Source organism: Stegostoma tigrinum, chromosome 9 (genome assembly GCF_030684315.1).
Source record: "Stegostoma tigrinum isolate sSteTig4 chromosome 9, sSteTig4.hap1, whole genome shotgun sequence".
Lineage (NCBI taxonomy): Eukaryota > Metazoa > Chordata > Chondrichthyes > Orectolobiformes > Stegostomatidae > Stegostoma > Stegostoma tigrinum.
The window spans coordinates 84,502,491-84,563,438 of NC_081362.1; the positions used below are offsets into that span (position 1 = coordinate 84,502,491).

Sequence of the window (60,948 nt, forward strand, 5' to 3'; positions counted from 1 at the left end):
CTCGTAGGCACACTTTAAGAACACAGAAAAAACAAATTCATTCTTCAGAGGTTCACTTTAGAAAATGCACAAACTTTCTAGCCAGAAAGGTTATTCTTGAAGGAAAAAGGATAATGTGGAGAATGCTCTGAAGTCTGTTTTGATTTTTCTGGAACATTTAATCAAGCCACTAATCGTATGGTTGTATCTATCAAGATTCCTGAGAGAGTTTGCTCAGGAAATGCAACAAAGAACAAATAACAAAGAAAATTACAGCACAGGAACAGGCCCTTCGGCCCTCAAAGCCTGCACTGACATGCTGCCCATCACAACTAAAGCCCCCTACCCTTCGGGGGGCCATAACTCTCTCTTCCCATCCTATTCATGTATTTGTCAAGACAACTTTAGAAATCAGTATAGTATCTGCTCCCACTACCTCCCCTGGCAGCAAGTTCCAGGCACCCACAACCCTCTGTGTAAAAAAAAAATTTGCCTCGTACATCACCTTTAAACTTTGCCCCTCACACCTTAAACCTATGGCCCCTGTTAACTGACTGTTCCGCCCTGGAATAAAGCTTCTGACTGTCCACTCTGTCCATGCCCTTCATTGTCTTGTAGACCTCTATAAGGTTGACACTCAACCTCCATTGTTCCGGTGAGAACAACCCAAGTTTCTCCAACCTCTCCTCATAGCTAATGCCCTCCATACCAGGCAACATTCTGGTAAATCTTTTCTGTACCCTCTGTAAAGCCACCATGACTTTCTGGTAACGTGGCAACCAGAATTGAACATAATATTCCAAATGCAGCCGAACTAAGGTTCTGTAAAGCTGCAACATTACCTGCCAATTTTTAAACTCAATGCCCTGGTCAAAGAAGGCAAGCATGCCATAAGCCTTGTTGACTACATCCTCCACTTGTGTTGCCACTTTCAGTGACCTGTGTACCTGTACACCTAGATCCCTCTGCCTATCAGTACTCTTAAGGGTTCTGCCATTTACTGTATATTTCCCATCTGGATTAGACCTTCTGAAATGCATTACCTCACATTTTTCCAGATTAAACTCAATCTGCCATCTCATTGCCCAAGTCATCAGTTGATCTAAATCCAGCTGTATCTTTTGACGGTCCTCACTGCTATCCGCAACTCCACCAACCTTTGTGTCATTGGAAAATTTACTAATCAGACCAGTTACATTTTCTTCCAAATCATTTATATATATTACAAACAGAAAAGGTCCCAACACTGATCCCTGAGGAATGCCACTAGTCATAGTCCTCCATTCAGCAATGCACCCTTCCACCGCTACCCTCTGTCTTCTATGACTGAGCCAGTTTTTAATCCATCTTGCAATCTCACTTCTGACACCATGCAATTTTACCTTCTGTATCAGCCTGCCATGACGGACCTTGTTAAAGGCCTTACTGAAGTCCATGTAGACAACATCCACTACCCTACCCTCATCAAGCATCCTCATCACTTCTTCAAAAAACTCAATCAAGTTAGTGAGATACAACCTCCCCTTTACAAAACCATGGTCCCTCTTGCTAATACACCCATTGATTTCCAAGTGGGAGTAAATCCTGTCTCAAAGAATCTCTCCAATAATTTCCCTACCACTGACGAAAGGCTCACCGTCCTGTAATGAGCTGAATTATCCTTGCTACCCTTCTTAAACAAAGGAACATTGGCTATTCTCCAATCCTCTGGGACTTCCCCTGTCACTAGTGAGGATACAAAGAATTGCCTCAAGGCCCCAACAATTTCCTCCCTTGCCTCTCTCAGTACTTTGGGGTACATCCCATCAGGCCTGGGGACTTGTCCACCTTAACATTTTTCAAGACCCCCAAGACCACCTCCTTTTTGATCTCAACATGACCTAAATTATCTACACACCATTCCCCAGCTTCATCATCCACCAAGTCCTTCTCTGTGGTGAAAACTGATGGAAAGTACTCATTTAATACCTAAGCTATTTCGTCTGGCTCCACATACAAATTCCCTTTCCTGTACTTGAGTGGGCCTATCCTCTGCCTGGTTACCCCTCTTGTTCTTTATACATGCATAAAAAGCCCTGGGATTTTCCTTAATCCTGGTGGCCAATGACTTTTCATAACCCCTTTTTAGCCCTCCTGACATCTTGCTTAGGTTTCTTTTGACTTTCCTTCTATTCCACTGTTGCTTCGTGTGTTCTCAGCCTCCTAGCCTTAATAAATGCTTCTGTTTTCTTATTGATTAGGGTCACAATATCTCTCATTATCCAAGGTTCCCTAAACTTGCCATACTTATCCTTCATCCTTATAGGAACGTGCTGGTTACACTTGAAAGCCTCCCACATCCAATATGTTGATTTGTTCTCAAACATCTGACACCAATCTACATTCTTCAGTTCCTGCCTAATATTGTTGTAATTGGCCTTCCTCCAATTTAGCACATTTAGCTGACAACTACACCTATCTTTATCCATCAGTAGCTTAAAGCTTACTGAATTGTGATCACTGTTCCCAAGTTGCTCCCCTACTGAGACGTCGACCACCTGGTCAGGCTCATTCCCCAATACTGGGTCCAACATGGCTCCGTTCCTAGTTGGACTATCTACATACTGTTTCAAGAAGCCCTCCTGGATGGTCCTTACAAAGTCTGCCCCATCTGCACCCCGTAAACTAAGGGAGTCCCAGTCAATATGTGGCAAGTTAAAATGGTATATTAGAGATGTGGACAACCAACTGTCACTTAACAATAGCCTTTCCGCAAAACACATTCTGGAAGCAGTGATGGCACTGACGTAGATCTTCCTCACGTTAGCCAATGAGCACTAGCACTCTGCTGCCCTCTTCTGGGTACTCACCTTCACGTCAACATGGAGAGGACCTTGATGAAGTCCACCTTCTGGAAGCAGTGGCTGCACTGATGCATCAGCGTCACCACTCTGCTGCCCTCTTCCGGGGTGAGACCATGAGAAGTTCCTTCAATCACTCTTTGAGAAGGACAAATACATTTCATCCAGAACTCAACAACAGACTTCTCTCAGAAATATGAGATCAGCTGGGCAGTTCTTCTGCCCCAACTAATTCCAGTTATCAAAGCACCCTCCCTCCATTCATTAAACAAATAGTCATTAAGGATCCCATTAAGGAGCTACAGCAGTTATCACCAGTCAAGTGATTCCGAGGAAATGCTTTGAAAAAAACTTACGGGTCCATGGTGTCCTTTCAATTACTTTTTGAAAGAAACCATACTCTATATCTTAAAGCCTGAATCAAGTTTTCCTCAATCCACTGAAACATAAACCCACTATGAAATAATAAATATGAAGTATGTTTATAACAATCTCAAAACAGAATTTATTTTATAACACAGGAGATTATATTTTACCCATAAACTGGTCTTTATTTGTTTTTCTTCTTTTCTTGAATTTATGAAAGCATAATATGCTCTTTGAAGATCTTTGAGCATGCTGGATTTACACTGTTACCCTCTTGCTCATCTCTACCTCCTCCCCCTCAACCTTAGCCTCAGTGTCTTGTTCAATATTACCTGGTCACAATCGCATTGTTTTAGGAGTTTGCTAAGTGCCGACTGGCTGCCATGTTTCTTACATTGTGTAAAAACCACATATTTTACGACTTAATTTAGACAGTGGGCTAAAAAAGGAAGATACTGCTTTAAACTACTGACTATGCAAAATATGACTTCAGGTTTTTTAAAAATCATGTTTACTGGGTCACTTTGTGAATTGTACGCAATGTTGCCTTTTCCCAGAACAGTGACAGAAGGAGCAGACAGAATGGAACTTATGAGAAGGTTTGTAGCTCAGATTGAGTTTCTGGATGTGAGTTTGCTCGCTGAGCTGAAAGGTCCATTTTCAGACGTTTCGTCACCATTCTAGGTAACATCATCAGTGAGCCTCTAATGAAGCGCTGGTGTTATGTCCTGCTTTCTATTTATCCGTTTAGGTTTCCTTGGGTTGGTGATGTCATTTTCTGCATTGGTGATGTCATTTCCTGTTCTTTTTCTCAGAGGATGGTAGATTGGCTCCAAATCAATGTGTTTGTTGATGGAATTCCGGTTGGAATGCCATGCTTCTAGGAATTCTCGTGCATGTCTCTGTTTGGCTTGTCCTAGGATGGACGTGTTGTCCCAATCAAAGTGGTGTCCTTCCTCATCTGTATGTAAGGATACTAGTGACAGTGGGTCATGTCGTTTTGTGGCTAGTTGATGTTCATGTATCCTGGTGGCTTGCTTTCTGTTGTCCAATGTAGTGATTGCTAAGCCAGAAAGCTAGCCACCAGGATACATGAACGTCAACTAGCCACAAAACGACATGACCCACTATCACTAGTATCCTTACATACAGACGAGGAAGGATACCACTTTCATTGGGACAACACATCTATCCTAGGACGAGCCAAACAGAGACACGCACGAGAATTCCTAGAAACATGGCATTCCAACCGGAACTCCATCAACAAACACATTGATTTGGAGCCAATCTATCATCCTCTGAGAAAAAGAACAGGAAATGACATCACCAACCCAAGGAAACCTAAACAGATAAACAGAAAGCGGGACATAACACCACCGACTAACCTTCCAGCTCAGCGAGCAAACTCACATCCAGAAACTCAACCTGAGCTACAAATCTTCTCAGAAGTTCAATTCTGCCTGCTCCTGCTGTCACTGTTCTGGGAAAAGGCAACATTGCGTACAATTCACAAAGTGACCCAGTAAACATGATTTTTAAAAAACCTGAAGTCATATATTTACATAGTCAAAGTAGTGTGATGATGTTACCTAGAATGGTGACGAAACATCTGAAAACTAACCTTCCAGCTCACTGACCAAACTCACATCCATGGAACTTATGCGTTATGAACATGCAGACAATTGCTTGACAACAATATTTTGATTGGCTCCTCACCAAGTGACCATCGCTTGTGTGGAGCCGACTCAACTGAAATGTCAATCCTGCACAGAGAAAGCATCAAACATCTCTCTATGTCTCTGTCCTGTGAGGGGGAACTACAATATTTCCAATAGCTGGCTAGTTTCCACTCATCTTTATCTGCAAACTTTCACATTGGTGACAACCCTGGAAATAGTGAGGCTTGATTTCCAGTACAGTCCTTTCTGCTATAATGTGATTGTTGCACTATCGTGCAACGTCGCGTTACAGAAAATCACGTAATAAAAATAACAGGGCTTACGGGAAAAAACAGGGTTGGGGCAGACCACCAAAAATATTACTCAAAATTGAAACAAATACAGTAGTTAGCCTAACACAAAGGATAGCACAGTTTAAATCAATGTTAAATTCATATCTAATAATGAAATAATACAGTAAATTTAACACTACCTTGAAAAATATCTGAAGATAACTTGATAGGCGAGGAGGGTGGTTTTGAGGTTGCTGTGTTGCTAAGACAGAGGCTGAGGGTTGTCATCATCATCACCTTCAGGTGCAGTTGTGGTTGCAGGGTTAGGATGAAAAATAGTTAATCCAGAAGTGGATGGCTGTGGTCCACTGTCTTCTGACTGTTTCTTGGGGGTTGGCTTAAAAAAGACATCCAATTTTTGCTGCTTTGCCATTTGTCTTCTTTCATGAAGAAGCTGCTCACAGAACGCCAAATAAGACCTTATTCCACCTTTAGGTACATTTAAGTCGTCATTGGATAAGCATATGGACGTACATGGAATAGTGTAGGTTAGATGGGCTTCAGATCGGTATGAAAGGTCGGCACAACATCGAGGGCCGAAAGGCCTGTACTGTGCTGTAATGTTCTATGTTCTATGTTAAACCACGATCCTGCTGCATTCTGCATTGTACTCAATGTCTTCTTAGAACTTAAAACTGTTTCTCAACTTCCCTCAAGATAGAACACAAAAGAAAACAGTGGAAAGCTCTCACGATGCTGCATCCTGGACTTCATCTCCAGCTTCCATTTGCCCTTAGCAACAAGTTATTGCTGATCAGCTGTAGAGAGGTCTTCACAGTTGGACTCAAGCAGCTCTTCAATTTTCTTACTCTCCACTTCAAATCCAACTTACTTTGCAAGAGCCACATAATGGTCTTTGATTCTTGGGAACTCCTCTGATGGTTCAAAGCTGTTCAAATCATGAATAGAATCTGGAAGAAGCTCCCACCAAACAACATGCAAGCAGTCCTTACTGATATCATCCCAGGCTTACACAATAATGTCAACAGCATTCTTGATGTTAAAGCTCTTCCAAAATTGAAGAACACTGTCCTTATCCCCCTCAGTACTTAAGGTTTTAGCAAAGATTTGTAGTTCTGGTTGTGAGTGAGGTTGTTGACTTGCTCATTGAGCTGGCTTATTTTCGTTCAGTTGTTTCGTCGCCAAGGTAGGTTTGTTCCTAGAGTCATGGTTCTAAAACCATAATGTAATCAACAAACATATAGAATTGAACCCCATATACAAACCCATACAGAGCTAAACTAGAAATGATACTACTCACCATAACTGACCAGACAGTATAAATTCCAAGCAGAGTAGAACAACATCGCTTCATCGGAGGTCACACTGATGATGTTACCTATCGTGGTGATGAAACATCAAAACAAAAACAAGCCAGATCAACAAGCAAGTCAACAACCACATCCCCCACAGTAGTTACAATCAGCCTCTTAAATGTGCGCCTTAAATAATAAGCTTTAAAAGCTGCCATTACACCCTGGTTTATTGGTTTAAGCAAAGAGGTTATTTACAGAGGTAGATAAAGCACTTTGATGTTTTCAGAAAGCTCAGAAATGGTGGGAGGATGCCTTGGCATATTATCCAGAATGAGGAGAATCTTGAAATCCAAATTCTTTTCTTGCAATAATTTCTGAAAATATCTTTGAAAACATCAACAATAAGGTCAGAAAAAATTTGCCCCATCATCCAATTGTTTTGCTTGTCCTAAAGTAGACACCTAGAATAGGCTTAAGGTAACCTTTCAAGGCTCACAGGTTGGCAGAGTGGTACACTACCCCAGGTTTAAGCTTTAAGTCTCCACTAGCATTGGCATCCAACAGCACAGTTATACAATCCTTTGCAACCTTAAAGTCTGGAGAGTGCAGTACATTCTTAGAAATATAGGTTCTTAATGGCATTCACTTCCAATATAAACTTGTTTCATCCAAATTGAAAATTTGATCAAAGTTGTAGCTTTCTTCCGCAATCAATTTTTTTCACTATGGGAGGAGATGTCACCACATCTTCCTTATCTGCACTGGCAGCTTCGCCATGAAATTTTCCATTATGAAAAGCACAGTGGTCCTTTAAACCAGCAAACCGGCCACTACTAGCACTAAAGGCAGGATTTTCAGCTTCTTTTTCATACGTCTTCATAAATTACTAAGACTTTCTCTTTTATGGTGACAAAGCTGTTCCGAGATCACTTTTTTGTTTGATCTTCTATCCACATACTTACAAGCTGCTCCATCTCAAGTTCCTTTGGCCATGATCTCATACATTTACCAGTACTCGGGCTTGTTTCAGCAATAAAGCTTGTTTTAATTTTTTCAGCATTGTGTCTCATGGTGTGTAACGTAAATTCCTTTGTTCTTGTTGGACGACCATTGTCACATGTTCTTTGATTACGTTCAAAATGCTTTATGACATCTACCTTCTCTTCAAGTATGAGAGCCTTTCTTTTACTTTCACCACCTGCAATTTTATCACCAGGATGCTTCTTGTAAACATTCTTGTTACTTTATCCTCCTATGTTTATGGGTAACACAGCAAAATTTGCAAAATAAATAATGAAAATTACGGAGTACCTCTCAAAAAGCACTTCACAACAAAGCATGCGAGTCAACTAAACGTGATGTTGATGCAGAGACTCTGTTGGCGAAACATTGTATTCTGCAGTGACACTTATAAAGTGTTGGGGATGGAAATGCATAACAGCCAACACATGTATGCAAAAGTTCACATTTTACAAACAGCGTTCACCTATTCGTCCATCGCATTGCAGCCAATTCGCATTGACAAACCAAGCATAATAGCAGAAAAGACTGTACACTACCACAGTTGGGTGTAGTAGTAACATGAGTGACTACATTCAGAGTTCTTCATTGCCTGAAAACCACTTTTAAGATGTCAGACAGTCACTAAAAGTGCTGTATTTCATTTACAACTTCTCCTCATGCCCACAGAGAATAAGGTGGTGCAGCAGCTAACATAAGCGGAACAAAAATCAAGCGAGGAACAATATGCCCACTTAGAATTCTACAAATAAAGAACAATGCTTAAAAGTTCTGCTGTCTTCTTGAAAGACTGTTTAATCTTTTCCTTGAACTTCTGATTCAATATACTCTATACCTGTTACGAAAATCCTTAGAGGATCAATCTGAACTCATCTCAATATGCAGCCTCGAATGCCCAGCAATACTATTAATTCTTGTCATGTACAGGTGGTGGGATAGTTTCTCTACCAACTTGTAATTTATTTACTTTTTAAAGAAGAATAGTTTAGATCACAAATAACATTAAAATTCACCCGCACTAGATTTTTATCAAGTACAGTTTATTTAAACTGGAGTACATGAAAAAGAAAGCGAGAGAATGCGCTTCCACTGGTGATTTTTTAAAGTTGTGTTAATAGCTTCCTATATTCCCTTATAACAATTGAAAATTTGGCGTTCTATATAAAATCCAATCACATTTTGACTTGGGCATAGCAAAAGTGTATCATTATGCAGTGCTTTAGTCATTGATCTTGAATTTCAACAAGCATTTCAACAGTGCCAATGCTAAAAGGTAATTTTTTTAAAACTATATTTCAGTACATCGTTGATTTAAACGGCATTGCACTTTACTGCTGAAAATGTGTTTTTTAATGCCAATCAGTGGTCTATTGAATATGGTGAAATCTATTGGATGCATTGCTTTGCTTGCTAAAACAGTCTCCAAACAACTTTCTGACTGCCTACCTTTTGGCAATTTTCTCACCTGATTCTCTCGGTGACGCTGGATGCCTGTCGGAGGGTCCTCACCTCACCTACACATGTCAGCGATACTCAAGGTAACACCTTAGCCTGCTCTGTGTACAACAGATCCAGTATGTTTCATGTTAATATGAACAAGTAGATTCTTAGTCTTCTCCAGTGTCAATGCTGTCTTATTTTTAAAGATGAATGTTTCTTTGCAAATGCAGTCACACAGATAACATCATTGATATTAGTGCTGTAATGCAACCAGATATCTCTGCATTGGACACGATTCTGGAACATACAAGCTCAACATCTGTTGCAAAGAAAATATATGGACTCAGTAAAATGGGTTGCTTAGTAGCTTAGATAACAAAGTGTGGAGCTGGATGAACACAGCAGGCCAAGCAGCATCTCAGGAGCACAAAAGCTGACATTTCAGGCCTAGACCCTTCATCAGAGAGTAGCTTAGTAGCTTGACCAGTTGAGTTTTACTATTAATGAGAAAATTACCAGTTCAAGTCACTTGAATCAACTGGTCACTTGATCATATTTGCTTCATCAGGATGTGACCAGCGGTGTCCCACAAGGATCTGTGTTAGGGCCTCGATTACTCACATTATTTATTAATGACTTAATATTGACATAGAAAGGCAAATATCCAAATTATCGGATGATACAAATTAGCTGGCATTGTAGGCCATGTAGATGACAGCATAAAATTACAAAGGGATATTGATAAGCTAAGTGAATGGGCAAAACTGTAGCAGATGAAGTTCATGGAAGAAAGTGTGAGGTTAATCATTTCGGACCAATAAAGGATAGATCAGCGTACTTTCTATACGATATGACATTAAATACAGTAAATTTCCAAAAAGATTTGGGAGTTCAGGTGCATAGACCTTTAAAATGCCATGGATAGGTGTAGAATGTGATCAAGAAAGCTAATGGACTGCTGGCATTTATATCTAGAGGACTGAGTACAAGGATGCACAAGTTATGCTGCAGTTATACAAAAAACACCTGGTAAGACTCTACTTGGAGTACGATGAGCAAATCTAGGTATCTGGAAAGTTGTATTGGCCTTGGAGGGAGCACAAGTTAGTTTTACAAGAGTGATAAAGAACAAAGAAAATTACAGCACAGGAACAGGCCCTTCGGCCCTCCAAGCCTGCACCGATCCAGATCCTCCAGCAAAATCTGTCGCCTATTTTCCAAGGATCTGTATCCCTTTGCTCCCTGCCCATTTACGTATCTATGACGCTACTGTGCCCGCCGCTACCACCTCCGCTGGCAACGCGTTCCAGGCACTCTCCACCCGCTGCGTAAAGAACTTTCCACACATATCTCCCTTAAACTTTTCCCCTCTCACCTTGAAATTGTGACCCCTAGTAATTGAGTCCCCCACCCTGGGAAAAAGTTTCTTGCTATCCACCCTGTCTATACCTCTCGCTTTTATAGACCTCAATCAGGTCCCCCCTCAACCTCCATCTTTCTAATGTAAATAATCCTAATCTACACAACCTCTCTTCATAGCTACTGCCCTCCATACCAGGCATCATCCTCGTGAACCTCCTCTGCACTCTCTCCAAAGCATCCACATCCTTTTGGAATGTGGCGACCCGAACTGTACGCATGAATGAAAGTGTGCCATATGCCCCCTTGACCACTCTATCGACCTGCGTTCACCTTCAGGGTACAATGGACCTGAACACCCAGATCTCTCTGTGCATCAATTTTACCCATTTACTGTATAGTTCACAAATACCTGGAGTTCAAGGGCTATGAGGATAGATTACACAAATTAGGCTTGTTTTCTCTAGAATTTAGAAGGGGTGATTGGATCAAAGTCTTCAAGATTTTAACAGGAAAAGACAGGGTGGATAAACTCTTTCCACTGGTGGGGATTCCAGAACTAGGGGGAGACCATTCAAGAGAGATGTTAGGAAGCACTTGTACACACAAAAGGTAGTAAATGGTTGGAACTTTCTTCCACAAATGACAATGATCGCAGAGTCAATTGATAATTTTAAGTCTGAGATAGATAAATGTTTAAGTAAAGGTATTAAGGGATATGAACCAAAGTCAGGTACACAGGGTTAGGCCACAGATCAGCCATAATCTTATTGAATGGTGGAACAAGCTTGAGGAGCTGAATGACCGAATCGTGTTCGCATGTTTCTATCATACTTGCTCAGTTGGTTTCATTAGTTTTCATCTTAGTTTGCAGAATAGACTACCATAGTGTTTTATCTCAAGGTGAATTGATATATACTGCTTTCTATATTGAAAGTTATTGAATAAATGGTAACATGAGAATAGTTCATGTGTGCTGGCTGCAGGAGGTAATTGATGAAATGAGTAAGGTTCCATGAATGGAACATTGCCATACATAGTACAAATTAGTCTGAAGAAAACTCTACTGCTAATAGCTACCTGAATCTTTACTATGGTTCATTGACACATCATAACAATTCTGTAAATCTAACAAACTGTCCATTCATCATAAGATTTCACTATCTAAAATGTTGAAACATTGATATATATATTTCATTCGAGCAATGATGGAATACAATCCTTACAGCATTCCAAGATTTTGACTTATTTGGCCACTGTAAATGAACCACAAAATGATTTAGCAAAGCTCACAAGTTCTTGGACTTTTCAGTTTCCAGCAACCACAGGAACAACGAGACCTGTGAAAACTCTTACCAGAAGTGTTCTAATGGAATCTGAGGGACTATAGTGAAATGAGCTCTCCCAAGGACAGAAGGAAGAGAAAAATGTCTCTAATTTCAAGCAGGTGTGCATAGAAATGGCCAAGCAGGTCTATAGCAGGACTGTGCTCCCTCCCATCCTGGGAAATGTGCACCAAAAGGATTTAAGACCTCAGGAGAGCATAACAGGTAAGTGTCAAGCCTCATGCTTACTTCTCCAGCATTCTCCTGCATAGCATGCCTACAGCATACCTTGCAACTGCACTCATTCCTCTCAGTATGGACACCATGCATCCCCATTTAAGCAGTCAACACACCCTCTTAGCCTATTTCTCTTACACCTGCACGCCTCATATTCATTGTCCACAAATGGTAAACTTCCCTCATCTGCACACAAATCATTGTAACCACTCATACCTCTTTTCTCCTCCAGAAAAGGAAAGAAGATACATAATTAGGTGAGAGGGAGAGGTGACAAGTTCAGTGACAGGTACCTTGTCAGCCATTGGCAGTCTATTACCACCTGGTTCACAGGTGTTCATATTCCAGGAGGCTGCAAATGTCTGCTGAGATCTGTGGCAAAAAATTGAGACCTTAGAGGCACTGATGCTCAGATATTTCAAGAAAGAAATCCTCTGGCTGAAGACCCTCTATTGTTGCCTTGGAGGTGGCTCTCAATGTGCATTCCTTCACTTTAAGGATATGCTGCTGAGAAGAAAGCTGGGATTGTTGCTGGTATACTCCTGCATCTACTGGTGCAATTATTGGCAGTGTGAACTTTGATCTTGAACCTCAACATATGTAAAAGATGTTGCTGGATGAGCCATTTATAGGGCTGATTTAGTTCATTTTCTGGTCAATGTTAATACCTGGGATGTTGATGGTGGATCATTCGGCAATGATAATTTTTTTTTGATGTTAAAGTGGGATGGCTAGATTGTCTCTTCTTGTAGGTTGTCATTGCTTGGCATGAATGTTATTTGCCACTTCTCAACCAAAGGCTTAATTTTGTTCAGGTCTTGAACCCTGATAGCTTCAGTTTCTAGGAGAAATTGAATGGTCCTGAACAATGTGCAATTATCAGCGGACATCCACACTTTGGACTTTGTCACGGAGGAATGGTTACGGTGAATATGGTTGAGCCTAGGACACTGCCCTGAGGAATTTCTGCAATTATACTCTCGGGATGGAATGATTGGCCTCTAACAATCACAACCATCTTGCTATACCAAGAGGGTTCCCGCATTTCCTCAGCCCAATCTTGGAGAAACTCTGCAGAGTGTGAGATTATATTGGGATTCTGACGCAAAATCAAATTCTGGGCTTTCCCAACCCACTCACCCTGAACCCATTTCTGACAGTCTGTTAAAATCCCTTCATGGAAGTAAAGCGTTATCGTATATTAGCTTGGCTTAGTTGGCAGTACTGTCATCCAAGTCAGAAGATTAAAAATCATTCCAAGACCTGGGCACTTAATATAGGCTGACATTCCAGGCCAATGCTGTGGAAGAGCTGACCTGAGGGGTCACTGGATTTGAACCAGAAATTCTGCTTCTTTCTTAGCAGATACTGCAGACTTACTGAGTTTCTCCAGCAATTTCCCAATCCTTCTCTGTCGTTTGCTGTGTAGACAATCGAAGCGCTGATTTTTACTTGGACAGCAACAATGGCATGTGCATATCATTGTTATCATCGGTTGTCCATCAATTCAGGGGTGATGTCTGTTTAGGGACGCAGGTTTCTGCTATGATTGAATGCATGGAGAAAGATGTCCCACAAAATACTGGAATCCAGAGAGCATGATTTGTTTCCTTTTCGTTTTCGGCTGCCACTCTGCCTCATCATTAAGACTTGGTGACTCATTCCTAATGCAGCTTGCTGGAAAAGTTGTTACCATTCTCAAGGACTGGAAAGATGTTCCTCACTGTCATTAATGTTAATATTGTTGCGCTTGAAGGAAGAGCTTTCAGGGTGTCCTTGAAACATTTTGTCATCCCATGGAATGTAGGTTTTCTGATGTTTGAGAAAACTGGTACAGTTGCGTACAGTTCTGATCACCACACGACCTGAAGGATGTGGATGCTTCGGAGAGGATACAGAAAAGGTTTACAATGATATTGCCTGGAAAGGGGGATTTTAGCTATGAAGAAAGGTTGGATAGATTGGGATAACAAGGTGGAGAGCTGGATGAACACAGCAGGCTAAGCAGCATCAGAGGAGCAGGAAAATTGATGTTTTGGGTCTAGAACCTTAGATTAGGTTTGTTTTCACTGGAATGCAGGAAGTTAGGCAACCTAATAGAAATTTATAAGATTGTGAATGGCATGGATAGAGTGGAAAGTATGAGGTGTTCTTTTTTTCCCCAGGGTGGAGGGGTCAATTCCTAGAGGGGGACAAGTTCAAGGTGCAAGGGAGAAGTTTAAAAGAGGTGTGCAAGCCACATTTTTCACACAAAGGGTGGTGAGTGCCTGCAATGCATTTCCAGAGGAGGAGGTGGAAGCAAACACAAGTTCAGCATTCAAGAAGCACTTGGATGAATATGTGAATAGGATGGGAATATGGATCCTGTAAGTGAAGACATTTTAATATGGAAGGGCAAATGTGTCAGCATAGACTTGGGGAGCCAAAGGTCCTGTTCCTGTGCTATATCATTCTTAGTTCTTTGTTCTTTTGTTTGGTCCTGGTGGGCCAGACAACCGAAAACAATAGGGTTAATTTTCACAACGCCTGAATGACATGGGCAGTGGTGAGTCAATAGGAAAAATATGGCGGGTTCGGAAAAATTACATTCTCTATGTCTCAGAAAAGAAGTACAATTCTGCAACCAAATTTTGAACAGCCAGACAAGAATTACATTAGTGAGGCGTGACAAGTCTGTGTGCATATATTAACATCTGATTAGTACTTAATTTGTCTCACTGATCTACAATTTCCTATGCTCCCAAGCACCAGACAGAAACAATTCCTGACATGAAAGTCAGAGTGGATACCTGGTAGCTCAAGCTCCCCAACTGCTCCTTTGAGCCTCCATTTTGAGCAAACTTTTCTGTTTGCTTTTGCTTCACTCCTGCTGTTGTTGAATAAAAGTTAATGTTTTCAAGCATGTTAGGTCTTTCCAGCATGTGGTGATTCCACTTTGAACAAAGAGATGTCATGCTATGTTAGACGTTAAGGAAAAAGTAGCCCTCCCTTAGGCAAGGTTCTAAGATGGTATGGTGCTGAGGGCGAATAACCCAGGTAGCTTAATTCTTGTAGCTACAGTTACAATGATGATGTAAAATAGCAATACACTTAAAAATGTGAGCTTGCATTTGCAATTAAATGCAACTGTAGGGGATCTAATCTAATCTAAATGTTAGCCATGCCACCTACGTGCCCTCAGGTGCATTTCATTTTCTCTTCATTTCTCATAACATGTACTGCAACGGGCAACTCCTGGCTGGCAGCTCTTGACCCAATGCATGGCTGGACTTCAAAAATTAATCTGAAGCACTACCTGGGAGGTCCCAGCAGTAATGAGTACTTTTGCCATTCCTAAGCCAATGATATTGCAAGTGGAGCATGGTGCATACATAATGAGGTAAGTGCAGAAAATTGAGATAACTCAACATGGAACAAAATTTTCTATACAACTCCCTGAAATTGATACTTATTTGATTTTTTTTGTAAAATTCAGGCCATTGTCCAGGCAATCAATATTAATTTTGTGAGGGTTTTGACTGTTTTTTGATCTGACTTCAGGACGACAGTAACAATTCTTCAATAGTTCTCCTATTGAATATGGATAGAGTAGGAAAGTCACTGCTGAGAAAAATTCTTCAGCATTCTGTGGGGTGCAGATTCACAGTCCAGGACTTACTGTCACAATGGCAGGAAGACTAGAAAAACAGGATATTATTTAAATGGAGAGATACTGCAGAATGCTGACGTGCAGATGGCTTCATTATCCTGAACGGTATCAAGCTTCATGGATGCTATTAGAGCTTCACCCTACCAGACAAGTGGAGAGTATTCTGTTATATTCCTTACTTGTGCCATGTAGACAGCAGCTAGACTTTGAGGAGTCAGGAGGTAAGTATTTTCTGCGGAATTCCCAGCCTCTCATTTGCTCTCATTGTCACAGTACTGTATTTATATAGCTGGTCCAGACCAATTTCTGGTCAATGTTAATTCTCAAGAGTTTTGATAGCAGGGCATTCAGGAATGGTAATGCCATTAAATATCAAGAGATGATAGTTGTATTTTCTCTTGTTGGAAGGCCTCTGCCTGGCATTTGTGTGGTACAGATATTGCTATCACTTATGAGACAAAGCCTGACTGTTGATCTGATGAAGGGTCTAGGCCCGAAACGTCAGTTTTGTGCTCCTAAGATGCTGTTTGGCCTGCTGTGTTCATCCAGCTCCACACTTCGTTATCTCTGTTGTTCAGATTTTGCTGTTTTTCAACATGGACTGCTTCAGTATTTGAGTAGTCTAAGTAGCTGAGCCATGATTTGCGCTGAACACTAAGTGAACATCCTCCCTCTAACCTTAAGATGCGGGGAAGTGAATAATGAAGCTGCTGAAGATGGCTGGGCCTAAGATACTACCCTGTGGAACAGTATGAGGCATTGATGAGATGATACATAGAGTATTGGTTACAGTTTTGGTCGTTTTACTGAAAGAAAAACCTATTTGCATTGGAATCAGTTCAGAAAAAGTTAATTAGGCTAATTTCTGGGTTGACGGATTTGTCTTAAGAGGTATGTTTGAAAAGGTTGGGTCTAAATTCCCTGGAATTTAGAAGAATGACAGGATCTTACTGAAACATGTAAGATTTTGATGGCTTGACAGAGTGGATGCTGAGAGGATACTTCCCCAAATACATGATTCTAGAAAAAGAAACATAGTTTCAAAATAAGGGGTCTCCCATTTAAAACAGAGATGAAGAGGTTTTTTACTATCTCAGAGGGTCCTGTCATTAGTGTTTGGAATTCTCCTACTCAACTAGCGGTGGAAGGTTGATTATTTAATATATTCACGGCTAATTTGGATGGATTTTTTGATCTACAAAGGGGTCATGGGTTGTGGGGTTAGGCAAGACGGTGGTGTCAATGCTAGATGCATTACCAGAATGTAATAACTAGCACAGCAGGCTCAAAAAGACAAATGGCCTGACTTTTCTCCAATTGCTTATGTCTTATAAGTATTCAGGCTTTATTGTTTTGTATTCATTTGATCATAATTTGCAGCTCTGATCGATTGTGGTTCATCCATGAATTCTGCCACAGTGCACTGAGGGGATAGCTTGGAGAGTATCAGCTCCCTCTGTGGACTCAGGCTTGAAGCGGCCACTTGGATTCATGGTGGATCCACCACTATACTAACAAGGAATGTAGAAGTGCAAATCAGTGTGTGTGCAAAGCATGGTCCATTTTATCTCCCAGGCCATATTAAAAGATTGCACGATAAGCTTCCTCACCCCACCCAGCAAGAATCAATAGGTAACTGATGGATGGGTGAGAATAGAAATTCTAGTTCTTAAGGACTCACAAGAACAGTCCCTGATTATAAAATAATAACACAAAATAGTGTGAAATACACACTGGGTAGATGTAGTTAAAATCAACTTCAACTTTCTTTGATCAATAATTAATGTTAATTGAAGTAAGATAGAGAAGGAATAAAGTACTGGAAATGTAATGACCCTGATCTCTTTAGTGCTTCTATTGCAGAATTACTTAAGAAGTTTGAATATTGACTGATCAATTTGTACTAATCACAGCCAGTTTTTTTTTGCCAATTCCACTGTACAATATTATTTCATTGTTATCACAGCTCATCCAAATATAGCATTTAAATAATTAATCCCATAGCAGGATATCTGGCTGATTTTTGTGACTTGAAATTTCTATTATATTTAATCATGTTTTAACATCGTTGTTGGTTTGTTCAAAGTATCACTGATATTGATTTCTTGCAACGGTAAATCACATTTCCCACTATCTTATTCCAGTCAAATTATGTAGTTGTGCTGGGGAACTTCAACTGCACCTTATACATTTCAAAGTCATTATAGTCATGTAATTGCAAAATTTTGGTAATACTAAGTAGTCTTAGTGTGAGGGTTTTTCCATCGCATCTTGGACTCAACTTGTTCAAGAGACACATCTTTTGCTACCTCAGACTTAAACTGATGACCATCCAAAGTCATACAGTCAAGCAGTACGGAAACAGATCCTTCAGTCAAACCAGTCCATGCAACGTAATTCCAAACCAAACTAGTCCCAGCTGCCCACTTCTGGATTATATCCCTCCAAACCTATCCTATTCATGTATCTATCAAAATGTCTTTAAAATATTGTAATTTTACTCACTTCCAATACTTCACCAGGAAGTTCATTCCACACTTGACCCACCCTCTATGTAAAAAATTTGCCTCATATCTTTTTTAAATCTCTCTCCTCTCACATTAAAAATGTGCCCCTAGTCTTGAAAATTCCCATCCTAGGGAAAAGACAACTACCATTAACTCTATCCATACCTCTTGTTATTTTATAAACTTCTATCAGGTCGCTTCTCAACCTCCTACGCTCCAGCGAAAAAAGTCTCAGCCAATCCAGTCTTTCCTCATAACTCAAACCTTCCATACATGGCAACATCTTGGTATAACTCATTTAAACTCTCTCCAGCTGAATAATATCCTTGCTAATAACTGGGCAACCAGAACTGGACACAGTATTCCAGAACAAGCCTCACCAATGTCCTGTACAACCTCAACATGTCTTCATAACTCTATACTCAAAGGATTGAGCAATGAATGCAAGCATACTAAACACCTTTTTAACCACCTTTTCTTTATGTGACACAAACTTCAAAGATTTAGGTACCTGCACCTCTAGGTCCCTTTGTTCTACAACACTCCTCAAGGCTCTACCATTAATTGCATAAGCCTTACTCTTGTTTGTTGACCAAAATGCAATATCTCACATTTCTCTAGATTGAACTCCATCTGCCATTTTTCAACCCATTGATCCATTTGATCAAGATTCCTTTGTAATCTTAGAAAATCTTCTTCACTGTCTACAATGCCACCAATTTTGGTGTCATCTGCAAACTTACTAACCATGCCTTCTATAGACTCATCCAAATCATTTATAAAAGTGACAAACAAAACAGGACACAGAACTGACTCCTATGGAAAACCACTGGTCACAGGCCTCCAGTCCGAAAAGTAACCCTCCACCTTCACTCTCAGTCTCTTGCTGTTGAGCCAATTATGTATCCAATTGGCAAGCTCACCCTGAACCCATGTGGCCTAACTTTACTGAATAGTCTACTTTGAGGAACCTTCACAAAGGCTTTACTACAAACCAAATAAACAACGTCTACTGATCTCCCATCCCCATCTTTTTGGTAACTTCCTTAAAAAACTCAAATTGACTTTGTGAGACACAATTCTCCTCACACAAAACCATGCTGACTATCAATTCTTGCCTCTCTAAATGTCCATAAATTCTATCTTTTATAATCACCTCCAACAATTTACCCACAACCTAAGTCAGACTCACAGGTATTTAATTCCCCAGTGTCTACTCACAACCTTCCTTAAATAAAGGTACAGTATTAGCCACCCTCCAACCATCAGGCACCTCACCCGCACATATTTCTACAATGTGTCTCATAATTTCCTCCCTTTCTTCCCACAATGTTCTGGCCTCCTTTAGATCAGGTCCCAGAGACTTATCCACCTATACATTCTCTAAGACCTCCCAAACTACTACCTCTGATTGTGAGATAGCAAGAACTTCAGATATTGGAGTCAAAGACAATAAAGTGTGGAGCTGGAAGAACACAGCATCAGAGGTGATGCAAGAAAGCTGATGTTTCGATTCAGGACCCTTCTTCAGAAATGGGGAGGGGTGTGGACACTGAGAAATAAATAGAGAGGAGGGGTGGGGCTGGGAAAGGTAGGTGGGATGGTGATAGGTGAATGCAAGTAGGGAGTGGTGGGACTGGTTGGTGAGTTCAGTGGGGCAGATAGGTGGGAGAGAAGATGGAGACAGGTTGTCAGGTCAAGGAGGCAGGGATGAGAGGGAGGATTGGACATGCAGTGAGGCCGGGGACGGGGAGATTTTAAAACTGGTGAATTCCATGTTTAGGCCATTGGACTGTAAGCTCACAAGGTGGAATATGAGGTGTTACTCCTCCAGTTTGCATGTAGTGTCATTGTGACACCAGAGTAGGCTCAGGATAGACATGTCACCCAGGAATGGGAAGGGGAGTTAAAATGGTTGGCAACGAGAAGGTATTGTCATTTGTCATGTACAGAGCGCAGATGCTCTATGAAATGGTCCTTGAGTCTATGCTTGATCTCACTGTTTTTAAAACATCATAGTTTATTTCTCTGCATTCTCTAGACTCCAGTTCTTTCCACAGTAAAATCTGACATGAAATATTCATTTAGTGTCTTTCTGTCTCCTGGGGTTCAATTGAAGACAATCTCCATGATCTTTAAGAGGCTCTACCCTCTCTCTAGTTACCCTCTTGCTTTTAATGTATTTGTAGAATCTCTTTAGATTATATTTGACCTTATCTGCCAATGCTCTCATATTCCCTCTTTGCTTTCCCAATTTCTCTTAAGAATACCCTTACACTCTTTATATTAATTAAGAGATTCAATTGAACCAAGTTGTCTACATCTAAAATAAAATTCTCTTTTATTCTGGACTAGAACCTCAACATCCTTATTCATCCATTGTTCCCTAATCTTACCAGACCTACCCTTCACTCTAACAGGAATAAAATGCCTCTGAACTTCCTTTTATATCTTTCCCTTCACCTTAAACCCAAGCCCTCTAGTTCTTCCCCACCCTCGGAAAAAGACCTGGGCTACTCACCCTGTCCATGCCCCTCGTGATTTTATAAACCTCTATGAAGTCATCCCCTGTCTCCAATGCTCCAGGGAAAATAGCTCCAGCCAACTCAATCTGGTCAAATCCTCTAACCCTGGTAACATGCTTGTAATGTTTTCTGAACCCTTTCAATTTTAACATCTTTCTAATGGCAGGGAGACCTGAACTGAATGCAATATTCAAAAAAGTGGCCCAGCCAATGTCCTGTACTGCCTCAAAATGACATTCCAACACTTACACTCAATGCACTGACTGATAAAGGCAAGTGTACAAAACACCTTCTTCACCACCCTGTCTACGAGTGACTCCATCTTCAAGGAACTATGAACCTGCACGCCATGATCTCTTTATTTGGCAACACTCTCCAGGACTCTATCATTAACAGTACAAGTCCTGCCCTGGTTTGCCTTACCAAAATGCAACACCTCACATTTATCTAAATTAAACTCCATCAGCCACTCCTCGGCCCATCATCCTATCTGATTCTTGCTCAAGTTGTCATCTCCCAAATTTATTGCCATTTTTCTTGCAACTTCAGCTTTGAATCTCGTCAGTCAGGTCTCTGACCCAGGAAAGCATTAAAACAATTCTAATTAAAGAATAAATTATATTCCGTGTTACTAAAATAATGCTTTTATGCAGGGCTTCGGCATGTTTCATTTCTTTAAAAGCATTATACGAGTTATTGATACTCATGGAGTACTTTTTAGTTCTGAAAAGGCTCTTGTGTTTACTTGCATTTTGCTTCTGGAATTGTTTTGCGGTTGTACTGACTACCACTTTTGTACCTTACATCTTATTTTACACATTTCCCCCCTACTGTGAGATGTTAATGGGTTAACATCTCATGAATTTTTATGCTCCTTATCTCCTCATATATGGGTATGTGTACACTGCCCGAATAGGATTGGGTGTGAAACATCTGTAGGGGTGTGAAACATCTGTAAACACAAAAAGCATTAAGTTCTGTAATCCTTATGGTTCTACCCACACTGCCGCCTACCTCTGTTTCTGCTGAAATGGCCAGGTCAGTGACCTTTGATCAAACCAGGCAGTTGTCACCACTTGAAATCACATCCTGTCGTTATCATACACTTCGTGACAATCAAAGCTGTATCCTGTTCTCATTATAGCAGCGTGACCACACACTGTACTGTTGCTTGTTGCTGCAAATTTAAGGTAACATTAAACAAAGTACTGAAAAAGGAAATCTCTTGAGGAATTTCCAAAACACCTGCACAATTTAGCGAATGAAGATAAATTCACACAGGATTACAAATGCAGGTACAACAAAAACTGAAGCATTATGTTTGCACCTAGCTTTTTTTTTCCTGGAATCAATGCATACGTTGACATTCCCATGTTGTACATAAGATGTTAAATGCTTTTAGACAAAGTCCAAGCAGACAGTTTCTAATTAGAGTTATATTTTAACTACCCACACACCATAAAACTCAGCCACCTTCTCGTTAAGATAACAAAGTGTGAAGCTGGATGAACACAGCAGGCCAAGCAGCATCTCAGGAGCACAAAAGCTGACGTTTCGGGCCTAGACCCTTCATCAGACTTCTTTATATATATTTGAATGCTCTTTTGGGATAACAAAAGCTGAACTACAGAAAAAGATCAAAAGAATCTACATATTTAAATTCAATTAACTAATTAGTTCACAGCACCTATTTGCTTTGTTACCTTTAACTCTTAGACCTTTAGCATATTGTTTAACAGAAGTTAAATACGAGCATATTTTCTCTTTTATTTAACAAAACTATAAAACAATAATGCATTGTATATTCCTATATTATACAATCTTTAACAAACTTTTGAAAAATAAATAGGATTACGTTACATTTTTCTGTTCTCACAATTCAGTCCAACACAACAATTATTACAACACAAAGCATCCCTGTTAGAAGACATCCAAGAAATTTTTGAAAAAGGATTTTTCTTTAAAAAGCATTCCAAGAGCTGAGCACTTTCATCAACCCATTTTATTTCTGAATTTCCTTTTTTTCTGTCATCCCTTTTATGCCGATGAGACACATTCTCAAACTCTTTTACACAACACTTCTGGGACATTATCCCAGAGCAAAAAATATCAATATAGCATTCTACAGGCACATTTTGATTTTTTTTTATAGAGGAATTCCCTTAAAATGGCTGATAAATACAGTTCTACCGGCTTGCCTCTGCAGCTTAGGCGCTTTTCTAACTGCTCTTAGGTTTTTCAATTCCTAAACTAATGGACAATACTTGTCACTCCTTCCCACTATAAATACAATGAGTCCTGTTGTATCAAGTACCTTAGAGGTGAACTTGCATATCTAGTGTTCCCATGCACCTGCTACCTTGTCCTTCTCAGTTTACTGGTTGTGTGTTTGCAAGGTGCTATCTAAGGAGCCTTGGTAAATTTCTGCACTGTATCTTAGAGATGGTACACACTGCTGTTATTGTGCATCAGTGCTGGAAAAAATGAATTTGTCGATGTGGTGCCAATGGACTGCTTTGTCCTGGACTGTGTCAACCTCCTTGGGTGCTGTTGGAGCTGCACTCATCTAGGAAAGTGGAAAGCATTTCATCACAATCTCAATTTGTGCCTTGTAGTTGGTGGATAGACTGGCGAGTTGCAAAATTCCGAGCTCTTGACCTGTTCTTGTAGCCACAATACTCACATTTAGTCCAGTTCAGTTTCTAATCAACGTTCATGTCCAAGATGGATGTGAGTTTGCTCGCTGAGCTGGAAGGTTAGTTTTCAGACGTTTCATCACCGTTTTTTTATTTGAAAAAATATACTTTATTCACAGAATGTACGAAAAATATAAAACATTTATACACCTACCCAGACATGCAAGCCGCTCCAGGTTACCCAGGGAGTGCGTACACCAACTAAAGGCAAAAACAAAACAAAGAAGAAAAAAAATCAAAGCAAAGAAAATACCCAGGCAGTCGTCTCCCCGCACAGTCCCCGTTGGGCCCCTGACCAGTTGGGGAAGGCGCCAGCTGTGCCCAGTTACCAGATAGGGCCCGTTTTTCTATTCTGGATGAGGGGTTTCATACGGTGCTCTTTCCCCACCGTGCCTTGGCGGCGGCTGCCCCAAGCTATAGCGCGTCCCTCAGCACGTAGTCCTGGACCTTGGAGTGCGCCAGTCTGCAACACTCGGTTGGGGTCAGTTCTTTCAGCTGGCAGACCAGCACGTTGCGGGCAAACCAAAGAGCGTCTTTCACCGCATTGATGGTCCTCCAGGCGCAGTTGATGTTGGTCTCGGTGAGCGTCCCGGGAAACAGCCCATACAGCACGGAGTCCCGTGTCATGGAGCTGCTCAGGACGAACCTGGACAAATACCACTGCATCCCCCTCCAGACCTCCTGCGCATAGGCACACTCCAGAGGGAGGTGATCGACAGTCTCGTTCCCCCCGCAGCCGCCTCGAGGGCAGCGTGCGGTGGTGCAGAGATTCCGGGCATGCATAAAGGATCTCACTGACAGAGCCCCTCTCACCACCAGCCAAGCAATGTCCTTGTGCTTGTTTGAAAGTTCTGGCGATGAGGCATTCTGCCAAACGGCTTTGGCAGTCTGCGTGGGGAACCACACGACAGGATCCACCCTCTCCTTTTCCCAAAGGGTCTCGAGGATACTACGTGCTGACCACTGCCTGACGGCCTTGTGGTCAAAGGTGTTTCCGTTCAAAAATTTCTCCACGAAGGACAGGTGGTACAGGACGGTCCAAATGCTCGGAGCGTTCCGCGGCAACGAGGCCAGGCCCATCCTTTGCAACACTGGGGACAGGTAGAACCTCAGTAAGTAGTGACACTTGGTGTTTGCATACTGAGGATCTACGCACAGCTTGATGCAGCCGCACACAAAGGTAGCCATCAGGGCGAGGGTGGCGTTCAGTACGCCCTTTCCCATTTTCCAGGTCTTTGTACATGGTGTCCCTGTGGACCCGGTCCATCCTCGACCCCCAAATGAAGTGGAAGATGGCCCGGGTGACCACAGTGGCGCAGGTCCAGGGAATAGGCCAGGCCAGCACCACATACAACAGTACCGAAAGCCCATCGCACCTGACAACCAGGTTCTTACCCATGATGGAGGGGGACCGAAGCGTCCACCTGCCCGGCTTCTGCTTCAGTGTGGTGATACGCTCCTCCCAAGTCTTAGTGCACGCCCCAGCTCCAGCAAACCAAACACCCAGCACCTTCAGGTAGTCTGTCCTGACGGTGAAGGGGATGAAGGAGCAGTCGTCCCAGTACCCGAAGAACATGGCCTCGCTCTTACCCCTATTGACTTTGGCACCTGAGGCCAGTTCAAACTGGCCGCAGATGTCCAACAGTCTACTCACCAAGCAACGATCAGTGTAGAAGACGGCGACATCGTCCATGTACAGGGAGGTCTTGACCTGAGGGCCTCTGCCGCCTGGGATAGTCACGCCCTTCAGGCTCACGTCCTTCCTGATGGATGCGGCGAAGGGCTCCACACAGCACACGAACAAGGCGGGAGAGAGCAGGCAGCCCTGCCTGACTCCAGATCTGACGTGAAAACTGTCCGATTCCCACCCGTTGATCGAGACTGCGCTAACGATGTTGGTGTAGAGCAGCCGGATCCAATTGCGGATGCCCTCCCCGAACCCCAATTTGGAGAGGACGTCCCTCATGTAAGCATGAGAGACCCTGTCGAAGGTCTTCTCCTGGTCCAGGCTGATGAGGCAGGTGTCCACCCGCCTGTCCTGCACGTAGGTGATACTATCCGATGAGCGCGAGGCTCTCAGCGATCTTCCTGCCCGGCACAGCACAGGTTTGGTCAGGGTGAATCGCCGACTCCAGGACAGACCTGACCCGGTTGGCTATGACCTTGGCCAGGATTTTGTAGTCCACTTCAATAGTGAAATGGGACGCCAATTCTTAATTTCTTCCCTCTCCCCCTTCCTCTTGTAAATGAGGGTGATGATGCCCTTCCTCATGGACTTGTACATTTCCCCTGCCCGAAGCGCACTATCCTACACCTTCAGCAGTTCCTGGCTGACCAGGTCCCACAGAGCGGAATACAGCTCGACTGGTAAGCCGTCGCTCCCGGGAGTCTTATTCCTCTCCAAGGACTCGAGGGCTCTGGTCAGCTCGTCCAGGGATAATCGGCCGGTCCAGCCACTCCCCCCTGCTGTCGTCTAAGGCCTCCGTGATAGACGACAGGAACGACTCAGAGGCCGTACTGTTCGGCATAGAAGGATCTGCTGATCCTCAAAATGTCGGGCCGAGACGACGTCACCGAGCCCTTGTCCTCCTTCAGCCAGCTAAGCACGGAGCTCTCTTTGTGCACCTTCTGAAAGAAGAAACGTGAGCACATCTCGTCCTGCTCCACGGAGCGGAGCCTGGACCGGAAGATTATCCTGGAGGCCTCCGTGGCGAACAGCAAGGCTTGCTGGCCTCTCACGTCACAGAGGACCTCCGTGACGTCGACCCCCATCAACTGCAGAAGGAGCAGGTTCTGCACCCTTTTCTGGAGTCGCGACAGCTTTCCCCGCCTCTCTCTCGCCTTCCGAACACCCTTGAGGACAAAGAACCTCTTGATGTTCCCCTTCACCGTCTCCCACAGGTCACCCGGAGACTCAAAGAGGGGTTTCACGGTTCTCCAACCGGCGTACTCCCTCTTAAGCTCCTCGACGTTCTCTGGGGTCAACAGAGTCGTGTTGAGCTTCCACGTCCCCTTGCCGGCCTGCTGGTCGTCCTGTAAGTGACAGTCGGCCAGCAGAAGGCAGTGTTCAGAGAAGAACACCGGCTCAACGCCGGTGGACCTGACCGAGAACACCCGTGACACAAACAGGAAGTCTATCCTTGAGCGGATAGACCCATCTGGCCGCGACCAGGTGTATCTCCGCTGCATTCCGTCTGCAGGGGTACTGAAGACGTCGAGCAGCTTAGCGTCCTTCACCGTGCCCATCAGGAATCTGGACGTGACGTCCAGTTGACTCCCCCCACTCGCTGTCCCCACGCCGGATCTTCCATCTGCATCGATGATGCAGTTGAAGTCTCCGCCTGGGATGACCGGCCTGGACGTAGCCAGCAGGGGTGGAAGCCGCTGCAGGACGGCCAACCGCTCACTCCGTACCGCTGGGGCATACACGTTGATCAGCCTCAGGGGACCGTTCCTGTAGGAGACATCAGCCACTAGGAGGTGCCCCCCCACCACCTCCTGAACTTGAGAGATAGTGAAGTTGCGCCCCCGCAGCAGAATAGCCAGGCCCGAGGAGCAACAGTCGTTACCCCCTGACCAGATCGAAGGCCCACAGGTCCAGGTGCCGGACCATTTCCCGTACCTGCTGAGGTGCGGTATCCCGCACTCCTGCGGATACAGGAGGTCCGCCTTGATGGTGGTCAGGTAGGCCAACGTGGACACACATCTTGCGGTGGACTTGACGCTGCACACAATAATGCTCGCAACTCGTACCCCCATTGTGGGCAGTGACCGCAGTACTCTCCCCGAGTCCAAGGTCCAGCCCCTCCATCTGTCCCTTCATGCCCATTGCCCGGGCTAACTGCTGGACGATCTCCGGACTCAGGAAACCATCCGTGCTGCCTTCCGGGTGGCATCCCCCCATCGGGGGTACGGAGGCAGGAGAGTCCGGCTGTGGGTCAGGCTGGGGACACGCTGTTTCCTCCTTCCTGCCTGAAAGTTCCGGGGTCCGAGGGCCCCAGCGGCGTGTCCCTGGGTGTCGGAGGGAGCCTCAGGAATCCTCCCAGTCACCTGGAAGCGGGGTGCTGCTTTCCTTCTCCCTTGAGATCTTTAGCTTTTGCTTTGGGCAGACCTCCTCCGAATCTCCCTCGTCAGAGGAGCTCTTATCGCCTCCCTGTAGCTGCCTCTTCCTGCCTGATGGTTGGGGTGCCTGGGCCAGCCAGCGTGCCTTCCTCCTCACTTTCCAGACCGTTGTCCACTCTCCTGGGTCACCTGTTGCCTCCTCCATCGACTTTGGGTTGTCAGGCGGGGAGCGGAGCCTGCAGGGGCGCTTTGCTGGCCTCGGGTCCATCCTACGGGGCTGGGCCCTCCTGCACGGCCTGGCCCTCCTGCATATTAGGGGGGTCCTTGCAGGGGCCTGGTGCCTTCCTCTCCTCCGGGGGGGGGGGTTGCCCCGCATTGCGCCTGCCAGCAACCTGGGCATAGGTGGTCCCCTGCCGCAGGCATGCCTTATGGAGGTGGCCCACTTCCTCACAAAGGTTGCAGCTTTTTTCTTGTGGGCAATCCTTTGCAAGGTGTCCCTCCTCCCTGCAGTTCCTGCAGATGGTGGCTTTGCAGTCGGCCGCCAGTGACCTGACCTACCACAGGCATGGCAGACTTTAGGTTGCCCTGCGCAGGTCAGGTCGCCCTTGCTCCCACCGATCGCGAAGCTGGACGATGGGTGTGCGATGTTCCCGTCTGCGCCCATCCTCAGCATCACCCTGACCTGCCTCTTACTGGTCCAGATTCTGAGGGGGTCCATGATGTTGGTTCGGTCCCCTTCCACCTTCACGTACCTTCCAAGGAAGGTCAGGACATCAACTGCTGGCACATGTGGGTTGTACATGTGTACAGTCACCATACGGCTCCTCTGCGCTGGCATCACGAACAGCGGGACAGCGGTCAATACAGAGAGGGGGCCCTCACCTCCTTTCTCCTTGAAAACCTCCAGGAAGCGCTTGCAAAGCTTGGCACTCCTGAAGGTCACATCGTAAAAACCTCTTCCAGGGAAATCCTGCAGGCAGTAAATGTCCGCAGCAGCAAACCCACAACAGTCCAACAGGAGCCTCTTCACAAAGAAGGTGCAGTCCACAGGTGCACCTTCATCCACCTTCTTCACGGAAACACGGATGGTGTTCCGGACCCCCTGACCCAGGGCACGATCACGTGCCGCAGCCAGCGTTGCAGGTTGGCTGCTCCCCGGAACCAGCGTTAGGCCGAAGCCAGCATTAAAATCCACCAGTTGCAAGGGTGCACAGCCAACCCGACGTCTTCCTTCCACCTCCAACACAGTCATGCTCTCCTCTTCTCGGTCCACAAAAGAGTGGGTCTTTATTTTGTTCCGGATGTAAGCTGGTTCACTGAGCGGGAAGGTTAGTTTTCAGACGTTTCATCACCATTCTAGGTAACATCATCAGTGAGCATCCAATGAAGTGCTGGTGTTATGTCCCGCTTTCTATTTATCTGTTTAGATTTCCTTGGGTTGGTGATGTCATTTCCTGTTCTTTTTCTCAGAGGATGGTAGATTGGCTCCAAATCAATGTGTTTGTTGATGGAATTCCGGTTGGAATGCCATGCTTCTGAATATTCTTGTGCGTGTCTCTGTTTGGCTTGTCCTAGGATGGATGTGTTGTCCCAATCAAAGTGGTGTCCTTCCTCAACTGTATGTAAGGATACTAGTGACAGTGGGTCATGTCGTTTTGTGGCTAGTTGATGTTCATGTATCCTGGTGGCTAGCTTTCTGCCTGTTTGTCCAATGTAGTGTTTAGTGTTGTCTAGCCACAAAATGACATGACCCACTGTCACTAGTATCCTTACATACAGATGAGGAAGGACACCACTTTGATTGGGACTACACATCTATCCTAGGACGAGCCAAACAGAGACACGCATGAGAATTCCTAGAAGCATGGCATTCCAACCGGAATTCCATCAACAAACAGATTGACTTAGAGCCAATCTACCATCCTCTGAGAAAAAGAACAGGAAATGACATCACCAACCCAAAGAAACCTAAACAGATAAACAGAAAGCGGGACATAACACCAGCGCTTCGTCGGAGGCTCACTGATAATGTTACCTAGAATGGTGATGAAACATCTGAAAACTAACCTTCCCGCTCAGCAAGCAAACTCACATCCAGAACTCAACCTGAGCTACAAACCTTCTCATGTCCAAGATGTTGATAGTAGGGAATGCAGTAATGACAATCCATTGAATGCTAATGACTGATGGTTAGATTCTCTCTGTTGAATCTGGTTATGCGTGGGACATTAGTGATACGAATGCTAATTGCCACTTATCAGCCCATGCCTGGACATCATCCAGGTCATGCTGCATTTGGACATGGACTACTTCAGTACCTGAGGAGTTGCAAATATTGCTGAGCACTGTGCAATCATCAGCAAAATTTCCCACTTCTGACCATGTGATAAGGAAATGTAATCAATGAGCACAGTTGGGCCTAGGACATTCCCCTGAAGAACTCCTGCAGAAATGTTCTATAGCTAAGATGACTGACTGCCAACAATCACAACCATTTTTCTTTGTGTTAGATATCACTCCGACCAATGGGCAGCTTTTCCCAATTCCCATTGACTCCAGCTTTGCTAGGGCTCCTTGACACAATACTCAATCAAATACGGCCTTGATGACAAGGGCAGTCACTCTCACCTTCCTTCTTAAGTTCAAGTCTTTTGTCCATGCTGGAACCAAGGTTGTATTAGTGTTATGAGCTGAGTGGCCCTGGCAGAATCCAAACTGAGCACTGTATTGCTGAGCAAGAGCTGCTTGATAGCACCATTGATGATGTCTTCCATCACTTTACTGATGAACAAGAGTAGGTTGATGGCACGTTAATTGGCCGGGTTGAATTTGTCCTGGTTTTATGACAAACCCCAGGATGTTGACAGTGGGGGATTCAGTGATGTTAACACCAGTGAATGCCAAGAGGCAGTGGTTAGATTGTCTCTTATCAGTGATGGTCATAGCCGGGCATTTGTGTGGTGTGAATGTTACTTGCCACATATCAGCACAAATCTCGATATTGTCCAAATATTCGAGATAGCAAGAACTGCAGATGCGGGAGTCAGAGACAATAAAGTGTGGAGCTGGAGGAACACAACAAGCCAGGCAGCATCAGAGGAGTAGGTAAGTTGATGTTTCGGGTTGGGACCTTTCTTCAGAAATTCTTCAGATATTGTCGCATTTGAACAGGGATTATTTCAGTATCTGAGGAGTTGTGAATGGTGCTGAATATTGTGTAATCATCACTGCACATCCCCACTTCTGACCTTATGATGGAAGGAAGGCCATTGATGAAGCAGCTGAAGATGTTTGGAACAAGGACACTACCCTGAGGAACTCCTGCAGAGATGTCCTGGAGCTGAGATGATTGACCTCCAAAAACCATGACCATTTTCCTGTGCGTCAAGTAGGACTCCAACCATCAGAGATTTTACCCCCTGACATCCATTGAATCCAGTTTTGTTGGGGTTCCTTGATGCCACACTCGGTCGAAAGCAGCCTTGATGTCAAGGACTGTCATTCTTATCTCACCTCTGGAATTCACCTCTTTCATCCATGTTTGAACCAAGGCTGTAATGAGGTCAGGAGCTGAACGGCCCTGGTGGAACCCAAACTGGGCGTCACTGAGCAGGTTATTTCTGAGTAGGTGCTGCTTGATAGCACTGTCCATGACACGTTCTATCACTTAATTGATGATCAAGTGTAAACTGATGGGGTGATAACTCGCTGGGTCCTGCTTTTTATGTACTTGAATCCAGACCTCTTGGTCCAAGGGTAGGAACCCAACCACTGTGCTACAAGAGATCCCCCCACTGATATATATTTGAATATTTTCTAATTAGTTTACAACACCTGTTTGTCTTATTACCTACTTAGCATCTCATAAGCAGAATTAGATGCTAACATCCTACATCTTCACGTCAGAGGAAATATGTTTGTGTTGCCTCTACATCACAAGATTGTAACACAGCAATATAAATGATCAGTAGGAAAAATCTACAATGGGGACAACTATTCCATTACAGTGAGGGTAGCCATAAAGCTTTTATAGCTCTACAGCTCCCTAGAGACCCATTAGAGACATGTTTAATCAGAAAACCCTGCTTATCCAATTTGCTTTAAGCAAGTCACTCCTATTGCATTCAAACACAAGTTCTTATTTTCCTTAATGAAAATTAGGTGTCAATTGGATAGGGTTCAGAACTTTTGCCAATTGGCAGGAATCCTCAAAGGACAGGCACCAATGTGATCAGCGTTACCTCCTTTAAGCAAGTACCTATAGGTTCTAGGGGCATTGATCCTCAACTACCTTAAACTTTTAAATGCCACAGCGTAAGTTATTTACATGCCACATCGGAAAAATAGTACCCTGAATCTTTTTGGTAATAAAAGGAAAGATTGTCCCGATTTTTCATATACTGAGAATCTATTAAAAAGTGAGTTTTACTATCACATTTGCAAGGCCAGCCCTTTCTGTTGCCGTCACAATAGGCATATTTCACTGTTTTCTGTTACAACTGAGATTGAAGAAGTGCACTCTCTGTTTCTAGTCCTACTATTCCATGGGACATAACATAAATGTAATGTTTTACCCAAATCCCAATATGGCTAATCGCATATTTTCTTTGTATTAAAGGTAGAATAAAAGATCTGTTAACCAGGTTTCCTCAATAAATATAAAATTATTGATTTACTATATAACAAAAATATTCAACAAAAATTCAAAATTTGCAATCTTTAAGTATAAATGTTAACTAAATTAACTTTTAAATTATCCAAAATACAGGCACACACCAGGAAAAGAGAAAACTGGACTACTGTCTGTAGAGATCAGGAAAATTAACCTCTTGATTAATAATGACTAGTTCTTAAAGGAAGAAAGGTATGAAATGTTTACATGGTTGTCAATCTGACATTCTGGCACATGTAGACGGGCCACTAGACATAATTAGTTGTCTCTAGATTCTTGGCAGATACAGCTTACTCAGGAAACACAGTATGGAGCAGTCTTCTGGAGGCTTTTCTCAGGTTTCACACCAGATGCAAACCAAGGTTGTCTCAAAGAGGCAGAAAAATGATCCTGAAGGCCTCTCCCACCACAAGCTTTTCCCACAACTATTATTCAAAACAATTTATAAAGAAGACATGAAGCTCGAGCAGCTGGTTCCTAAGCAATGAGTGCAAGCAATTTACTAAAGTCATGTGATTCCCATGAAGATTTGTTTTAAAATAAAAATTCCAACAGGTAGAATGCTTTTATTGATCAACAATTTATATGACAAATCATGGGTACTAGTAATCATGGCAAGTAATCATGATCATGGCAAATTAATCCAGTGAAGCAGCAGAATTTTAGATCGTTACCTGCAATATTCAATTCTCAAGTAAATTCAAAAAGGTCTTATACCCGGACAAGGACACAAAGCTGTGCTTGTCTAAAAGAAAATGGGCCATTATATTCAATATTTTGTCTCATGGATGATTATGGGGCATGCATAAGGATGTATCATTCCTACCAAGGTTACAATGTTATATCCCAATGTATTCGTCCAACACGGTTTTGATGTACATATTTGGTGTTATCTCAAAGGTCCATGCAGAGACATTTCATGGCCCTCCCTTTGGAAGGCCTCCATGGTGTACTGTATCACAGCCTAAGGTAAGGCCTCATTTGTGTCTGGTACAACTGCTCTAGAATCACATCACTGATAAGGTGCTATGTTTCTGATGTTCCCAACAGAGGGTTGTTGCGATCATTCCAAATGAACCTAGCTACAATGGGTACTATCCTCACTTTCAGCATTAACACATAGGAACAGGGGTTGGCCATTTAGCCCCTCGAGCCTGTTCCAGCATTCATATACCTGTCTTTGGCCTATATCCCTTAATACCATTGTTTAACAGACATTTATTTAATTCAGATTTAAAATTACCAGCTCTTTCAGCATCCATTGCCATTTCTGGAAGAAAATTCCAAACATCTATCATTCTTTGTGTGTAGGAGTGCTTCCTAACATCTCTCTTGAATGGCCTGGCCCTAACTCTCAGACTAGTTCTAGAATCCCAACTAGTGGAAGTAGTTTATCTTTATCTGCCCAGTCTTTTTCTATTAATATCTCAAGGACTATAAGCAATTTTCTTAACCTTCTAAATTGTAGAGAAAATAGTTTTACTTCGTATAATCTCTCCTCATAACTCAACCTTTGAAGTCCAGGTATGATACTTGTGATCTATGCTGCATTCCATCCAGGGACAATATATCCTCCCTTAGGCATGATGCCCAGATTTGCTCACAGTACTTTAAGTGGTGTCTAACCAGGGTTTTGTATAACTGCAGCTTAACATCCACCTCCTCATCCATTCAATCCTATCTCCCTCTTCTTTCATTCACTTGTGAGAGATGGGCAGCTGGAACTAACTGCACTCAGTGCTCTCAGGTCCAATTTTGCAATCAAGCCTGCTGATAAGGGTGGTGCTGTTGTTGTCTGGTATACTGACCTCTATATTGTGGAGGCTCTCAACACCTTTTTCAATCTCCCCCGGACCGTGACCTGGCTATTGTGTGCACAGCAGTCATTAATCTCACCCCTACAGCCTCCTACCCAGCTCATTATCCCCTAACCCCATACAGTCTGCTTCTGCCTCCTTCCCAAAATCCAAAAACAGGACTGCCTGAGCACGCCCATTGTTTTTGCCTGTTCCTGCCCGGTGGAACTCATCTCATCCTACCTCAACTTGATTTTTTTTCTCTCCTTGTCCAGTTCCTTCCCACTTGTATCCACCATTCTTCTGTCACTTTACATCAGTTTTGGAACTTACGGTTTGCGTGCACCAGCCACCACCTCTTCACCATGGACATGCAATCCCTTTTCATGTCTGTTCCCCATCATGATGGTCTTAGGTCTCTCCACTACTTCCTGGAAAACAGGCCGTCCCCATCCATCACCACCCTCTTCTCCTTGGCTGAGCTCATCCTTACTTTGATTCAATTCTCCTTAAACTCCTCTCACTTTCTTCAGATCAAAGGTCTGGCCGAGGGTACCCACATGGGCTCCAGTTATGCCTGTCTCCCAGTGGCGATCACGGAACATTCCTTGTTCCAATCCTACGTGGGACCCTCTCCACAACTCTTTCTCCAGTACATCAATGACATCATCACTGCTGCTTCCCTCTTTTGTCTGGAATTGGAAAAATTTATCAATTTCACTTCTAATTTCCACCTTGCTCACATCTTCACTTGGACCATCTCTGACTCCTCCCTTTCCTTCCCTGATATCTGTGTTTCCATTTTAGGTTGGTTTGGCTACCAATATCCTATACAAACCCACCAACTTCCACGGTTACGTGGGCTATACATCCGTACATCCCAACCTCTATATCTCCAATGCAACTGTTCTGACGATGCCGCCTTCCACAGGGAGGCCTCAGAACCATCCACCTTTTTCCTCAACCAAGGATTCCCAACCACGGTGGTTGACGGCGCCCTCAGCCATATGCGAACTACCTTCCACATTTCTACCCTCACCCCTTCCCTTTCCTCCCACAATACCGATGGGGGCCTCACTTTTCGCCCCACCAGCAGTCACATTCAAAGGATCATAAGCTGCCATTTCTGTCACCTCCAGTGGAAGGCCACCGCCAGACATTCTCCTCCCCTCCCTTGTCAGCGTTCCACAAGGACTGTTCCCTCTGAGACACCCCAATCCACTCCTCCTCAACTTCCGACACTTCCCCACACCTCTCACAGCACTTTACCATGCAGCTGCAGAAAATGCAACTTTCTTCCCTCTCGATATCCAAGGCCCAAGTCACACCTTCTCAGTGAAGCAGCTATTTTACTTACACTTCACCTCAATCACCAGCAAGTTCACTTCCAAGCGACCTAACATTCTAATTTGGAAATATATCACCACTCCTTAATTTTCATCGGATGAAAACCCTGGAGTTCCCTCCCTAACAGCATTGTGGGCTTACCTACATCACATGGACTGCAGTGGTTCAAGAAGACAGCTCACCACCACTTTCTGAAGAGCAACTAGAGATAGAAAACAAATGCTGGTCGAGCCAGCGAAGACAAGGTTCCATGAACGAATAAAAAAAGTTTGGGTATTGGGTACAAGAAGCCAGACAGAACTTAACTAAAACCAGCTTCCAAGAGACTTGAGTTGGTTGAACAAATCATTGAATGTGGACTGTTTGTAATCACAAAGGCAAGTAGCCCTTGTTTATGTACAAAATCAAATGCATTTCCTTTGTTATTTCTTTCTTCACCTTTCCTGTTCTGCAGTGAAAGTTATCAACTTTTGAACACTTGCAACATCAACTACTCCGACATTTCAAGAATGGCAACCCTGTCAATTCTGATGGTATTACAGAAAAGTTAGCACTCCTGCACACCAGGTACTAACATTGTATGGTGCAAAGTTACCTTCTGAGACTTCCTGAACAATTAGACATCCAAGAGCAGCACAATGAGATCGCCGTTGCCATTATCAATCTCGAAGGATCCTAATGCAGATTCTTTACACCTACTCACCATGGCGCAGCCTTCAGAATCTGAGATTTCACATACTCTGCTAAATGAGCATGTGTTGCTGTAGCGGTGAGAAGATGAATATTGGAAACCCTGCTGCCCATCTTTGCCCTTTCAGCCATATAATGAGATAGTTTCTCATAACATGAGACAAAATTGAGTGGGATGAAAGCAGCTGTAAGAGTGTTAGTGGAATTACAGGAGAGGGACAGGTGGTGAGGTTAATAGTCACAAGGTTGTTAAACTTCTTGTGGCATTGCTGCACACTGTTCTGGACTATGGATATTGCATCAATCCAGGTTGCTATCTCTTGCTAACCTGCTAGGATTTGATGGTGTGGTCTTCTCTCGTAGTCTTGAAGGAGGAAGACTATCCTCCTATCTATTAACCGTTCCACCAGGACTGCAGGCTCTTGGCCATCTCCTTCCAAATGTAATGTTGCAAAAGACTTGGACTTGTTCTCCCTGGCTTGCAGTGTTTAACATGATGCATTGCTGGGTTTAAATAAGGCGCTTACAGGGTCTACACTGGAAGCACCCAGCAACATCAACCAGTTTGTACTTGCGTGAGCACACAATTCAACAACAAAGATGACGTGGAGGTTGATTGCATAATTCATAATTTTCCACTGTTCATTTTATGTTAGAAAAGTCACTAAGGCTCACAGGAGAAAATCCTCCATGAATCTTCATGACATTAAGCTAAAAATGAAAAGTTTGAGCCCAAAGTGTCCTTTCATTAACTTTTTAAGGAAAAAAAGAATACAGGTGTCTACAAAACTCAAAATAAATACATTTTCCCACAACCCTTAAAAATTCAAGTACTCAAAAAATGTTAAGTATGAAGCTTTCATAACATCTTATTCATTTCAAAATTTTGGAGCTTCTGTATCAGAGTGTCTTAGGGTCATAGAATTAGACAGCATGGAAGCAGACCCTTCAGTCCAACTTGTTCATGTTGACCAGATATCCCATATTAATCCAGTCCCATTTTCCAGCACTCAGCCCACATCCCTCGAAACCCTTCTTATTTGTGTACCCTTCCAGATGCCTTTTAAATGCAGCAATTGTACCAGGCTTCTCCACTTCCTGTGGCAGCTCATTCCATACACGCAGTATCCTCTGTGAGAAAAAGTAGCTCCTTAGATCACTTTTAAATCTTTACCCTCTCATTTTAAACCAATGTCCTCTAGTTTTGGGCTCCTCCACTCCAGGGAAGAGACTTTGGCTATTCACCCTATCTCTGCACCTCATGAATTTATAAATCTCTATATAAGGTCACCCTTCAGCTTCCGACGCTCCAGGGATAATAGCCCCAGCCTATTCAGCCTCTCCCTGTAGCTCAAACACTTCAGCCCTGGCAACGTCCTTGTAAATCTTTTCTGAACCCTTTCAAGTTTCACATCATCCTTCCTATAGCAGGGACAGCAGAATTGAACACAGTATTCCAAAAGTGGCCTTAACCAATGTCCACTACAGCCACAACCAACTCTTATTCTCGATGCTCTTATCAATAAAGGCAAACATACCAAGTGCTTTCTTCACTATCCTGTTGACCTGCAACTCCACTTTCAAGGAACTATGAACCTGCACTCCAAAGATTCTTTGTTCAGTAACACTCCCCAGGACCTTACCATTAAGTGAATAAGTCCTGTCCTGATTTGCCTTTCCAAAATGCAGCCCCTCACATTTATATAAATTAAATTCCATATATGCCAGTTCTCAGCCCATCTGATCAAGTTCCCAATGTGCACTGATAACCTTCTTCGCTATCCACTATACCATCAATTTTGGTGTAATCAACAAACTTACCAATCATATCTCTATGTTCACATCTAAATCATTTGTATAAATGACAAAAAGCAATGGACCCAGCTCTGATCCTTATGGCACACTGCTGGTCACAGGCCCCCAGTTTGAAAAGCAACCTTCCACCACCACCCTCAGTCTCCTACCTTTGAGCCAGTTCTGTATCCAATTGGCTTGTTCTCCCTGTGTTCCATGTGACCTAACCTTTTTAACCAGTCAACCATGTGGAATCTTTTCAAACACCTTACTGAAGTCCATATAGGTCACATCACTGCTCTTTGTTACCTATTTAAAAACTCAATCAAGTTAGTGAGACATGATTTCAAACACACAGAGCAGTATTGACTATCCATAGGCAATCCTTGCCTTTCCAAATACATGTAAATCTTGTCTCTCAGGATCCCCTCCAAAAACTCACCCACTACTGATGTCAGACTAACTGGTGTATAGTTCCCTGGCATTTCCTGAACACTTATCTGAAATCATAGCACCGCATTAGCCAACCTCCAGTCTTCTGGCTCCTCTGTTGAACCAAAAAATTTAGCAGGGAACCCAGCACTTACTTCCCTAGCTTGCCTCAAAGTTCTAAGGTACTTCTGATCAGGTTCCACGGAGTTATTCACTTTTATGCTTTTTAAGATGTCCAGCATCTCCTCCTCTGTAATATAGTCACTTTGCAAAATGTCAGTATTTATCTCCTCAAGTTCTCTAGCTTCCATATCCTTCTCCATTCTAAACACTGATGCAAAATACTCATTTAGTATGTCCCCCATCTCCTTTGCCAAAGCTATCTCATGTCCCCTATCTAATGTCTTGCATAGCCCTGAAGCGTACAGGGTAATATAGTTCTACCAGAGTTTGAATAAGTGAAATATTCTGACCAAGCTGGCACTAGGCTGGCACAACTCACTGCATTCCCAGGTGTGGGATTCAACAAGGATCCTTTATGAACACTTCTACCAGATCTCCCAGAGGTCTGCTGGGCAAGTACAAGACCTGAAACTATGGCCCAATCTACTGATGTTTAAATTTTAGCTAATGGCCAACTCTAAATTTCAGGGCCAGAGGGAAGAGGGAAGCTCCACAGTTTTGAGACCCTGAGGGAGAATGAGTTTGAGTGAATTTTAAGTCAACTTGATTTCAAAATAACAAGGATCAAAGAAGTGTTTGGAACTATTTATTTGAAGTTCAGCAAAATCTAGAGAGGAATGCCCAAAGTATCAGTGACCATGTAATTCCTGAAAAAATGGACAAACATAAAACCCGAATGACCAGAGAAGTGTGGAGGGTCAGCTGTCAGATTACCAGCTTTTCTTAATAAGAACAAAAAGAACTGCAGATGCTGTAAATTTCAGGAACAAAAACAAAGTTGCTGGAAAAGCTCAGCAGGTCTGGCAGCATCTGTGGTGGAGAAAACAGAGTTAACATTTCGGGTCCTGTGACCCTTCCTCAGAACACAGCTTTTCTTGTATCCTGTGTATATTCAAAAGGAAGCATGAGAAAAACCTCTAGAGATGTGGGCAATATTCAGGTCTACAAAGCACAAGTCTATCTACAAGTTTCAAGGTGTTGAAAAGAAGTACTTTGCACATAAAACATTGAGCTTTCTCAAGCCACCTTTAACAATAGAGAGAAGCGAGGAATTCTATTTGAGGTTGATGTAGCTAGTGCAGCTGGGAATATCAATGGACGAAGAAGGTTGATCTATTAAAGATGAAAAGTGGTGTCTGTCGTTTAGATTTAAGGGGCATGAAGGAGCTGAGCTTAATGTAGAACTGACCTATGCAACCAAATGTTTAGTTTCTTTTCTGGCAAATGAAACTCAATATAACATTTCAAACATCTACCCGAAGTAGTTCAGTATCCCTGTTAAAAGGCATGGAAGAAAGATCAAGATATGATTTAAACATTACCTGCTGAGTACATAAGGTTACATATTCTGAGGGAATTTTAGAGGAAGTAATATTAGTGAAATAAATATTTGAAATGGAATTGCAATAAGGTAGGATAAGATAGAGCCACAGGGAACACCGTTTTTGAAAACAGCCAGCATTAACTATCCAAATAGTATAATTTGGTGGGCACTATATAACCATACTTTGGTAAGAAGAATAAAAGCATGGACTATTTTCTAAATGGGGAGAAAATTCAGAAGTCTGAAGTGCTAAGAAACTTGGGAGTTCTAATCCAGGATTATCTCAGGGTAAACTTGCAGGTTGAATCAGTAGTCGTGAAGGCAAATGCAATGTTGGCATTTATTTTGAGAGCACTTGAATAGAAAAACAGGGACGTACTCCTTATAAGGCTCTGGTCAGACCACATTTGGAGTATTGCGAGCAGTTTTGGGCTCCATATCTCAGGAAGGATGTACTGGCTCTGTAGCAGGTTGAGGGGAAGTTCACGAGAATGGTCCCAGGAATGGAAAGCTTAACATACCAGGAATGTTTGAGGACTCTGGGACCGTTCTCTTTGGAGTTTAAAAGGATGATGGGGGATCTAATTGAAATTTAGAATACTGAATAGCCTGGACAGGGTGAATGTTGGGAAGATGCTTCCATTGGTAGGAGAGACTAGGACCCAAGGGCACAGCCTTAGAGTAAAGGGAAGACCTTTTAGAATGGAGATAAGGAGAAACTTCTTCAGCCAGAGAGTGGTGAATCTATTGAATCTGTGCCACAGAAGGCTGTGGAGACCAGGTCATTGAGTACATTTAAGACTGAGATAGATAGGCTCTTGATTATCAAGGGGATCAAGGGTTACAGGGAAAAAGCGGGAGAATGGGGTTGAGGAACTTATCAGCCATGATTGAATGGTGCAGCAGACTTGACGGGCTGAATGGCCTAATTTCTGCTCCTATCTCTTATGGTCTAAAAGCTTTGATGAACCGTAACTTCTTTAGAAGGATATGGTGCAGACTCTGTCAAAACGCAAATGACTGACTAAAATATTCATGTTTAAAGCTTTAAACATGCTTAAGATATAAAGTAAGTAAACAATTAAGTCAAGGTGAGGAATTTCATCCTTGCCTTATTTAAATATAGGAAATAAATTTCAAAAATTCAAAGCAAATACTGAAAACATTCAGTCAATAAATCTCTGGACCTGATAACCAGTATCCTGGGTTTTAAAAGATTTAGCTATGAAGATAATGAATGATCATCCAGTATTCTCGAGGTACTAGAACACTCACCATGGATTGAAAGGTGGCAAACATAACAACATTATTCAAGAAAGATGACAGAGATTATATAGAGAATGATGGGCTAGTTCGCCTGACATAATCAGAGAGGAAAATTCTAGAAAATTACTAATGAAATGTTAATAGGCACTTGGTAAATCATAATATGATTATGTTGCATCAATGTGTATTTATGAAAGGGAACTTGTGCTTGACCTTAGGGCTGAATTTTCCCATTTTAGGCACATTTTTTGTCTTAGATCTGTGGCAGCCAGTCCACCATGGCCCATATCAACATTTCTCATGCATTCTTCTAGTCTTCATTTTATTAATTGTCTTATCATCTTATTAACATAATTATGCAAATGACCTCTTCACCACCTATCTCTTGGAATCATGCAGTAGAAGTGAAGTGCTCACTGCTGCTGTTGATGCCATATTTAAATCCCAACTAACAGTATTTCAGATGCTGCAAGCCCAGAACTGCCCTTTGTCTAAACATGCACAACCATCATCCTATGAAAGGGAAAGTGACATCTTGCTTTACTGACAGGCACCTCGAAGTGCTGATGGGTCGGACATTATAAAGGACGATAGTGCTTTCTTTGTGTCCAACTGGCAAAGGAAGCTGCCACCAAACGTAGCCAGCCTGGACCATAATAGTACCCCAGTCAGCGCTATTTCCCAAGCTAAAAGACATGTACAGCAGTGCAGGAATAAGGTTAACAATTCTCTGTGCAATGCAAGGACAAATACCATCATCTTCTCTCTGCTACTTTACACTCTTAAGGCTTCGACTCACACTCAACTCTGTCACTGCATACGCCTTTCAGTAAGGCTAGCAGACTACAACTCTCAATATTACTGTGTGCCATTCAACAGCTCTCACACATCTCATTCCCCAAATTACCAACCCATCCTACCTTCTCTGCTTCTTACTCAGTGGGAACACCTCACCACCTCTTTTGCCTTTTCATCATCACGATAACCTCTCTCATCCACTTCCATCATATTGAATTTCTTTTTGACTTAGTGAGCGGAAAACCTGTCCCACAACCGAGCCAAAAAGGCAAAGACCAACAGCAGGTGTGGCAGATATAAGGCTCTTCATGCCACGTGGGGAGATGATGTTAAATATGGCCACAGAAGAGCATGACTACTCATGTGGGTATATGGAGATCTCCATGGGCAATCAACCCAGTAAATTTTGTTGTGCCATACAACGTTGCTCCCCCATTATCTCATTCTTAACTTACACAGGCTTCTATCCCTTTTGCACAATTATTTCCAACTCTTCTCTCATGTAGGCACTAGCAGCACCAAACAACCCTCTGCAGGAAAGAGGTCAGCGCCTGAGATCCTCAACTCCACCCCCATTTTGAGGTGAAAGTCACTCAGCACTCAAAGAATGCACTGACAAGGTTTCCAGCAACTTCCACCAGCTCAGAAACTTTCACCTTAATGGATTCTCTGTCTAGATTTGGGAGCAAAATCACTGACACATCTCCACAGTTGGCTGAGGAAGAAATGCCCAAGGTATCCAGCACCCTGAGGACTTCCAAAGACGAGGCACCTACTCAGCCCCAGGGAAAACATGAATGCATGTTCTCAGCAATTATGACTTCATTAAAAGGCACAGACAGGCAGAGGGAACAGCAGACAAGTTTGACAGAGACAACTGGTAAGCTGAATCAAAGAATGGAAATGACCAGCAATGTTATAAGTGTGGCTGGTTCCAGCATGTGTGCGTCTGACTGCTTCCATGGATCTGCTGGTTACCACCAAGGAAACCCAGGTACAGCACATTCAGTATTTTCCAGACATACCCATGGACTTGCCCTCTGTCATTTTAGCCATATGTGCGCATCACCAATGACAAAGTGACAGGGGGGGAAGGGAGCCTGGTCTCACTACAGTTGCTCTTTCCCCTTAGGAATACTGGGTGGTTCCAGCAAGCATCTGCGGGGAGAAGCAGCCACATACAGGACATCCAGAAATTTCCTCTCACACACCAGTGATGTCCAGTCTCTCCAGCCCCCTACTGTCTGAAAAGCCAAAGCAAGCTGAAGTCCATGCTGAGGCAAGTAAGCCTGTTTCTGGCCAAGATGCACTCAGCAGGCCTGGGTCCTCTGTGCTCAAACGCTACGAGGAACAACTGGCCAAGTCCAAGAGGCCAACATGGCAACCACACAGCTGGCTCACTCGACCCAACATTGGGACTACATTCAGAGATAGTGGGAGGGAAAGGGAGAAAATAACTTGCTGAGGGCACATCATTGTAAATAATCCTGCACTTTTGCATATATATTTAGTTGGGCTATTAAAATGTTGGCTCCAGTGACAGACCTGGTGAAGTTGCACCCATTTGAGAGATGAACAGCCTTTTCAGACATGCCAAGGATGGAAGAAGTTATAATGGCCAAGCATTTCTTTCAGAAGCAACTGATTCTGGCAGCAGATACCATGAGACGTAACAGATCCTCAGACCGTGATATTTATGTCAAGGACATAACACAGGCAATAACACAGCAGGCCAAGCAGCATCAGAGGAGCAGGAAAGCTGACATTTCAGGCCTAGTCCCTTCTTCAGAAATGGGGGAGGGGAAAGGGGTTTTGAAATAAATAGGGAGAGAGGGGGAGGTGGATAGAAGATGGGTAGAGGAGAACATAGGTGGAGGGGAGACAATCAGGTCAAAGAGGCGGGGATGGAGCCAGTGAAGGTGAGTGTGGTGGGGAGGTAGAGAGGAAATAGGTCAGTCCAGGGAGCATGGACAGGTCAAGGGGACAGGATGAATTTAGTAGGTAGGAAATGGGGGTGGTGCTTGAGGTGGGAGGAAGGGATAGGTGGGAGGAAGGACAGGTTAGGGAGATGGGGATGAGCTGGGCTGGTTTTGGGATGCGGTAGGGGGAGGAGAGATTTTGAAACTTGTGAAGTCCACATTGATACCGTTGGGCTGCAGGGTTCCCAGGCGTAATATGAGTTGCTGTTCCTGCAACCTTCGGGTGGCATCATTGTGGCACTGCAGGAGTCCCAGGATGGACATGCCGTCTGAGGAATGGGAGGGGGAGTTGAAATGGTTTGCCACTGAGAGGTGCAGTTGTTTATTGCGAACCGAGCATAGGTGTTCTGCAAAGCGGTCCCCAAGCCTCCGCTTGGTTTCCCCAATGTAGAGGTAGCCACAACGGGTACAGTGGATGCAGTATACCACATTGGCAGATGTGCAGGTGAACATCTGCTTGATGCGGAAAGTCTTCTTCTTCTTCAGAGGCGAAGGAATTGGGAATAGGCTATGGCATTTTTGCAGGAAGGTGGACGAGAGGAGGTCCTTCGCCTCCGCCACATCTGCTCCCAGGATGAGGCATTCCACTCCCATACATCTCAGATGTCCTCGTTTTTCAAGGACCGCAACTTCCCCCACCTCAGTGGTCAAGAACGCCCTCGACCGCAATTCATCCCTCATGCCCCCTCCCCGCAATAACAACCCAAACAGAATTCCCCTCGTCCTCACGTACCACCCCACCAAACTCCGGGTCCAATGCATCATCCTCCGACACTTCCGCCATCTGCAATCTGACCCAACCACCAAATACGTTTTTTCCTCCCCACCCTTATCTGCCTTCCGGAGGGACCACTCTCTCTGTGCCCCCCTTGACTGCTCCACACTCCCCTCCAGCCCCACCACACCCGGCACTTTTACCTGCAACTGCAGGAAGTGCTAAACCCGCACCTACACCTCCTCTCTCACCCCCATCCCAGGCCCCAAGAAGACTTTCCACATCAAGCAGATGTTCACCTGCAGATCCCCCTTATCCCCTCCTCCCACCTCAAGCACCACCCCCATCTCCTAAGTACTAACTTCATCCTGTCCTCCCTAGCTCCCCACCTACACTCACCTTTACTGGCTCCATCGTCGCCTCTTTGACCTGTGTCTCCTCTCCACCTATCTTCTCCTCTATCCATCTTCTACCTGCTTCCCCCTCTCTCCCTATTTATTTCAGAAACCCCTTCCTCTCCCCATTTCTGGAGAAGGGTCTAGGCCGGAAACGTCAGCCTTCCTGCTCCTCTGATGTTGCTTGGCCTGCGATGTTCATCCAGATCTACATCTTGTTATCTCAGATTCTCCAGCATCTACAGTTCCTACTATCTCTGTCTCATTCTATCTGTCAGCTTTTTAAGGGAATATACTGTAGTTTCAAGGCTTGAAGATTAATAATGAGCAAAACAACTTAAAGTAGCCATGCAAAAGAATTTTGGGCTCTTATGCACATAACAGAGAAAGCTAGCACATAGATGCAGCAGACAATCAGGGAGGCTAATGGAATGTTGCCCTTATTTCAAGTTGGCTGGAGTATGAGAGTAGAGAAGTCTTGCTATAACTGTACTAGGTGCTGGTGAACCACATCTGGAGTACTGTGAGCAGTTTTGGTTTTCTTATCTAAAAAAATTATTTCATCAGAGGGAGTTCAGAGAGGGTTCACTAGGATGATCCCTAATATGGAGGAATTGTCTTACAAGCAAAGAAGAAAGGTTGGGACTCTACTGATTGGACTTTAGGAGAATGAGTGGTGGTCTCAATGAAAGATAAAGGATTTTTCAGGTGTTGCCAGGGTAAATGTGAGGGGACATTAGGACCAGAGGGTATAATCTCAGAATTAAGGGGAATCAATTTAAGACTGAGATGAGCAGGAATCTCTTATCTCAAAGGGTTGAAAGTCTTTGGAACTCCTTGCCACAAAGAGCTGTGTCAATTCTGAGGCTGAGATAAATAGCATCTTGAACAGCAGGGAATCAAAAATTATGGAGAACAGGCAGGAAAGTGATATAAGCTGTGTCCAATCAGCCAGGATCCTACTGAATGGCTGAGCAAGCTCAAGGGAGCCTACTCCCATTTCTATTTCTTATGGTCTAAAAGGATATGCCTCAGGTTTGCTCTTGAAAGTTCAAGAACTGCAAAAATCAACATGTCCTTGTGTATTTTGCACTAATCGGGACTGATTGCTATATAACCAATAGAAGGTAACCATCGTGAGTAAGAGTTCAAGCCCAGATCTTCCATCCTGGAAGTGGATTTTAATTAGGTTCTCTCTGGTATCTCTCTAATATAACGGTCCTGGTTGCTTGAGGCCATTATTTTTGATGTTCTAAATAATGATCTATTAATTGAAATTTCATGCCAAATAGATAGATTTCTGAATCAATAGATGCATGAATAATGCAGTTGCAACCTAGCAAGACCTCAAAATCAAAGGATTATGCTCTGCTCCTGAAGAGAGAAATTGTAATTTACTCTGCCTATTTTGCATGCACAGCAGCCATTTTGAGTCATTGTCAAGCTGTTGACTCTGGATCAAAGATGGTAAGGTTCCAAACTTATGTCCTTGAGGCTTCACTTGAGACATAAAATGATCAAACCAAGCTTCAAGTTTGCTTCTGCTTTGCTTTCCTTGCATTTCCAAAGACCTTTCAGATCCCATAGCTCTGTGAATTGTCATGCCTCTATTAGCCATACATTCTCCTTCTGTTAAGACCAGAGTTGATGGTGACTTGTGAAAAACCCCAATCTTTGAACTCTCATCCCCTGTAATTCTCCCTGCGATCCCATGCTTCTATCTTCAATTGCCCCCTTTCATTATAATCTTTCCCTCAGTGACCAATGATTCCCATTGACAGACTTTCCACTTTCCCCAACAGTCCATTGAATGGCCTCAATAAACCCTCTGACCCTTACTGCTTAAACCCCCAGGATTGACCATGGCCCACCCAACGCCACAAAACCCTGATTCTGTCTGTGTCCTGTGAGGATAGCCCTGCCCCAGCCCAGTGTCCCTACAGCACCATAGCTGGCACACGCATAATCCGTAAAATGGTTACACTTTATCTGTAGGACTGATCATAGCCCAGTCTAAAAACTGGAATTGAATGACCCCCTTCATTGACTGTGGCAAGTACCCCTGATTGATTCCAGGCCCCTTAATCCCTGAGATCTGATCCCCTCTAACTTTCAGACATTACCATTTGATTAAAGCACATGCAGTGTGTTTGTCATGTAGCTGCTGGTACATGCTGCAAGTTTAACATTAATGTAACATAGTGCCACACAGCAACATGTCTACACCTTGACTTTTCTGTGCTCTGGATCATGCCAAGCTGCATACCTTTCATCTGTGCTAAAAGACAACACAAGCCTTAGAGACTGACAACCTCTAACGTAACACCAAAGACCCTTTCCACTAAAAAAAATGCAAGCCGGATGGACTGACAGCATTTGGCATAACAGTGAAAAGCTTACAAAAAACAAAGCCAGCTATAGAGGATTCAAGTGAGACACAAAGTGGGTGTGTGATAAGAAATTAACCTAAGGGTGAAAAGATACATCCCATGCTGATGCATGAGATGTGTGTGTGTGTGTGTGTGTGTGTGTGTGTGTGTGTGTGTGTGTGTGTGTGTGTGTGTGTGTGTGTGTGTGTGTGTGTGTGCATGCACGTGCTTGCACTCAAAATGACCCCCTGGTAGAATCATGAAAATTAAAAATGTCTCAGAGCTCCAAAATGAAGCTTTGGAAGTCTGAAGTGGTGTATAATTTGGTTCGTGAGCAAGCATACTGATGTGGTGAGATTGGTGGTTTGATGACGCCCACAACGGCTGGAAGAGGCTGGTGTCCATGGAGCATGCAGGGATATGGTGAAGACAAAGTTAGATGAGGGCCCGGAGAAGCAACATACCACTCTCTGACTTCCATACTGGGAATCAGCAACATCTACTTTCTTAGGGAAGGTGGGGAAAATCGGGAACTTCATGGAAATAAAGCAAGCCAGGCTAATAATAAGATGCAAATATATGGAATTAAGATAGTTGCTGCTCATCAGTGAGGTTCAGACCTCACCATTTAAACCTTAAGGGGATAATTGGATTTTTTTCCTTAACATATAGTTTGACATTTTTCATTTTCACTATATGTTCCCCAACTCTCTCACCATTGTCCTTGCCACTCAAGGGAGCAAAATGTTCCATTCCAGAGCTTCTTGAGGACATAACTAGTTATATGCATGAGATAAAACTAAAGACATAGTTCATTTAGATTTTCATAAAGCATTTGTTCAGGTAGTACACAGGAGGTTATTGAAGAAAATGAGTCTTAATTAATTGGGATAATATATTAGCATGGACAATTGGTTAATAGACAGAGAACAATGAATAGGAATAAATGAATCATTTTGGGTTGGTAGGCTATAATTGCTGGGGTGCCACTCAGTGGTTGGGATTCAGCTGTTTAAAATCTACATCAATTATTCAAAATACTGTATTGAGTGTAATATTTCCAAACTTACTGATGATACATCATGGATTCACAAATAGACAGAGCGGCGAAGGTGGCTTCTGGCAGACTGGCCTTCATCAGTCAGGGTAGTGAATACAGAAATTCTGTTGCAGTTGTACAGGATTTCGGTGAGGTTGCACTTGGAGTATTGTATTCAGTTTTGGTCACCTTGCGATAGGAAGTATGTTATTAAACTGGAAAGCATTGCCAGGACTCAAGGAACTGAGTTATAGGGTAAGGTTGGTTAAGCTAGGATTTATTTCTTTGCAGCATAGGAGACTGAAGGGGGTTCTTATAGAAGTGTATTCGATCAGGAGAAGCATGGATAGGGTGAATGCACTCAGTCTTTTTCCCAGGGTTGGGGAATCGAAGACTATAGGGTAGCAGTTTAAGGTAAGAGGGGAAAGAATACATAAGAACCTGAGGGGCAACATTTTTACACAGACGATAGCAGACATAAGGAATGAGCTGCCAGCGGAAAAGGTTGAGGTGGGTACATTAACAACATTTAAAAAGCATTTGCATGAAAACATGGATAAGAAAGATTTAGGAGGATATAGGCCAAGTGCAGGGAATTGGGGTTAGCATGAATGGACATTTTGGTTGGCATGGACCAGTTTGGGCTGAGCGGCCTGTCTCTGTGCTGTAGGACTCTATGACTCTATGAATGCAAAGTGATATAGACAGGTTATGTGATCAAAAACATGGCAAATGGAATATGCATGGTAGGTGAAGTTATCTACGTTGGAAGGAAAAATTGAAATGTAATTTTTTTTAATTGATGACTCTGAAATATTGATATTCTTACATCACACAGATGCAGTAAGCAATTAAGAAAGCAAATGGCATATGCATCTATTACAAAGGAGTTGGAATATAAATGTTTTAAAAATTACTGCAACTATATAAGACCTTTGTGAGACCATGCCAAGAGTACCATATACTGTTGTGATCACCTTACCTAAAAAATGAAATATTTGCTTTGGAGGAAATGCATCAAGGATTCCTGAGGCTGATTCCTGGAATGAGGGAATTGTGCTACAATTCTGATTAAGTGGACAAGGTTAGGCTCAATTATCATTACAAAATACAGTTGTATGTGATTGACTTTAAAATAATGGAGGTGTGAGTTTCAATGGAACAAATAATCTTTTCTTACCTCTGATTTTTCTTTTGCTGGTTAATTTATCTAATTTTCTTCTGCTCAAAATTCAAAATCATGAGCATTTTAGAGACTGGTAAATAGCTCCGCTATTACTGCTGGAGTCAAATAGAATTCTGTGGCTGAGGTTCAAATAATCAGACCTCATGCCATAAGACCATAAGAAACAGGAGTAGGCCATTCGGCTCCTTGGGCCTACTCTGCACTCAATAGGATCATGGTTGATCCAATATTCCTGACATCCACTTGCCTGCCTTTTCCCTGAATTCCTCCACTGATCATGAATCTATCCACGTCAGCTGCAAATACATACAAGGATGCTGCCCCCTGAGTTCCCTGTGGCAAGGAGTTCCAACTCACAACTCTGAGAGAAGAATTTCCTCTTCATCTCATTCTTAAATTGGTGCTCTTTTATTTTGAGACTTTGTCCTCTGGTCCTAGATTCTCCCAAGAAAGGAATCATCCTCTTAGCATTTACCCTGGCAAACCCCTTAAGAATCCTGTATGTTTCAATGAAATCACCTCTCAATCTTCTAAACTCCAGTGAGTAGAGTCCCAAGCTGTTAGCCTTTGCTCATATGACAGTTCCTCCTTATCAGTGATCATTCTAGTGAACCTTCCCTGAATTGCCTCTGATGAAATTATATATTTCCTTAAATAAGGTGACCAAGACTGCTCACAGTACTCCAGATACGGTCTCATCAGCACCTTGCAGAGTTGCAGTAAGACTTCCCCACTCTTATGATACAAAGAACTAGATTATGTATCATTATTGCTCATCTCATGAATTGAAACTTGGTAATTTTTTTTCTTTTTGTTCATTTGTAGGACTTCTACATTGCCAATTATAATCTCAGGTTGGAATGCATGCCCTTAAGGCACTGTTTCCCAAAATGTTTCCCACTACAACCCCATTCTGAGGCCTGAAAATTGTTGCGACTCCTCAATAACAACCGTGAGAAGGAAGTTGGTGGAGAAGAGAAGGCTTGTGAGACTGGAGTGGACAGAGGTCATCAGCATTGCTGTCATGGAACTCACAATCTTAATATTTCATCCCAAAATCCCACTCAGAGTCCCAACACTCACTTCACAAAACCTTACAATGAGGGCCAGGTCATCCATCCAACTTTAGTCCCTGGCGATCTTAAAGCAAATGTCTTAATTATTTTTCAGCTCGCTCTTCAGTACTTTTTATCCCTTTTATGTGGAGAGTTCTGAAGATACTTAGTGCAGTTAATCAAACATTTTTTTTGTTCCTCTGCTCTTCATTCCAGTAGGTGTATAGACAATATGTCTGCCATCTGTTTCTGTTCTGGGCACTGATCCATCAAAAAAGTCAATCTTTGACAGAAAAGGGAACAAACGTTCTAGTTCTGCTTCATACTGTGTAGCTGCAGCAGGGCAATATTATCAATAACCAACACAAACCTGGTTTACTTTAAAAACAGGAAGAATATTTCGAACATAATGAGAAACAAAGAAGTTTCTGCAAAGAAATGGAAGATTTATTTCTGTCTGAACATTCTTTGGAATGTGTTGCTTCCAAGCATACATCATTAGAAAACATGGTTGCCAAATTATGAAAAAGCAAATTAGAACAACTATTTACTATTTCCCTATGTCATATGCATCCAAAGAATTAAAGCAACTTGCTTATTGCTTTCATATTGTAATATTCAAGCAAAGTACCAATACACTTTTTGTTTGTTTTACATTCCTTAGCATTAGGACTTACCTTAAACACACCTGCCTTCAGCTGATTATCGGTCTTTCAAATAAAATATGCCTCAATTCTGGTCTACCACCTTAAGACATGATTGTTCATTTACCCATCAAATCATCTTTTCTTCATCCAACTATTTCAAATTCAGCCACATTGTACAGTATTCAAATTTCAAATAAGTCAAGGAAAAAGCTGAAATGTTTTGAAATACTCATAATTTAAGAGACTGAGTAAGGGGGTAGTAATGCTATACTGCAATGGTTGATTCCAAGATATATGAATAGGAGATCAATGTAAAAGTACAAATCTAAATTAGTCTGAGATTCTCAAAACAACTCCAACAAAGCAAAATGCATAAAACGTGCCTTCAATCCAGTGCTGGTTCAGCAATATTATCCAGGACAAAGAAAGTAGTATTAGCAAATTAAAACGTCATATTACGTAGTTGGAATATTATTGAGTTTCATGGAGGACATGGGCCAGAGTTGGGGAGGTCCTTACTTTTATATTGAAGTAGTTCTAACTTTTATTGGCCTTATGGCCTGGATGTAGTTTATCTTTTCAATCAACCAGGTTAGAAGCATAGATTCCACAGAATAATCATTCCTTATCAATTTTTTCTGCTCAAACCATGAATAAAGTCATTCGTGGAAATTTAGAAGTGATAAGTTCCATTTTCTAAGATCATTTTCAGGTCTCAGCCTTTGAACCTCTTACTTACACTTCCCCCACTCATTGCTTTATAATTATTTTCAACTAACTCAAATTTACAGGCCCATAAAGGTTGGGAAAATCTCATGCTCATATTATTGGACTAGCAATGTAAAGATTGGGAAATCACGCAAATTATAAGACTGAATTTTAAAATCTGGTAATGTCCTGATTTCTGGAAATATTATCACACTAACTGTTGTGAAAATTCAATTGGTTCACATTGTCTTTTTGAAGAGGGATCCTGCTACTTCCACCCGCTAGCCTACAGTCCTATTAGTTTTTGGAAAAATTATTTTTGAAGAAATCATTATGTAATGGTGGCATGGTGGCTCAGTGGTTCGCACTGCTGCCTCACAGTATCAGGGAGCCAGGTTTGATTCCAGCCTTGGTTGTGCAGAGTTTGCATATTCCCTGTGTGTATGCATGGGTTTCCACCGGGTGCTCTGGTTTCCTCACACAGTCCAAATTTGTGCAAGTTCGGTGGATTGGCCATGTTAAATTGCCCACAGTGTTCAAAGATGTGCAGGCTAGGTGAATTAGCCATGGTAGTTTGGGTTTGTGGGATAAGTCAGAGGGTTAGGTCTGGGTCTGTTCTTTGGAGGGTCGGTGCAGACTTGATGAGCTGAATAGCTTCTTTCTGCACTCTAATGATTCTGTGAATACAGGTTGCTGCTTTGATTAGCGCCTCTTTTAAATACAAAAGCAAATTACCATATATTTAGCTTCTTTCTTGTTTTATAGCCCATTCAATTATCTTTGTTAATTTCCAGTGGTGAGATTCATATTGCTCATTTGCCTTATAAGTCTCTCCACAACAAAATAAACGAAAGAAATGATACCAGGCGGTATGGTTGCCCATGACTTATAAATGCAAACAAAATGGCTTCATAAAATATCCTGGGCCTGTAAATTCAGCCTTCATTCTTTTCACTTTATCCGATGAAAGTTGGACTTGGCAGTAGCATTCCCCTGACTTCTCTTGCAGGAAAGTAAAAGGGCACAGCATTGCATCCTGGCACTAGCAGCTGGGAATAGCAACCGAGCAGGTCAGATTACTGTATGATAGGCAAAAGCCTTGAGGTAGGAGGAGAATGGAACTATGACTTCACTGATTAGGGTTTATGGATATGACAACGTGATGGTGGGGTGTGTGGTTCATGGAATAGTATAAATTAAATTCTGAACATGGTTTTATACATTGGTTTTGTTCAATTAGATTGTTTTGTTATTTGTTCATTTAAGTTATACTATTGAGCTTTTGGGATTTAAATAAAAACAGATTGAAACTTGTTAACAATTTCAAAATGCTTATATCTAGGCCTCAAATTATTAGGAAGTGTTATAATCATATTAGTGTATTTAAAATCATCATAACACATTTATTCAGAAATATTGGCACAATTTTCCTGAGCAGCACGGGCTTTTGTTTTTGTTTTGAGGTTTTCCACTACCTGAACTTTTTTTTAAAATCTAGCTAATGTCCTGCATTAAAACTTTCCACAAAATGTCCTTCACAGTATTTGACTTGTGAAAATAACTGTTTGTTGCATCAAGAAACAAATAAACTTAGGTTTATTTAGTATCTGTAGCCCACAGACGTGTAAGCAACTGCTGATCACTAAGACCAGGGATTTTGTGCACAGATAAGTTTGGCACAGATGGAAAGACAGCACAGTTGGCACAAATGGCACAGCTGGCATCAATGGCACTGATGCACAGCTAGTACCTTTGGCACAATTGACAGTGTCAGTGTAGTTGGCACAGCATGAACAGCTGGCACAGAAGTATTACAGCTGGCAGTATTGGCATAGTACAGTCTTTCTCCCCCCATCAATTCTTATACAACTTTGGTAAGGTTTGACTTCATATTGTTAGTACTTTGTGTTAAATAAACATGTCTGTTTAGTTTCATGCTTCCTAATTCTGCTATTTTTAAAGTATCTTTATTGTCCTTTATCTACAATCTCAAAAGCTATACATGCAAAGTCCCAAATTGCCTAGAATGTTAGTGTCCTGCAATTTTCATACATTTTTCCACCTTAGTGGAATTGGATATTTCCAATTTTCACATTTAGTACAGATTGTGATGATTTATTCATTTTCAACATGTATACATATTCAAATGAAAATGACAGAAAGCTTGCTAATTCCATCGATCAATTGCTTCCCAAAAGCCCCCCATTCCTTCAACTAAAAATTTAAATGTGATAACATCATATGAAATTTGTGTTAACCAGCTTGGAGGATGGGAGGCTTCAATTAGTAGCATCTGATGAGAACAGAAAAAAAAAGACTCTTGCATGCCAAACTCATGTTGCATAAATAAATGCCATTGAAAATTTTCATTGCCCTGAAATTAACTCTTAATTATTAAAGCAAATAGCAAGTGCAGGTTGGTCTGGAACACAAGCAGTCTAAAAATTGACTGTGGGTCACAAGTTAAAGACTGAGGTCTGTCTGTCCTAGTGCAGATTTGCCTCAGTTGGGTGAGTTTTGTTAATTCTCAGCTGGATTCATCCAACAGATTACTATTCTGAGAGGGGAACACAAAAGCTGGTTATTAGGCCTATTGCTTCAACTGTGTTGTTTGTTATCAATCCTGAATGTCATTGCCAGTGGCCCTGGTTAAATCTGCAACCAGGAAATTTAATCTAGTCGCCTTAATTGAATGAATTTCGCCATTATATCTGAGCTACAGAAATACTGCACACAGAGGGTGGTTATTTTAGACAGGGCAACTGGTGTCACCAAGACATAATTGTGCCTCCTGAACACCAGTAACAGTAATCTCAGAACAAATTTTAAAGCAAAGTCACGTTTAAAACCTGGGCAGTTTTGGAGTTCTAGTTGAAAGAGGCATATGCCGTCGACAAGGTTTGAAAATTTAGAGAAGTCTTTGAAGAAATATAATTTTTCGAAAGACAGGGTACATGAACTGCAAGCCTCCAGTACTGGATTGACCGACTTACATCTGTAAATATTTGACCCTATATTTTGAGTTTTGTTCTCCCTTTTATGTTAAAATATGAAATATTTTATATGCAATATTTCAACATATTCTGAAATCTTACCTCTGCAGGTTTACTTATAGTTTGCACATTATCATACGCAAACTTTTAAAGTTTTGACCTTTTAGTACTGAAAAGATTTTTTTTCAATTACGCTTCCGCTTTCACAAAACCTTGCCTTCAAAGCTTTTGCAACTCTTACTGGCTTTACAGATCGGGCTGGCGATTGCGCATCGGGAAGGTGATCACAACTTGATCCTCTTCCCCCGACGCCACGAGGACTACAACTCCCGAGATTCATTCCAGCCTCCTCCCCGCCCACCCTGCCACCACCTTCTCGCCAACGTCCGAAGACGCGCAAATTCCCCCTTTTGCTGGCTCACGGTTACTCCGAAGCAAACCCTGGGCTGAAAGCGGAAACCCCGCCTACTTTCCGACCCGATTGGCTGGCCGGATCCTGGACTTTCTGGGGGTTTTTTTTCGGAAGGTGGCCGGACCGATTCCCGGCGCTTTTTGTGGTCGGCCTAAGACTTCAATGAAGACATGATGTCAGCCACACTTCCTCTGTCAAGGTAGGTAATGAGCACGAAATAGCAACAGCTCTCTAACATCTGGGCGCACTTGTCCCCGGCGCCCTGTCTATCTATCTATGTATATGTCGATCTCTCTCATGAAGTCCTGAAAGTCATTGGCTCCTTCCTTCCAACACCCCCCCCCTCTCCTTCAGCAATCCCTCCCACCATCTCCTCCTACTTTGTACTCGCTATTCCCGCAGGCAGAAAAGTGCCCCCTTCTCTTTTTTTAATATATTGTTGCTTCCTGTGAGTATCTCAGAGAACCAGATCCTCCTGGATTTCCTCATTTTAAAACAACTCCGGCTTAGAGGAAGGGGAGGGGAGACACAGTGTTGCCAGAAGCGGCGCGGAGTTACAATGTTTCAAAAATGTTACTCTTCACTACCCCCCGCCCCGTCCGCCTTCCCGAGTTGTTGCGCCGCGTTGTTGCTGGTAACCATTCACACGCTGGCGGTGGAACGCCAGCCCAGATCGTTCCATCGGACCAGAGGCGGCGGCGGCGGCGGTGGTGGCGGCTGCAGCCTGTTGTTACTTTATTTTTTTTCTCCCCACACTATGTGTGTGTGTGTGTGTTGTGGTTTGACTGCCGTCACCATGCATTGAGGATCTCTGCTGCTGTTCTTGCTGCAGCAACATTTAACAGGTCGCCCTGTAGCGTTTTTTTCTCTCTCTCTCTCACACACACACACACACACACACACACACAGCGGCCGCAGTTTGTGTCATTTCAAGTGAAGTGAATATATTTGGAAACATAAATAAAATAAAGGGAAGGGCGAGCAGAAAGGGGGCTTAGGGCTGGGTGGTGAGAGAGACACTGTCTGGTACTTTATTTGGAGGGGGGATTTTTTTCCCCCTTTTTTGTAGCAGATAATGTATTCAAACGTGAGATTGGTGGCAGCAGCAGCAAACACGACACGAGTAACATATGGCATTAAAAAGCAGCACAGCTGGAGGTAGCATTTCCATTTGAAGTGATGTCAGAGCAGCTGACAGTCTGGCATTGCTGGGTTTTTTTGTGTGATCTTGCTCCGTGTGCCGGTATCATTCCTCTTCAGTCTGCTTTTTTAAACTTGACAGACCGGAGTCACAAAGATTTAGCGCACCCTTGAAGGTGTTCTTTTAGAGGGATTGGTCACGAGAAGTTGGTCTGTTTTTATTCCTGTTGCAGGTATGGGGGGGATTCTACCCTTTTTTTTGCAAACCCTGCTAGGAATTTTGTATGATATTATATGTGCTTGTTTAATTCAGAGTTGACAGATCATTGTTGAGTGCAAGCTAATTTTTTTCTTAAGAGTTGTGGTAATAGTGACTAATTTGGGATTCGCAGATTGCGACGCGTGGAATTGCCCAGACAGCTGTAATCGCACTCCATTCTTTAATCTCTTTATCTGGGCAGCAGCTGCCATATGGCCATAGTCATCTGTATCAGATGTTTATAAGCTTCGTTTTCGTCCTGTCTCTGTCCTTTTAGGCATCTAATTTGATCAACAGTACCTTACTGACTATCATGTAATCTTTATTTTTAGCCATTTTAAGGATTAGAGATGGGGACACAGGGCACTTAATGTGATTGAGTTTGAGTTTTGTGGCAGTTTGCGTGTTTTTTTTCTCCCTCTTGTACGCGCTAATAGAGCGAGAACAAAATAATTTCTTGTTAAAATATGTTTTCCATTGTGTTAACTTTTATCTGTAGCATGCAGTATGCTTTAGGGTTTTACTACTCCTGTTTTATCTATTTCTACAAATGTTAACAAACTTTGTCTGCTACAGGTTATGAAGACAGTATGGAGTTTCCAGACCACAGTAGACATTTGCTCCAGTGTCTGAGTGAGCAAAGGCATCAAGGTTTCCTTTGTGATTGCACTGTCTTGGTTGGAGATGCCCAGTTTCGAGCCCATCGTGCTGTGCTTGCTTCGTGCAGCATGTACTTCCACCTCTTTTACAAGGACCAGCTGGACAAAAGGGACATTGTTCATCTGAACAGCGACATTGTTACAGCCCCAGCTTTCGCTCTCCTCCTTGAATTCATGTATGAAGGGAAACTCCAGTTCAAAGATTTGCCTATTGAGGACGTACTTGCAGCTGCGAGTTACCTTCACATGTATGACATAGTGAAAGTCTGCAAAAAAAAGCTGAAGGAAAAATCAACTACAGAAGCGGACAGCACCAAGAAAGAAGAAGACGCTTCAAGCTGTTCTGATAAAGGAGAAATTTCTTCAGTGAGCAGTGCACATATAGTGGGGGATCTGGCAAGCGAGGAAGATGAAACTGAAGAGGAAAAATCAAGTGCTGTGTTGAGCAAAAGGGACATAGTTATTGAATCTGGGAACATGTGGATGAGATTGCCCTCTGACTCAGCAGGCATCACTCAGCCTGGCGTTGAGGTTGAGGCACATGCAGTAACAGCTGGAAAAACAGTGTCCAGTCCCTGCAGCTCAACAGGCCCTTTGTCCCAAAGGTCTGCCAACTCCATTAAGGATTCAGCAGATGTTGACTGTGTGCTGGATTTGTCTGTCAAGTCTGGACTGTCAGGGGGAGAAAATGTCAGCCACCCTTATGTCTCTCCACATGGGGACAGTTCCAGAAATAACTTGGTGCAGGTTAAAGTAGAAAAAGAAGTGTTTTCCGATGAAGAAGGCAGCAGCACTAATGATTTTGATATGGAACAAAGTAGCACAGTGAAAGACAGTGCAGGCACTATGAATAGGCTTTGTTACGATTCACTCCATATGTCCGCCAGAAGAGAAGCTTCTGTGTCAAGCGAGATGGACCGAGAGGATCGAGCCAGCGATGATGAGATGGTAACCCCAGAGAATGACGGAGCCCAGATGGATGCAGGCATGGACAGCAGCTTGCTCCCTTACTGTTCTAATATACTTGGCTCAGCCGGCCAAATCTTCATGTGTCCCCTCTGCAACAAAGTCTTTCCTAGCCCACACATTCTGCAGATCCATCTGAGCACGCACTTTCGAGAGCAGGATGGCCTCCGCAGCAAGCCTGCCACTGATGTAAATGTTCCCACCTGCTCGCTGTGTGGGAAGACTTTCTCGTGCATGTATACCTTAAAACGACACGAGCGAACTCATTCAGGTGAAAAGCCATACACTTGCACTCAATGTGGGAAGAGTTTCCAGTATTCGCACAACCTGAGCCGTCACGCAGTTGTTCACACCCGGGAAAAGCCTCATGCATGCAAGTGGTGTGAGCGCAGGTTCACGCAGTCGGGTGATCTGTACAGACACATTCGAAAATTTCACTGTGAGCTGATAAACACACTCTCTGTTAAAACGGAATCACTTAACTTGCCTGCGATGCGTGACTGGACCATAGAAGAGAGCTCGCAAGAACTCTGGAAATAAAGTCTACCTGTCAAGCAGTCTGAAAAATCAAGTTTCTGGTAATCTCTTCTACAGCCTTTTGGGTACTGAATTCTCTCCATACAATAATAGCCGTAAATACTGTTTGTCAGAGCACAATCTACAAAGTGAGATTGTGAATCATATTGCAACATAAGGTAAATAAGAATTAACTATTAAACGCAACACTTATTTAATAAATACTCTAATTTTCTTTTCAAATGCACTCCTGCAGCTGTTGAGTGCACTGCAAAGGATGCTGCTGTATAGTACGTGAAGTTTCGTTGTTGAAATTTTCAACAATGAACCACTAATTCATTAAGGTTTTCATTGATATGTGTTAATATTTTAATGTTGCACAATTTCTGGATATTTAAAACATTTTTGTACAATGCTGTAAACAAGATAACTATGAATTTCTTTTCCATATGCCTAGGAATATGCATTTGCAGATGAATGGTTCTTTACTCTGTTTAATTTTAACCAGAAACTTGATGTAATTTAGATTCTAAATGTATGGGATTTTCAGGCAAAATAAAACTGTATGTTTGAAATGTGAATTATATTACTGTACATCCTACTGTATTGAATGGATTTAACAGACCTGACGAATTGCCCTTATGCTCTTAGTCGGGTCTTCTGAAAGTAAATATTGAGGCTATAGAACATGCATGAGTTTTATCAGATGTTTTTGGGGTTTTCCTTTTGCAATTCTATGAACTTGGCAAAGTGTGTAACTTAAGATTTTATTTAATTGGTGAAAGGAATATTATTTTCCTGGGATGCATTTTCTTTACAAAATGCGATAACACCGTGAAAAATAAAATCACTGGTGTTCCGCAGCAATTTAATTTTTTTTTTAAAAGTGCACTGCTATGCAGTTTCAACGTGTGAAGCATCTTTCCCAATTGCCTGTGTTCTCGTATATATTACAGAAAGTGGTACAGCACAAATTCCAATTGAAGTTCCCTGCTTTTATGTGAACAGAATTGTTAATGGTTAATGGAAATCATTTGATTACTTGGCCATGAAGTTTTAGGGGAAAGGAATCGTGAACCCACCTTTGAAGAAGGGGTTCATTATATTGTGTAACCAAGCAGCTGAAGTTACTGCTTGGTGTGTGTGTGGTTTTAATGAACAACACACATGGCAAGTGTTTTGCACAGTGTTTGTTTTCCTGTCTTGCACTCGCAATAAGGTCTATGGGAGTAGCACGGAAATGTGGCCGTTTTTCCCCCTTTTTTGTGGGTTTTATGTTTTATTTTTTACTTGATCGCCTTAACTACTGTAAACATAGCTTATTTTTGTGCATAAAGGCAATATGATTATTAATGGAAAACTGGATTGTGTATTGCTGAATTGTCTTTTTTTTTAAAAATGGGTCAAATGAGTTTTCCTTTTGGCTCTTGACATTGTTTTAAAGCTGTGAAATGGCCTCTAAGATTCTGTAATTATGCTAGTTACTTGAAGAGTTTAAATGTCTGACTAAAGTATGTTGAACTGTAGATTTTTAAAAAATGTTTAGATAAGACAATCAGTGTCTTTAAAATGATCAGCTTCCTTGGTTTCCTACATTAGTTTTCTTTGTCGTATTTTGTGAGTATGACTCTCAATTGCTTTTCCTTACAGATGACCTATACTAGATTTATTTTGTCATTTTTCCTCAATTTCCACTCCCCCCTGCATTTTACCTTTTTTTACCTGGATTTAGACTGACGTTAGCCTTGACAATCATAGTCTGTTTAATTTTCAGAACTGGGAGGGGAGGGAGGGGAGTAAATCATAACGCTGTTTAGTTTTGTACCTTGATGTGCCGTTGGTGGAATTTTTAAATTGTGTGCTAACTGCAATAAATTATGTAAATTGAAAATGTTGTTAGTTGCCTTTCTTTCTGCTGAATTGTATACATACTTAGTACTTTGAAGAATCATTTCTGGACATCTAAGCTTGTGGTGATTTAAACTTCCAAATCCTTTTAACAAATTAAGCTTTCTTCCACTTTATTTGCATAAGTATATCTTCAGTGAACTTGCTAATTTGTTAAAACACAACTTGTCGAAATTCAAAACATAATTTGAAATCACTAAAAAGATTTAACATTCATTCAGGTTAAGTTATACCTCACATGAATCACGCCGCACAAGGTAGTTTTAACTAATAAAATTGCATCCAATGTAATGATCTTTTTTACTTTTTAAACTTCATTTTTTCTTAAATTTAACTAGGTATAAATAGTATTGCTTCTGTCAGATACTTCTTCTATTCTGACGACGTTGTTGGACCATTACATTATTAAATTTTTTTTGTATAGAGGA

General features: G+C 42.6%; 1 protein-coding gene and 1 long non-coding RNA gene across 9 annotated transcripts; one reads left to right on the forward strand and one right to left on the reverse strand.

Annotated features, from left to right (window-relative positions):
- Nucleotides 1-5,342: 5,342 nt before the first annotated feature.
- Nucleotides 5,343-54,966, reverse strand: LOC132210021 (uncharacterized). Of its 2 annotated transcripts, none has more exons than XR_009446177.1 (3): nucleotides 54,763-54,966; nucleotides 6,458-6,535; nucleotides 5,343-6,369 (listed from the first exon to the last, which is right to left on the reverse strand). It is a non-coding gene; the product is annotated as an uncharacterized LOC132210021 (long non-coding RNA). The 2 variants fall into 2 exon arrangements; XR_009446178.1 differs by lacking the exon at nucleotides 54,763-54,966 and adding an exon at nucleotides 23,365-23,586.
- A 77-nt stretch (nucleotides 54,967-55,043) lies between these two features.
- On the forward strand, nucleotides 55,044-60,432 carry zbtb18 (zinc finger and BTB domain containing 18). Of its 7 annotated transcripts, none has more exons than XM_048535456.2 (2): nucleotides 55,044-55,271; nucleotides 57,048-60,432. In XM_048535456.2, exon 2 carries the CDS (start codon nucleotides 57,062-57,064, stop codon nucleotides 58,634-58,636), a length of 1,575 nt encoding a protein of 524 aa, XP_048391413.1. In that variant the 5' UTR covers nucleotides 55,044-55,271; nucleotides 57,048-57,061; the 3' UTR covers nucleotides 58,637-60,432. The 7 variants fall into 7 exon arrangements, with proteins under 7 accessions (XP_048391413.1, XP_059504704.1, XP_048391414.1 ...); XM_059648721.1 differs by lacking the exon at nucleotides 55,044-55,271 and adding an exon at nucleotides 55,481-55,520; XM_048535457.2 differs by lacking the exon at nucleotides 55,044-55,271 and adding an exon at nucleotides 55,695-55,798.
- Nucleotides 60,433-60,948: the final 516 nt, after the last annotated feature.

What these genes read in the sequence shown, in the direction of transcription:
- zbtb18 (XM_059648720.1), top strand. Translation starts at nt 56,203, where the DNA reads ATGGCATTAAAAAGCAGCACAGCTGGAG. An exon ending in AAAAAGCAGCACAGCTGGAG is followed by an intron (nt 56,231 to 57,047) that starts GTAGCATTTCCA and finishes TGTCTGCTACAG; the next exon opens with GTTATGAAGACAGTATGGAG.